A 51,660-nucleotide genomic window follows, 5' to 3' on the forward strand; every position below is an offset into this window, starting at 1 on the left:
TAAAAATGAGGGAAGGAAGCCAAGGTGCTCACCTGCGGGGCTTTTTTTTTTCCTTCTCGTGTGCGAGTCTGTGCGCAGTTGGCACGCATATATGGTTGCCAGCAGCAGTGGGTGGGATGAGAAAAATAATCAAACCGTGATCATACGGTCACAGCGGGTAGCAATAACCTCATTATTATTCTGACGGTAGCCAAACAGTTTCCTGTCGACAGTGTGGTTATTTATTGCACCCTTCATGCCAACCACAGGCCGCAAACCCTCTGTCTTTTAACCGCTATAATTGGCTTCATGCTGTTGCAGCGCCAAGACAGATGCACACGCTTTGTTGAAGATCCTCCATTGGTCTGGGGGTATACTATTGGCACACATACACAGGGAACACTCTCTACAGCAGATACTGCCATACACTAGAACTTCCATATGAACCAGACAATGGTTTAATACAAAATGTACATCAACCCTAATATGAAACATATTTTCAACACCATGTGACTCTCAGTTCAGAGGCAGTGAATTGCCCTTTGATGTGGGATCAGTGCCCAGTGTTCCACATTGAGCTGAGACGGATAATAGATCACTTCCTCACCACTCAGTGACACAAAGCTTTCTGGCTACTGAATGTGCTAAACTGACACTTTGTGCCAGTTGACCCCCACAGTATAAGTTCCAATGGGGGAGGTCACATGTGGGTAAACTGAGCTGCGAGGGAGGGCACCGGCAAGACAGGGTCACACCATTCTGCACCTAATGAACATGGACACGGACAAAGAATGGGTTGATCGCAGCCTCCTGCGCCTGCTGCGGGTCATCAGGTAGAGCGGTCGTCTACCGACCGAAAGGTCGTGGTTTGGATTCCCTTCTCCTGCAGCCTACGTGTCAAAGTGTCCTTGGGCAAAAATACTGAAACCCACATGTTTATCGCTCCTAATGAGCAGGTGGCACCCTGTATGGTAGCCTCTGCCACCGGTGTATAATGTAAATATAAGCGTGAATGCTGGCACTGTATGTCATTCATTTATCATTTAAGGTGCGGTATTTGGTGAGTCAGCTAATACAATAAAAAGGACAATTCAAGAATTGTTTGATAGTTTATTGATCAAGCAATCAAGCAATCAAGCAAAAACACAAAGCAGGTGATGCACACACACTTTACTTTGTGTAAGTATTAATGCAAAGCTCTAATCCTACTGTAATGTTTTAGTACCAGTATCGTACACAAACCACACTTACATATAATAAGAGCAAGCATGAGGCTGCAGTATTTGAAATGATTTTGCTGCAAAAATCAAGACTCAAAATCAAATGCTGGATTGTCTCTGACTCCCCATGCTGGTGCTTCAGACATGTTGGGATTCCCTGCAAAGATCGGAAACAAGAATACACTTTAGTGCTACAGTATGTGTGAAACTGTGCAGCAGCATTGCAGTATGTCTCACCTCTTTTCTTGAATAGTATTATAAGCAACAAAGCCAGTCCTATCAGGACCAGTGGCCCGACAATGTAGGCTGCTTTTACACCTGAAGACTGCATCATGGCAGTCCCAGTTCCCATATTTTCTACAGGAACACATAAAGATCACAGTTAAAAAACAGTCCCTACTGCATGTTTCTTGATCAGCAGGTCATTCATCACTATTTTTAATTGGTCTGTCGGTCCACCACTTTGATCCAGACTGCAATATCTCAACAACTACTGGATGGATTACCATGTTTTTCGTACAGATATTCATAGTTCCCTGAGGATGAATACTAATGAGCTTGGGGATCCACCGACTTTTCCTCTTGCACAACCAGCAGGTCAAAGTTCAAACTTGTGCAGTTAAATATTTCAACATCGACCTGATGGAGTGGCACAAAATGAGATCTAGACATTTAAAGTTTGCAGATGATGCATCCTTGTGAATTTAGTGATCACTTAATTAGATGTAAGACCTGCTTAATAGCAGCATGTTCACATTGTGAGCATGTCAGCGTGCAGACAATAAATCTATTTACCCGTGCAGATAGGCAGGCTGTCATTCCAAGACCCAGTGGAGGAGCAAAACAGCACCTCTGTGCCGTACAGGGAGAATCCCTCTTCACAGGTGAAAAGACACTGAGAGCCAAAGCTGAAGTTCCCCAGAGGATGTGAGCAGTTCACAGACAGGGATAAAGAGGCACGGATATCCTCACACTGTAGGGCTAAGATGTGGAAAAGACAGAAATGAATACCAGAACAGCAAGACAGAAGTTTGAGGTTGTGTAAGCACTCACGCTGGCAGGTGGGCAGATCCTGACTCCAGCGGCCTGAGTTATTGCATGTCAGAGTTGGTGTTCCTCTCAGGAAGAAGCCCTCATTACATTTAAAGTCACAGTGGGAGCCATAGCTGAAACGAGAGAACGGATGGCTGCAGTTCACCCTGCCATGTGGCGAAGCGTTGGCCACAAGGGGGCATGGTCGCGCTGCAGATAACAACAAAGAATATGACCATCAGCTTCAAATAATCCTAATTTCCTTCAATACTTAACAAGATTCAAGACATGACAGTTTAATGACACAGCTATGATATAAACATATGTACAAGTGTACATTAATGTGCACCCAGCAGGAGGGGGTATATGGAAAGTGCAGCTCTCTCATATTATGATTAATTACCCAGACAGTGGGGTAATTCTCTGCTCCACATGCCCAGAGAGGTGCACTCTGTGTCCACCGTCCCATTCAGGACAAAACCCTCCTCACAGCTTGATGTGCACCGAGATCCAAAACTGAACTCTTCATGAGGATCAGAGCAGACGAAGGAGCCATGAGAGGAGGAGTTCAGGGTGGGACATCTCTTAGCTGGAGGGGAACAGAGAGAGGGAGAACCAAATATATTTAAAAGCTTTACATGATAAAGTCAATCAAGTCACCTAAAGCATTACATTAAGAGCTCCATGTGAACAACAGATAGTAATACAAACATTTATACTTTTCTTTACCGAAGCAAGTTGGGATGTCTGCAGTCCATGTGCCCAGAGAGGTGCACTCTGTGTCTGCCGTCCCATTCAGGACAAAACCCTCCTCACAGCTTGATGTGCACCGAGATCCAAAACTGAACTCTTCATGAGGATCAGAGCAGACGAAGGAGCCATGAGAGGAGGAGTTCAGGGTGGGACATCTCTTAGCTGGAGGGGAACAGAGAGAGGGAGAACCAAATATATTTAAGAGCTTTAGATGATAAAGACGTACAATCAAGTCACCTAAAGCATTAAATTAAGAGCTCCATGTGAGTAACAAATAATAATACACATATTTATACTTTTTTAAATGTTATTTTACCAAAGCAAGTTGGGACGTCTGCGCTCCAATTGCCCAGAGAGGTGCACTCTGTGTCTGCCGTCCCATTCAAGACAAAACCCTCCTCACAGCTTGATGTGCACCGAGATCCAAAACTGAACTCTTCATGAGGATCAGAGCAGACGAAGGAGCCATGAGAGGAGGAGTTCAGGGTGGTACATCTCTTAGCTGGAGGGGAACAGAGAGAGGGAGAACCAAATATATTTAAGAGCTTTAGATGATAAAGACGTACAATCAAGTCACCTAAAGCATTAAATTAAGAGCTCCATGTGAGTAACAAATAATAATACACATATTTATACTTTTTTAAATGTTATTTTACCAAAGCAAGTTGGGACGTCTGCGCTCCAATTGCCCACAGAGGCGCACTCTGTGTCTGCCGTCCCATTCAAGACAAAACCCTCCTCACAGCTTGATGTGCACCGAGATCCAAAACTGAACTCTTCATGAGGATCAGAGCAGACGAAGGAGCCATGAGAGGAGGAGTTCAGGGTGGGACATCTCTTAGCTGGAGGGGAACAGAGAGAGGGAGAAGCAAATATATTTAAGAGCTTTACATCAGTGTTTCTCAAACTTTTTCAGACCAAGGACCACTTAACCAATACAAAAACACTCACGGACCACCTGACTCCCCAAATATCCAAAAATAATAGGCCTGTTTACCACTCCAACAATATATTACGAATGACAGCCTAATAATGAGCTCTATGTGACCTTCTCTATATCACACATTAAAGGGTTAGGGTTAGGGTTAGGGTCTATAGGCCTATTAGTCATTTTTAAACAGTTTGAGAAACACTTTAAACTTATAATATATTCATTTCAAATGTGACATTTTACCAATATACTCACGGACCACTCTTTGTTGGACTTCTGTGCTAGTCATGGAATGGCCATAACAAACACCATGTTCGAACATAAGGATGCTCATAAGTGCACGTGGTACCAGAGCACCCTAGGCCAAAGGTCAATGATCGATTTTGTAATCGTATCATCTGATCTGAGGCCGCATGTTTTGGACACTCGGGTGAAGAGAGGGGCGGAGCTGTCGACTGATCACCATCTGGTGGTGAGTTGGATCAAGGGGTGGGGGAAGACTCTGGACCGACCTGGTAAACCCAAACGGGTAGTGTGGGTGAACTGGGAACGTCTGGAGGAAGCCCCTGTCCTGGGGATCTTTAACTCACACCTCCAGCGGAGCTTTTCAGACATCCCTGTGGAGGTTGGGGGCATTGAACCTGAGTGGGCGATGTTCAAAACCTCTATTGCTGAAGCTGCGGTGGTCTCAAGGTCTTAGGTGCCTCAAGGGGCGGTAACCCTCGAACACCGTGGTGGACCCCGGTGGTCAGGGAAGCCGTCCGACTGAAGAAGGAGTCCTTCCGGGTTATGTTATCCGGAAGGACTCCGGAAACAGTTGCAGGGTATCGAAGGACTAGAAGGGCGGCAGCTTCTGCCGTGTCAGAAGCAAAGCAGCAGGTGTGGGAGAAGTTCGGAGAAGCTATGGACAAGGACTTTCGGTCGGCACCAAGGTGCTTCTGGAAAACCATCCGGCACCTCAGGAGGGGGAAGCGAGGAACCATCCAAGCTGTGTACAGTGTAATAGCAATTTAAATGTCTACTGTTTAAATAATGTTCTAATAATGTTACAAGTGATGATCTGCCTATTTCTCTTTCTATGCATTTGCACAACTTTACAAATTCCCTTAGCAAGCCAGGGTCAACTGCCTTTTCTTGTCTTAATGGGGGAGGCATTGTAAAACAGGACACAGATGGTCCTCTCTCTTTAGATTTACATACTGATTAACTCTCTGAGAAAGAATCTTGGGTGTGACATTTGTTTTAGTGTTTACATAACTGTTATCAAGGAGACGGTCAGGATACTATGTTGCTCCAAGAAACAAATGTTTATGTTTATATACCTAAAGCTAAAAGGTTTGAGTTTCCCAGGACTGAGTTCATCAGATTGTAGGAGATGACCTTACAAACATCAAAATGAACTAATCTAACAGAGATCATCTTTGGTTTATTGCTTGTTTACAGTGAATAACAGATGTGCTGATCAATCACTTATTGACCGATGTTTTATTGTTCTATAGGTCATCAGAAGTTTGTCCCCTGTCCCCTGCTGTGTTTATGACTCAGTCACTAAAAAGTCACGGAACAAGAGTATATAAATTGTCTATGTATCCTCATTCAAACTGTGCCCTCCTACAGATTATGTTGTATTCTGTAGAACTGGTGCCAATTTGAGATCTCAAATAAATGCAAAAAGACAACTCTGTCTCTATCACCATTTATTTGACTTTATATACATCTCTCCAGAGTAAAGCAGGAAAACTTCCACAACAGCAGCAAGGGTGGGACCCTGCTGACTTCAACTGAGAAGGTTATCGGCCGGTGGAAGGAGCACTTTGAGGAACTCCTGAATCCGACTAACACGCCCTCTATGGTAGAGGCAGAGCTGGAAGCTGATGGGGGATCATCGTCAATTTCCCTGATGGAAGTCACTGAGGTAGTCAAACAACTCCACAGTGGCAAAGCCGCAGGGGTTGATGAGATCCGTCCAGAAATGCTGAAGGCTTTGGGTGTTGAGGGGTTGTCTTGGTTGACACGCCTCGTCAACATTGCGTGGAAGTCTGGGACAGTGCCTAGGGGTTGGCATACCGGGGTGGTGGTTCCCCTATTTAAAAAGGGGAACCAGAGAGTGTGTGCCAACTACAGGGGTATCACACTTCTCAGCCTCCCTGGTAAAGTCTACTCCAAGGTACTGGAAAGGAGGGTTCGGCCGGTAGTCGAACCTCTGATTGAAGAGGAACAATGCGGATTCCGTCCTGGTCGTGGAACAACAAACCAACTCTTTACTCTTGCAAGGATCCTGGAGGGGGCCTGGGAGTACGCCCATCCGGTCTACATGTGTTTTGTGGATCTGGAGAAGGCGTATGACCGGGTCCCCCAGGTGATACTGTGGGAGGTGCTGCGGGAGTATGGGGCGAGGGGGTCACTTTTGAGGGCCATCCAATCCCTGTACGCCCAAAGCGAGAGTTGTGTCCGGATACTCGGCAGTAAGTCGGACTCGTTTCCAGTGAATGTTGGCCTCCGCCAGGGCTGCGCTTTATCACCAATCCTGTTCGTGATTTTCATGGATAGGATATCGAGGCGTAGTCGTGGAGGAGAGGGGTTGCAGTTCGGTGACCTGTAGGATCTCATCGCTGCTCTTTGCAGATGATGTGGTCCTTATGGCATCATCGGTCTGTGACCTTCAACAGTCACTGGATCGGTTCACAGCCGAGTGTGCAGCGGTTGGGATGAGGATCAGCACCTCTAAATCTGAGGCAATGGCTCTCAGCAGGAAACCCGTGGATTGCCTACTCCGGGTAGGGAATGAGCCATTACCCCAAGTGAAGGAGTTCAAGTATCTCGGGGTCTTGTTCGCGATTGAGGGGACGATGGAGCGAGAGATTGGCCGGAGAATCGGAGCAGCGGGGGCGGTATTACAGTCACTTTACCGCACCGTTGTGACGAAAAGAGAGCTGAGCCAGAAGGCAAAGCTCTCAATATACCGGTCGATCTTCGTTCCTACCCTCACCTATGGTCATGAAGGCTGGGTCATGACCGAAAGAACGAGATCACGGGTACAAGCGGCCGAAATGGGTTTTCTCAGACGGGTGGCTGGCGTCTCCCTTAGAAATAGGGTGAGAAGCTCAGCCATCCGTGAGAGACTCGGAGTAGAGCCGCTGCTCCTTTATGTTGAAAGGAGCCAGTTGAGGTAGTTCGGGCATCTAGTAAGGATGCCACCTGGGCGCCTCCCTAGGGAGGGGTTCCAGGCACGTCCAGCTGGGAGGAGACCCCGGGGAAGACCCAGGACTCGGTGGAGAGATTATATCTCCTCACTGGCCTGGGAATGCCTCAGGATCCCCCAGTCGGAGCTGGAGGATGTGGCCCGGAGAAGGGAAGATTGGGATTCCTTACTGGAGCTGCTGCCCCCGCGACCCGATCCCGGATAAGCGGTAGACGATGGATGGATGGATTACTTGAGAAAGACTGCTCTACATGGTAAAGTCAATCAAGTCACCTAAAGCATTAAATTAAGAGCTTCTCTGTTGATTGTGAATAACAGATAGTAACACAGATATTTATACTTTATTTTACCAAAGCAAGTTGGGACGTCTGCGCTCCAATTGCCCAGAGAGGTGCACTCTGTGTCCACCGTCCCATTCAAGACAAAACCCTCCTCACAGGTTGATGTGCACCGAGATCCAAAACTGAACTCTTCATGAGGATCAGAGCAGACGAAGGAGCCATGAGAAGAGGAGTTCAGGGTGGGACATCTCTTAGCTGGAGGGGAACAGAGAGAGGGAGAAGTAAATATATTTAAGAGCTCTGCATGATAAAGACGTACAATCAAGTCACCTAAAGCATTACATTAAGAGCTCCATGTGAGTAACAAACAATAATACAACAATTTATACTTTTTTAAATGTTATTTTACCAAAGCAAGTTGGGATGTCTGCGCTCCAATTGCCCAGAGAGGTGCACTCTGTGTCTGCCGTCCCATTCAGGACAAAACCCTCCTCACAGCTTGATGTGCACCGAGTTCCAAAACTGAACTCTTCATGAGGATCAGAGCAGACGAAGGAGCCATGAAAGGAGGAGTTCAGGGTGGGACATCTCTTAGCTGGAGGGGAACAGAGAGAGGGAGAAGCAAATATATTTAAGAGCTCTACATGATAAAGATGTACAATCAAGTCACCTAAAGCATTAAATGAAGAACTCCATGTGAGTAACAAACAATAATACAGCAATTTATACTTTTTTAAATGTTATTTTACCAAAGCAAGTTGGGATGTCTGCGCTCCAATTGCCCAGAGAGGTGCACTCTGTGTCTGCCGTCCCATTCAGGACAAAACCCTCCTCACAGCTTGATGTGCACCGAGAACCAAAACTGAACTCTTCATGAGGATCAGAGCAGACGAAGGAGCCATGAGAGGAGGAGTTCAGGGTGGGACATCTCTTAGCTGGAGGGGAACAGAGAGAGGGAGAAGCAAATATATTTAAGAGCTCTACATGATAAAGACGTATAATCAAGTCACCTAAAGCATTACATTAAGAGCTCCATGTGAGTAACAAATAATAATACAGCAATTTATACTTTTTTAAATGTTATTTTACCAAAGCAAGTTGGGATGTCTGTGCTCCAATTGCCCAGAGAGGTGCACTCTGTGTCTGCTGTCCCATTCAGGACAAAACCCTCCTCACAGCTTGATGTGCACCGAGAACCAAAACTGAACTCTTCATGAGGATCAGAGCAGACGAAGGAGCCATGAGAGGAGGAGTTCAGGGTGGGACATCTCTTAGCTGGAGGGGAACAGAGAGAGGGAGAACCAAATATATTCAAGAGCTTTACATGATAAAGACGTACAATCAAGTCACCTAAAGCATTAAATTAAGAGCTCCATGTTAATAACAGATAGTAATACACCGATTTATACTTTATTTTACCGAAGCAAGTTGGGATGTCTGCGCTCCAATTGCCCAGAGAGGTGCACTCTGTGTCTGCCGTCCCATTCAGGACAAAACCCTCCTCACAGGTTGATGTGCACCGAGATCCAAAACTGAACTCTTCATGAGGATCAGAGCAGACGAAGGAGCCATGAGAGGAGGAGTTCAGGGTGGGACATCTCTTAGCTGGAGGGGAACAGAGAGAGGGAGAAGTAAATATATTTAAGAGCTCTACATGATAAAGACGTACAATCAAGTCACCTAAAGCATTACATTAAGAGCTCCATGTGAGTAACAAACAATAATACAGCAATTTATACTTTTTTAAATGTTATTTTACCAAAGCAAGTTGGGATGTCTGCGCTCCAATTGCCCAGAGAGGTGCACTCTGTGTCTGCCGTCCCATTCAGGACAAAACCCTCCTCACAGCTTGATGTGCACCGAGTTCCAAAACTGAACTCTTCATGAGGATCAGAGCAGACGAAGGAGCCATGAGAGGAGGAGTTCAGGGTGGGACATCTCTTAGCTGGAGGGGAACAGAGAGAGGGAGAAGCAAATATATTTAAGAGCTCTACATGATAAAGATGTACAATTAAGTCACCTAAAGCATTAAATTAAGAGCTCCATGTGAGTAACAAACAATAATACAGCAATTTATACTTTTTAAAATGTTATTTTACCAAAGCAAGTTGGGATGTCTGCGCTCCAATTGCCCAGAGAGGTGCACTCTGTGTCTGCTGTCCCATTCAGGACAAAACCCTCCTCACAGCTTGATGTGCACCGAGAACCAAAACTGAACTCTTCATGAGGATCAGAGCAGACGAAGGAGCCATGAGAGGAGGAGTTCAGGGTGGGACATCTCTTAGCTGGAGGGGAACAGAGAGAGGGAGAACCAAATATATTCAAGAGCTTTACATTGTAAAGACGTACAATCAAGTCACCTAAAGCATTAAATTAAGAGCTCCATGTTAATAACAGATAGTAATACACCGATTTATACTTTATTTTACCGAAGCAACTTGGGATGTCTGCGCTCCAATTGCCCAGAGAGGTGCACTCTGTGTCCACCGTCCCATTCAAGACAAAACCCTCCTCACAGCTTGATGTGCACCGAGATCCAAAACTGAACTCTTCATGAGGATCAGAGCAGACGAAGGAGCCATGAGAGGAGGAGTTCAGGGTGGGACATCTCTTAGCTGGAGGGGAACAGAGAGCGGGAGAAGCAAATATATTTAAGAGCTCTACATGGTAAAGTCAATCAAGTCACCTAAAGCATTACATTAAGAGCTCCATGTGAGTAACAAACAATAATACACATATTTATACTTTTTTTTACCGATGCAATTTGGGATGTCTGCACTCCATGTGCCCAGAGAGGTGCACTCTGTGTCTGCCGTCATATAGATATAAATCAAGCTTAGTCCACTCAATAGAAATCAATGGTTTTCTGAAATACGTGTATTATGACTGCACTTTTATAAACATAGCATGCACATGAGGTGGGGTAATGAATAACCATGCTGACATCATTTACAGCCAAGGGAAACAGTAACTTCCCACCCAGATTAAATGACAATGTTGTTTTCTCATTGACATAAGTGAGAACAGGCGTGACCCGAATCTGATCTGCTGTGCAGTCTGGACAGGATGTGACTGCACATTGAGGCCAGCTAAGTATTAGTAAAAGGTGGCCGTCAATCTATTAACAGGGGTCAAGTGTTCACAAAAACAAAGATCAGATGGAAAATAACAGGGTGTCATTTTACATTTAAAGGCAACGACTTTACCTCCACATGTTGGGACACTGGCGGTCCACTGGCCGATGTGGTCACAAAGTATTTGGTCCGGTGCACTGGGCTCAAAGCCTTCATCACACCTGACCTCACAGGAGGAGTTGTAGCTGTACAGTGCAATGGGGTGGCTGCAGTTTATACGGCCTGCACTGATGTTGCTGCGGTCCAGAACTGGACACTGTTCAACTAAGACGGGCAGTGAAAAACATATGTAATTGGAAAAAAAACAACAGTTTTGACATTGTTGATATCCTTGACAAACCTTGACACAGAGGAACAGGGTGGCTCCAACGTCCGCTGGCTTGGCAGAGCAGCTGGGGCTCGCCTGCTATGTGAAAGCCAAGTGCACAGTGGAAACGACAGGAAGAGTTGAAACGATCGGACCCATAGGATTGCAAACAGTAGTGAGAACCTTGTTCTGGATCCAGCAAGGGTTCGCATGCAATTGCTAAAGGGAAAAAAACAAAAAAACAGAACAATATTACATTTGATTTAACTCACAGAAAGAGTGGTTTGAACTTTGCTCACCCTCTTCACAGCGTGACCCCAGGAAACCAGGATGGCACTGGCAGGTATAGTTCCCTATGGTCTCCACACAGTCGGCATTGTCACTGCAGGAATCCTGTTTACAGGAAGCTGCACAGAAAGAGAGAGAGAGATCTCACATGCTTTAGTAAGTCTGCAGGGGTCAGAAGATGTGTCCATCAAACTAAATAAGGAATGTTTTACCAGTGTAGCAGACGGTTGCCTTCCTCCTACGACAGTTCTCGTTGTTCCACTTGGCTGTGTCAGTCTCCCTCTTAATGTAAATCTCAACACAGTCCTGAAACAATTTGCTATCTGGCTCCCCTGACGCCCAATTCAAAGCATCTTCGGGCACCGTCTCATTGGTTTCTTCAAAGATGAACTCTGTACTCAGTCTGTGTATGCCTAGCCAGTAATGTGTTGGGTAAGGTGGCAGAAAATCGTTGAGGAAAACACTCTCCTCCTGGATCCGGCTTTGCACCATCTCTGTGGAGTTATCCTTGCACCACTGGCGGGCCTGAACCCATGTCCGGCGCATAGTGGTGTCGTAGCTGTAGGTCCATGCCTGCGCTCCTCCTCCGCTGCTCAGCTCTCAGATTAGGTGAAGGGACGATGAGACACAATTAAACCAGCGAAGCAAGAAAAGAAGAGACTGAAAGAGTCTGGAGCCGGTAAGATTACGCAGACCTACCTTGGACAAATACAACGAACGCAGCTAACAGCACGATGCGACGCAGGCTTTGTCTCCTATCAACTGATTCTTGAAACATCTGAAATAAAAATAAAGAAACCCCCCCCCATAATTGCATATAAGTATGAATGTAAAAGACTTGTGCTGATATTTCACAGGTCTTACCATTTTGATCCGTCTTCAGTTAATCTTGTCGTTGCATTTACTCCACTCTGCTGACGATCGATAGCAAAGTGGTGGTAATTGTCCTCCAGGGAGTGAGTCAATGATCAATTTTGTAATATCATGTTTGTTGTAACTTCCTTTCAGGAAAGACACAACTCTACCACCCATAACTCTGTGAGACACACATGCACCGCACACACACACACACACACACACACACACACACACCTAGTATACTCATGATATTTAATGTCAAAGATAACAACAAGATACAAGATAACTTTTAAATGAGTTTACATATGCATGACCCGTCACGTACACACAAATACACACTTATGTATATCCAAATGAAGCTTTAACATACAGTATGTTAGAAAGAAAGTGCTTAGCTAACTAAATATCAGGGAATGGAGCATTGAGCAGCCGGCGACTGCTTAGCTTAATCTATTAACTGTGTACTAAAGTGAATAAAAGTAACTGCATTTGGATCATTATATATATTTTAATAATGCATAAATGAGGTGCCAGCTGTCCTTCACGCCTCCGAGGATGGACTTTCTTCAGGCTGCCTGTGAAAGACGAGCAGATTTGACAGCAGAGGGAAACAATATTTCAGAAGCAATAAACTGTCACATCTATTCTTTAAATACTGATTGTGCATAAAAGGGTGGAGCTGCTTCGGTAATACATTTCAACACTGACCTTACTTGGGCAAGTGTCTTTCCTGTGAGAAAATAACCGACAGACAGATTAGTACGGTCTGCTGCAATAACATGCATCTCTCTAATCCCATTAAGTGCGATTGAGAAACTGACTTTTTCTGTGTTTCATCCAGCAGAAGTAGATGCAGCAGACGGTTGACAAGGCTCCAAACCCAGCGACAGCCAGCAGAGCCTGTTTATAGCCTGAGAAAATACAACAGACATCTTTATCATGAGTCATGCTTGACAGTGTGATGGTTTGGAACAACTACTGCTGCCGTATAATCATTCATCCAACTACATTTAAACTTTAAATAACTTTAATTACTTGCACAAGAAGGTCTTGGGCCGCTCTCGATCCCGGTGACCCCACAAGTCACTTCCGGCGAGCCTATTACCAAGAAGCCTGGCCAGCATTTAAACCGACAGGTTGAGTTGAAAGTCAGGTTTCCTCCGAAGCGACTAAGGTTTCCGTTATCAGGCTGAGACAGAGAGGGGAATTCCACAGCTGCGGGCACAGACAGGTTAAAGTTTAGCAGGGATGCAATTATTTACTTTCTTACAATTTCTACTGTGAAAATAATACATTTATTAGAACACACACACACACACACACTCACGCTGATGCAAGTATTTTGGACACTATTCTGAATGTGATCCTACGCCTGGCCGTAGGAAACAGAGGAAACAGATGTGAGTCTTATGATGACCGTGTTAAAATGTTATTACATTTAACATTCTGAAGAAGTCAACGATGCAGAGGATACACTGAGGAAGGAGATAGTGAAGTCCGTACACCACAATGTGACTTAGTAATGACATTTAAATTACACTTCACATTGCTGACTGTAGTTTTCAGGTAAAATGCTTTACTATGCTCAGCAGTAATCGCTAACTTTGTGTCTATTTGCTATTTAGGGCTCGTCAGGTAGCGTACAGTGAGGTTTTATTTGAGAGGTATCCAAGACAGTAAAGTTTCAGACTGGAAAATGAAAACAATAAACTAAGGAAAGCTCTGTAGAGCTGAAGGGAAGTGCAGAGTTCTGCGATGATAGACAGTTTGCTAAACCTGAGAAGCCATCGTTCAATCACAGTTTAGTGACTGTAACTAGAAATGATTGCGTCTTACAGTTCGCACACGTTATGTAAGGTCAGAACAAGTTCAAGTCAACAACTTTATACATATTCCAGCAAACAATATACATGTGAGATAAACTTGAACCGTGTAAACCTATAGCTCTAAACATGCATCACCTGCTGTAGTAATGGGTGACACCTCATCTGTTTGGCACCTGTCTCCCTCAAAGCCAGGTTCACAGAGGCAGGTTATGTTGTTTATGGTCTCCTGGCATCTTCCTCTGCCACATAATGTTGCATTACATTGGGCTGTTAAGAAAAAGTGCAATACTAACACCAACTTCCACCACTTTCTTGTAACTGTAACATATTTTAAAACCAGTCAGCTTCACTTACCTTGATAACAAACAGATGGCTTTCGACTGTCGCATTTCTCATCGTTCCACCTCCCTCGGTCCAATCCTTTGTTCACGTAGATCTCCACGCAGAACTCTGTGCTGTGGTTGTTGTTGGGCTCGTTTGTTGCCCAGGACTGCTCGCCAACCCACGTGCTGTTATTCCCAATCCAGGTCCAAGTATGATTCTTGTGTTTTCTAGTGATTCCAATCCAATAATACGGACCCCTCATTTTGTTCGGCAGCAGAGACACCACATAGTCGTTCTCTTGCTGATTTTGGATCACCACCATGTCTGTGTAATGGGTCTGGCACGACTGTCGAGCCACGGTCCAGTTCATGGGTTTTCTAATGGGATGATACGTCCAGCCCGAAGTAGTCTCAGCCAAGGAGCTGCCTAATATACATTTTGAAAGAAAAAAGTTAAAGACAACTCATGCATAATGTTATGTCTCACACCAGATAAATAATACTAATAATTATTATTATTATTTTTATTTTTATTTATGTTTATTTATGCTTTACAGTAAGAGAATAAACAAAAAAAAGTTTTAGAATTACATAGTTAATAGAAAATAACACTTGACAAATAAAACACATTTGATAAAATAAGATTAAAAATAAGATTTAAAGAATATATAAAAATAAGATGGAATAGAATACATAGAAAAACAAAACCGACTGAATAATAATAAATATAATAATATTAAAATGAGTACACATATTATTCAGCACATTCACATGCATCATCTACGTTTATTTAAATACCATAAACTATACATTTAGTGTTAAAATTAATACTCACCAAGGACAAGGATTAATATCCACTTCATTTTTAACGAGTGATCTCCAAACACCTGTTGTCTGTTCAAAGAAAGAAAACAATCAGAAGCTCATATTGATAAATGCAAACATGAAGAATAACGGAGTTAGCATACTTACCTATAATTATTAATGTCAAACACAAAACATTATAGCGCAGCAGTACAGCAGGTGAATGTTAGTTTGCTGCAAGCAGGGACCAAAGTCAGGCTTTTATATTTCTCTGAGGGTATTCAATCCAACATTGTCATAGAATTCCTGGATGTTTACTTTACAGAGTGAATGCATATGTTGAATGAATGATTGGTTTAATTACGTAATGTACTGTACCTGAACAGACCTTTTGGGAAATGCTCTTTATTGCTGGTAAACGTGGGGGCACAGTGCGGTCACCGTTGAACGTTGGCGGCAACACAAAGAAATAGTTCCACAATAAATGTATTTAAAAAGGGAATAATTGTGCCAATTTTTGCATTGAATTGAATTCTCTTGGACACTTTGGCTGTTGACGTATTCCTTTACTAACTTTACTTTGACATTTTGAAATCATCTTTGCTTTTTAAACATTTACTTGCCTTCCTCTCTCTCTCCCCTCCCCTCCCTCTCTATCTGTAATCATTTATGTAAATGTATGTTACTAACTCATCATCCCCGGAGTTTCTGTGTCTCATGTGGCAGGTTGCCACTGATAAAGTTTACATCAGAATCAGGAATCGTGGCTGCGCCTGCTGCCCTGGTCCTGCTGGACACCGGGAAGCCTTTTTGACATCATCCTGGATTCATCCATACTTTCTATTTTTCTTTTTACTTTTTCTATTTACTTGCACTTCAAGTGTTTACTCACGAAAAGAAAAAGGTATGATTTCAGCGAGGTGAATGCTCATCTTACCTGTTTACTGGTAACTGGCAGAAGTGGCGAGCGTCGGTGTCTATGTTAAGTCGGCTGATGAGGGTCAAGGTGAATGGAGGTCTCTTCAGCGTGTCGACAGAAGCTAATTCCGTTCACAGTTACGCGCCACTCTTCCTCTAACTGTTCTTTACAACTCACCAGATACCGTGCGAGTCATGTAGCTTTAAAAGAGCAAGTTAACCTCCTGTGGGAAAAACCCAGAGGAAAAGGATGTAGACTCTACTAATATAGATATTGCAATCATTTGTGAATAAAGTGTCTAACATATTAGGAATACCCAGCAGGATCTTTTTATTTCAAGGGAAAGTTTCGCTTCACAAACAGATGCTTCAGTCCACCGGACATTTGTGGTCCCCAGAGGATGAAACATTTACAGTGGGTTTACTGTAAAGTCTCAACAACAGGATAGATAGTCATGTATGCTTTCTCTTTCTCTTTTTCAACACAACATCATTTCTGTCAAATGTTGTATTTGTACTATGTTGTTTATCCTGTACAGACGACATCTATTGCACGTCTGTCCGTCCTGGGAGAGGGATCCCTCCTCAGTTGCTCTCCCTGAGGTTTCTTCCATTTTCCCCCCTTTAATTATGGGGTTTCTTTTAGGAAGTTTTTCCTTGTGCGATGCGAGGGTCTAAGGACAGAGGGTCTAAGGACAGAGGGTCTAAGGACAGATGGTCTAAAGACAGAGGGTCTGAGGACAGAGGGTCTAAGGACAGAGGGTCTAATGACAGAGGGTCTAAAGACAGAGGGTCTAAGGACAGAGGGTCTAAGGACAGAGGATCTGAGGACAGAAGGTGTAAGGACAGAGGGTCTGAGGACAGATGATCTAAGGACAGAGGGTCTAAGGACAGAGGGTCTAAGAACAGAGGGTCTAAGGACAGAGGGTCTAAGGACAGAGGATCTAAGGACAGAGGGTCTAAGTACAGAGGATCTAAGGACAGAGGGTCTAAGTACAGAGGGTCTAAGGACAGAGGGTCTAAGGACAGAGGATCTAAGGACAGAGGGTCTAAGGACAGAGGGTCTAAGGACAGAGGGTCTAAGGACAGAAGATCTAAGGACAGAGGGTCTAAGGACAGAGGGTCTAAAGGCAGAGGGTCTAAGGACAGAGGGTCTAAGGACAGAGGGTCTAAGGACAGAGGGTCTAAAGACAGAGGGTCTAAGGACAGAGGGTGTAAGGACAGAGGGTCTAAGGACAGAGGGTCTAAGGACAGAGGGTGTCGTATCTTGTACAGTCTGTAAAGCCCAGTGAGACAAATGTGTAATTTGTGATATTGGGCTCTATAAATACATTTGATTTGATTTGATTTGCTGTAGCACCATGGAATGAAGGATTTGCCTTGTTACTAGAATAAGTGTTTTTTTAGTGCCACTGCTTCTCTGCATGTTGTGAATTCAAGTTTTACAGGTGTCCACGCTGTCGCCTTCAGTCTGATGGAAGATGTCACATCTATTTCTGCCTCAGCTGAAGTGCTGACACGTATAAAAGACTGTGAATTTAGTGCAACAACAATGGTGATGACCGCAGCACTATAGCTCTTCCTGCTTTACATACGTATCACTGTTATTCAACTATTCATCTCTGTCCCGACTATTGTGATGGAGGTGACAGACAAGAGGTCAGTTTTGTATTTTGGAAAGAAAGTTCTTCCTGGGCTTCTGAACAAACATGTGATGTCCTGCAATGTCCGGATAAATGTCCCTGCTGGAAGAAGCTGTTGTTTGCGTGTGGAGATCATGTCTGAGCCTTCGTACCAGTGTAGTGACTGACGATATGTTTTTGTTTCTTAACTGATATTGGAAGATGCATAAAAATGAGCCAAAGCAAATGATAGTTTAAAGTTTTATTAATAATAAAAGCACTGCTTTAAACATACAGAAATACAAATTATTAGCATTAAGCATCTGTCAATAAATAGTACCTAAATACTCATGACATGGCAATCTACAATAACATGAATAGAGTCATCTTTCCAGCACGCTCATAAAAGCTGTAGAACAATGTGTTCTATGTAAAACTCCCCTTTTGGAGGAAATAAATGTCGGAACATCACAAATCATCATGAAATTCAACAAAACAAAATAGAATAATCAAACGCAAAGGTCTGAAAACATTTATTCTCAGCATAAATATAAATTAAGAAGTTATGTACAAATGTTTCATATTGTTCACAGCTAACTGATGTATAAAAGTGTCCCACGTTGTCCCACTAGATGAGGCTCTCGATGCTGTTTTTGTAGACCTGTGGAGGATCCTCTATGTCAGAGTTGCTGTAAGAAAAGACAAAAGAAGACGAGGATTAGCGCTGCACTTCAAGTGTTTACTCACGAAAAGAAAAAAGGTATGATTTCAGCGAGGTGAATGCTCATCTTACCTGTTTAGCTCAAACTTGGAGCCTTTCTGCCTCAGTCGTTTTAGGATCCATATTGCCAGAGACAGACCGGTTAATGACAGAGCGCCCCCTACTGCCGAACCAGAAACAATGGCAGACATCTGTGACACTGGAGCTGAGGAAACAACATCAAAAGTGAATAATTTAATCTCTTAAACTCAAACGTGTATTTTATTCCGGTGTTGTATTAACATTTCTTCTCTTTCGGTTTTACCTTGGCAGTTGGGTCTCTCTCCAGTCCAATTGCCATGACGATCACAGGTCAGCAGGTCACGTCCGTCTAGTGAGTGATCTTGATTGCAGGTGAAGGAGCACTGTGAGTTGTACACCGGCTCGGCGTTGGAACAGTTAACGTCACCGTTTTCAGGAGCCTCGAGCGATGGGCATCTCACTGCTGTAGGAGAAGACAGCGAGAATGTAGACGTTAACCATCACATATTAATAAAGCAGATCTCATTTTAGCCACGCAATCCTAATCCATGCATGCAAATAAAGTAGGTATTACAAATAGTCCATGTGTGTACCTGTGCAGCTTGGTGGTGTGGAGCTCCACCGGCCTAGATTTGCGCACTCCATGCTGGGTGCACCTTGCAGCTCATGGCCTTCATCACAGATGAACGTGCAGACCTTACCAAGCGGATGGGGGGTCACGGTAGAAGCAGGTGAAGACAGAGAAAGGCTGCAGCTGATCTGGGCTCCTGTTGGGATCTCAGGAGCAGGACATCCCATTGCTAAAAAGAAAAGATGATGAGATGTCATGACAGAGCACAGAATCAGAATCAGAGTAAAAAGCTATGCAGTGAGCAAATAGTGTTGATTTATGTGAACATGTGTTTTCCATACCTGTGCAGGTAGGTAAGACTTTACTCCACTGTCCGTCCTCAGAACACTGAGTGGTGTGCGCTCCCTGCAGTTCAAAGCCTGCTTCACAGCTGAAGCTGCAGGTGGAGCCCGGCCGCAGCTCAGTCAAATGTTGGCTGCACTGGGTGATGATGTGAGCGTCTCCTTCTGGATTTTGGCAAGTGATGGCTAACAAAAGAAGAAGAAAAAAGCATATTTAGTATCTATGTCACAAAGGAGCAAAAGAAGAACGCTCTTCTTAGTTGCACAGAAGGTGGTTGGAGTAAACCTCCAGTGCGCCCTCACCTTCGCAGCGAGGCATCCTCTCACTCCACTCAGCAGCTGACGTGCATGTCGCCCTGCTCGGTCCCACCAGGTGGTAGCCGGGAGCACAGCTGAAGCTGCAGGTGTTTCCGTAGCTGAACCTCACATCTGCATCGCCTTCACAGCTGACAACGCCGTTATCTAGCTCCTGCAGATACGGGCACTGGACACCTGCAAAGTAGAGGGAGAGCAGAACAGGTCAACAGCAGCCTTTAAAAAACATCGTATAGCTTCCCCCTCGTAATAACACACTTAGATAACAGATACTATAACAAAAGAAATGTCAGCGTACCAACACAAAACGGCTTTGAGTCGTTCCATAATCCTGACGCTTCACATTGCAGAGTGTTAGACTGGGAACCAGCGAGTACATAGCCTTCATCACAGGTAAACGCACAGGTGGCCTGGAAGCTGGAGGAGCCCAGAGGACCGGAGCACTTCATGGATCCTCTCGCTGGACTAGACATCTGCTCACACTGGACCACTGTGGACGATCAAAAACACTATTAGGCTCCATGATTGTGATAATAAAATGATGTTGCTCTGAATATTATTACATTAAATCACATTATTGCTCAAGATCTTTTTGTTTCTGCAGCGTTGCAACACATCTCGACTCACATTCACAAGTAGGAGGCTGCTCTGACCACTGTTTGGATGCTGTGCAGGTCAAGTGTTTTGACATACTCAGCTGGTACTAAATAGTGTTGATTTATGTGAACATGTGTTTTCCATACCTGTGCAGGTAGGTAAGACTTTACTCCACTGTCCGTCCTCAGAACACTGAGTGGTGTGCGCTCCCTGCAGTTCAAAGCCTGCTTCACAGCTGAAGCTGCAGGTGGAGCCCGGCCGCAGCTCAGTCAAATGTTGGCTGCACTGGGTGATGATGTGAGCGTCTCCTTCTGGATTTTGGCAAGTGATGGCTAACAAAAAAAGAAGAAGAAAAAAAAGCATATTTAGTATCTATGTCACAAAGGAGCAAAAGAAGAACGCTCTTCTTAGTTGCACAGAAGGTGGTTGAAGTAAACCTCCAGTGCGCCCTCACCTTCGCAGCGAGGCATCCTCTCACTCCACTCAGCAGCTGACGTGCATGTCGCCCTGCTCGGTCCCACCAGGTGGTAGCCGGGAGCACAGCTGAAGCTGCAGGTGTTTCCGTAGCTGAACCTCACATCTGCATCGCCTTCACAGCTGACAACGCCGTTATCTAGCTCCTGCAGATACGGGCACTGGACACCTGCAAAGTAGAGGGAGAGCAGAACAGGTCAACAGCAGCCTTTAAAAAACATCGTATAGCTTCCCCCTCGTAATAACACACTTAGATAACAGATACTATAACAAAAGAAATGTCAGCGTACCAACACAAAACGGCTTTGAGTCGTTCCATAATCCTGACGCTTCACATTGCAGAGTGTTAGACTGGGAACCAGCGAGTACATAGCCTTCATCACAGGTAAACGCACAGGTGGCCTGGAAGCTGGAGGAGCCCAGAGGACCGGAGCACTTCATGGATCCTCTCGCTGGACTAGACATCTGCTCACACTGGACCACTGTGGACGATCAAAAACACTATTAGGCTCCATGATTGTGATAATAAAATGATGTTGCTAAATCACATTATTGCTCAAGATCTTTTTGTTTCTGCAGCGTTGCAACACATCTCGACTCACATTCACATGTAGGAGGCTGCTCTGACCACTGTTTGGACGCTGTGCAGGTCAAGTGTTTTGACATACTCAGCTGGTATCCTTCCTCACAGGAATACTGGCACACGGAGGCGTAGGAGAAGTTTCCAAACGTGTGAGTACAGTTTACACTTCCTTTATCTGGAACTTTCACTTCCTCAGCGTTACATTTCACAACTGCCAGGAAAAAAAACAAGACGCAATCAACTATAAGTCCATGTTTACTATACTTTACAAAACCTTGTGCAATAATAATTCAACTGTGCGATCCTTTGATTTACTGTGGCATTAATACTGTAGTAATATTCTTATTTATACTATTCCGGCATTTTAAACACTTTCATAGATCCCTTTTTCAGCATTAATAATATTTATACTACTATATATTGTAGTGTACATATATTGTTCTTATATCTACTTATCTTATAACTTCTCTATGTTTATATATATTCTCTCCTGCAACATAAGATCAATAAAGTTTTTCTGATTCTGATTGTGATAGATATCAGGTCCTGGACTTAAAGTAACGTGGACTTTACAACAACGACTTTAACATTATATTTTCTTACCTTGCTCGCACTTATCTCCGTAAAAGCCTTCAAAGCAAGCACACTTGTGGCTGTTGATGGTTTCTACGCAGTCTCCATAGCGGCACATGTTGTCTTTACAGGCAGCTGTGGAAAGAAGTAATACTTTCATATAACTTGCATAAAATAAATAACTACGTCAGCTAAAATGAAGCAGCTCTTGTATCCTAATCCCTAACTTTTGCTCACCTGAGTAGCACAGAGCGGTCTTCAGCTTCCCGCACCTCTCATCATTCCACTTGGCCGGCTGCGACTCCCTTTTAATGTACATCTCCACACAGTCCTCATTTTCCATCTTACGCCTTTTATTCCTGCCATTTGGTTCGCCTTTTGCCCAGTTGGTTGCTTCTGCTGTAAGACTCTTGTTGGTTCCTACCCAGGTCCATACCTTATTGACCTTGCGGATCCCGATCCAGTAGTAGTAGACTTTCCTGGGCAGAGAGCTGTTGAGATACCCGATCTCCTCCTGGTTCTGGATGGCCACCATGTCTGTGTAGTTCTCCTGGCACCAGGCTCTGGCATTTTCCCAATTCATGACGGTGTCAGAGTAGTAGTAGGACCAGCACTCCACTCTAGTCCACATGCACAGCACTGAGGATCGAGGACAGAGACACAGATTAGATGGTGGGGTAATAAGGATGCATTTTTAAAAAGTAAGAAGAAGAAAGAAGTTGAAAGTGAGACGCTAAAGATTTACATACTTGAGCAAAGAAAGGTTAAGCTGATCCATGAGGTGTTAGACCTGCGGGTCTGAAGTAATCCAAAGCAGAACTCCTGGAAGGAAGGAATAAAAAAAGATCAATTAAAATAAATGAATACTATAAATGTATCACATTGACCACAAACGTTTGCACTAAAGAACTGTATTTAAACTACACTCACCATTTTGATAATCTTCAGAAGAAGTATGTCCTTAGTCTGAGCACGTCTGAGGGTGAGATGAGAGTTGTATGTGCTGATATGCCTGCCTTTATACACTTCATCGGTCTAGTTCCCTTTTCCTGCTGAATATCAATGAATAATTGTGATCTCCATATAAGCCAGAAGATTTTTGTCTCAAGGCACCTTATGTCCTGGCATTTGGCTTCATCCTCAAACCTCTGAGGACAAGTTTGAGCATCTTTCTTTTAAAAGTAGTAGTAGATAAAACCCTGCACGTCTCGTACAGCGACACACCCAACGTTGGCAGAACCTGCGGAACTTTCTTCGGCCAGAGGAACCAGATTAGCGAGCCGATTTGCAAATAATCAAGAAGCTTTGATATAAACAGGATCCGTTCCAGTTGCCGGTGTTGTGCTTGGCAACAGGGTTACGATGAATCCTGCCAAAATGTGTCTTCAATCAATTTGTCTTAAGTCTCTCTTGAACCTGACTTAACCTCAAACCCATCTGTTAATGCGTGTCGCCGTGAGTTTGACTTTATCACTTGGAGTTACTTTATTAATGATAACTAATGTTTTCTTGGTCAGTGTTTGAAGTAGCTCCATTGAATATTTCTTATTATGTATTGTATTTTTAATTTATTTTACTCTTGAACATTGAACTGCACGTCTGCGTCTAAAATGAAGTTTTAGTTTTAAGTCATTGTCTGGATCATTAGCTCTGATCTGTTGCAGGATTTCCCGTCATTCGATGCGAGTTATTCTTTCACTTTCTTTTTCTCTGTTTCTGTTAAATATAACGAAACCTTATCTATTATGTCTCCCACTGTTTCTTCCGTTCACTCCCTCCCCCTCTCTTTTATCTCTTCACCAGGAGCGGTGTTTGCTGGACACTGTGCTGCAGGCTGATACTCAGACGGCTCTGCTGGCCACAGATGTGTGGTGCTTTACAGCACGGTGAGAGTGTGTTCGTACAGATGATCTCTGTGCCATGCTACAGTATGTAACAAACCCTACATGTTGGGCACCTTCACACTTATTACAGCTACTCTTTTCCCCCAAATTCTTGAAAGCATCTTTTACACATTCTTTCTCTACTGTATTGAAGCCACTGTTGATTTTGTCTCCTCTGATACAGGTACGGGACAGCAGAACTGTGCCTACATCATGTCCTCCTTGTTGCTCAGCTGGTGGGTAGAGAGCAGGACAATTAACACCGTTTAATTCATCTTGATTTGAACGATAGAGAGGTCACAGTAGACCTTCATATTGGACATTTGTTATATTTTGCAGACACAGTTTACAGGACCACAAGGTCACGGATGTTCCGCCACGTCTGTGACGTCTTCCTGAGCACTTTCTAAAATAACTCTAAATCCCCTTAATCTCTCTGTGGGGTTATGGATTAGTATGGGGTCCCTCCCGGTTTGGTGTGGCACCCCAACAGAGGTGACGATTGGTGTTGTTGGAGCTGTTTATACCCGTTACGTCATTACATCATCAGATTAAGCTGGATCCACTCATTTTCAGACACGTCCCCCTTGTTGCTCCTCCTGAGCCTTCACACTTGACTCACACTGTTCCTCACCTCCTCTCTGCTTCTCCCTCTCCTCCCCCAGGTGAAAGCCTACACCACTGAGTGTTACCAGGCAGTCCACCTGGGCCTGCTGCTCAAACGCATGGTTTTCCTCATGACGCCGAACCACCAGGTTAGAAACGCTGCCAAATGAAACATCGCAGTTGGGTTGAGATCCTTAGAATCACTTGCACTTCTCACTTCCTCAGGTTCACTCCTAAACCATCATCTTTACCAAACCCAGGAAAACTACCAGTCTAGTCCTAGTTTCTGTTTTCACTCATTAAGAAAACACTGAACTGTAAAAGATCAGAACCTTGATATCAGTGTTTTGTTTGTCCAGATGGAGCTGGTGGAGCGTTTCCCCCCCTCCGAAGTGGGAAACCTTCCAGTGTGGCGACACGTCCTCCTCAGAGCTCTTTCCCGTGATGCCCGTCACCGCGTAGAGACCGACGTCATAGGTCTTTCTCAAAACGCTCTGACCGACTGGCAGAATGGAGGATACAAACTAGGAGAGGTGGACCAAGTGGTGAGGACGACCTCAGATATGTGTTGTCGCGCAGCTGAGATCTGAACCAGAGCGCCTTGTGTTTCATTTTACTTCCTCAAGTGAAGGTGCCATAGTTGTGCAAAGACACAACAAGCAATTCCAAAATGTATAAAGTATAAAAGATCTCACAGTTATTCGTGTAAACTCTGCATAGAGGAGATGAGATGAGTCTCCCTGAAGGTGACGAGGATAATGTAGTGGCGGTGATACGGCGGCACAAACATCAAGGCTGCGGCACAGTTTCTGTCCTTGTGCACGTAAGAGAGCGGACACATGACAAATATCCACAACAATTGATATCGAGAGCAAGATAAATTTGTTCCCTTGGTGGAGAACAAATGGCCGAGATAAGAAATGTGAAACCTCAGCGCTTTTTATAACGAGAGCCAAAAATTTCTCACGCAGTAGTGTTGCGGGTGAGGCCACGTTCTCGCCTTTTTTGGCGGTGCGAACAGCTGATACTTCATGCAGGATCTTTTAGTCTCGTTGATACTTTGTGGATTATTTAGCCGTGATACATGAATGACCTTTCAGCCACCTTCAACAATTGTTGTATAAAACAAACAGTCAGCTGCTATCAGTCAAACTCTTGCCACAATGATTTAATTCCAGCCAAGAGCACAAAGCAAGGAAGCAGGGGGGGGGTCATTTAAACGGGACAAGGTGCACAAATGTTGGATTGTACAAAGTGCCTCCTGTCTCCAGAACACGGTGCTGTTATCCCTCCTAGCGGTGGTTCGGGTGCAGTCATCTCCTGAGGAGCACTGTGTGTCTGCAGTGAGGATAATCACACAGCTGTGGTCACGAATGAGTCCCGACCAGGTGAGATCCAAATACACATGTGCACACACACACACACACACACACACACTCACAGGTGTAGTGTAAATAACTCTTATCTCGGGATTCAAATCATTTAATATTGAGCAGCAGCCGACTCTGAGATGCTTCTATATTCTTAGATTGTACAGCTGCACACTTCATGTACATGAAAGTGTCCTCCAGTTCAGCCTGAATGATTAGTTGAATGTTTATTCTCATGGATTACATAAATAAATGACTCTCGGTGGTTTTGTTGCACCTGCAGTGTCGTGGTGAGTGTGGTGAAGAGACTCTCGCTCCGAGCTGAAATGAAACGAGCACATACATGAAGTAAACAACATAAATAATCTCATACTGCGTTTTGCAGTCATGTGTGGTGCGTCGCCACGCGTAGGGCTCCATGTGGAGTGAGTCCGAGAGTTGCTGACGTAAACACCGGGTTAGATTGGGCTCAATGTAACGTTTCCAATCAGTTAAAGAAAACGCCTTGATCGGCTACGAGCTTTGAGATCGGGACATCCCTACTATTATCCCTGTCCTCTGTCATACTCCAGGTGCAGACCCACCCTGTGCTCCAGTGTACTCTGCAGCTGCTCCTGTCAATATCTGCAATGTTAGTGAAAAACACCGAACCTCAAGTCATTTGTCAGGTATGCTGTTTGTTTTCACAATTCACATTAAATAGATGAAGAATGGAGAAAACCTCTGTTAACTTTGTGCGTGTGTGTGTGTGTGTGTCCCAGGCTCTGTTGTGTGTGGACACTGTGGTGTCTCAGACGTGTGCAGATCAGTTGCTGCTGGCTGCTCTGGAGTTCCTCTCCTCGCTGGGGAAGATCTTTGTCCCCGCTGACAGCCAGGTGATGACACCAGACATTTGCAAATGAGGATTTGACCTTTTGGTTCATTGCAATCCTTCCAAATAGTTTCTCTCAGACAATTATTCTACATCTTTGACCCTCAAACATCCAGGAGAGTGAGCGCATGAAACAGAAAAGTGGACCAACCTCTTTTTTCTTTTGTAAAAAGTAATGGTATGGTATGTCATAAGAAATATAGTCTAGTACTTCATTATAAAGTCAAAGTAGTTTTCCATAAGAAATCATTTAAAAAAGAATTTTCTCACTTTTGAAATCTACACTGTAAATATATTCTCAGATTTTCTTTCTCACAAACTGTTTTTGTCCCACAGAATCAGATTCTGCCGAAGCTGAGTCGCCTGTTTGGACTCCTGTTGGCTGACGGATCCTGGCTGCTACATCAACACGCCCTGGAGGCCTTTTCTCATTTTGCAGAGGTACTGCAGGAACTCAAAGCGTTACAAATGTTTCACATTTAATCCCAAACTGTTCCTGCCTCGTCATAAACGTAATATGTCATTGTGCTTTTTAAGATTACAAACCATGAAGAGGTAATCTCCCACAGTTTGTGCGTAGAAGATACCAAGGCGAAGGTGGTGAACTATCTCAGCAAGGTGAGGGGATGCCGACATATTGTGAAGAACAACGTCACATAAAACGGCTGAATGTAAACACGTCTGTCTTGTTGTAGAGCGTTAATGCTCGGGAAGATGTGGCGTCACGGCTCCAGAGGCTCAAGATGGAGACGGAAGTTATTGAGCAACACAATGAGAGGCTGGAGAACAACAAAGGAAATGCTTCTGACAAACCGGCTGCTGAAGCTTCAGAGGTTAGTGGGGTCATTAAGTTAAATTATAACTTCCTGAATATACATCACCATGCACAGTGTTCTTCATTTATACTGTCCCAGTACGACACTGTCCCAGTACATGTACACGAGGACACCGTGGCATAATATGAACCAGGATATTATTTTATTTGATACTTTACAGAAAAGAGAGTTGGAGCCCCGTTTATTAGTTTCCATTGCCCAGATGTTTTTATAAATTTGTGAGATTTTACAATCCTAATATTTTGTATTTCTAGCAGCTCAGTACAAACTTTCCTCAGCAATAACACGGGCACCGTAAAATAGTATATTTATTTAGCAAAAAAAAATATTTCTTACATAATGTCCTGCTCAGCAAGTCAACATTTCATTTGTACAAGCAAGAATTCAGCCTCGTTTCATGTAAATCTCATTCATTAGAAAGATGTATGACGCTCCTGTAACTATTGCTCCCCGCCAGCCGTGCCCAAAGAGAGCTCGGCAGGAGTCCAGTGCAGAGGAGGAGTACAGCCGCCACATCCAGACAGCTGAGAGTGCTTTGAAAGCCCTGCAGGCTCTCACTGAAAGTAACGCCAGCGCACCGCCTCCACAGTGGCTGGAACCCAGACTACAGGAGCTCCAGACCCTCATCACCCACATCAGTACAGACAGACACACCACCTAGCCCCAGATGCATCTACGTCATGTATAGAAAAACTATTTACCCCGAGTCTGTAACCGTTGCTGCTCCTGAAAAGCCTTTATTCACTTTTTAAACCCGTCTGTGGTCACTTTTGATTGATATTGTTTATTAAACTTATTTGAATGCAAATTGTTTTTATGTAGCACTAAGTCGAAACAGAACATTTCACTAACTTAGTTATCAAAAGTGTGCCCATATCAGCGCGAGGCTCCTTCTGTCAGTCGTCTAACAATTACAACTCCTTTAAAAGATCAATCTCACATTTGATACAGTAAAATCTTTACTTCACCAGCAACCAAAGAGCTAATAAATTACGTAATTTCTGTTTCACATTCATTCAAAGTGCAAACCGGACACATTTCAGACGAATCGTTTTGCCAAAAAGTAGATCTTGATTTTCATGCCAGTAGTGACGTTGGCACGTTTATAAAGCAGATGGAAATATGACATTCACCTCTGACACAGATCCTCGTTCACCTCGAGGTGACTACTATCAGTTGGCAAATTAAAAATGGCTTCATTTGTCCAAGTCCAGCACAATCTGATGGGCTTCCAGTTCAAAATGCTTCTAAATGAACAGACTGGTAATAAATGTCCAGGTCCATCATCATCACTCGGACTGCATCATGCTGTTAAACTGGAGTCTGAAATGTTGCATCTTCAAGATGTCAGACGAAACGTCATCACCAGACGCTCTCCTCCTCCTCCCACTTCAGGTCGTCTCCGTCTCCCCAGCCGTCTGTGTCAGACTGAGAGAGAACAGTGAATGTAAAAGAGGACTCCTTTAAGACGACATGCTTTTTAAACATGGATTATATATCTGAGTACAAACATGCATCAGCTCTAATGTAATTATTTAGTTGACCTAATGTAGGTTACAAAAATAGTATTTTATTTCTCATTCTGTGGTCATTATATGGTTTTATCACTACAGGCCTCTAAAAACTATTAGAATTAAACAGTTCAAGAAGAAAAAGCTTGACGCCAACATGCCCCCTGCGATCAGGGTTACATTGTGATGGAGGGATCACGAAAGGAAGAGCTTTGGTTATAATGGTACTTATAGTTGTTACACAAGTACAGGAGGTACATTATTAACACCACTCACCTCAGTCAGGTTGGCAACTGCGAACTTGGCAGTTAGTGTAACAGTATCGATGGACGTAGTGTTTTCTGAAGAGGCCGCAGACAGTCCGGCGTCGCTCACGCTGCTCTCGTCCGGTGGAAACAGAGCTGGAGAGGACAGTTTGATGTCTGGCACCATGTCTGCAAACAGATCCAGCTCCGGGTCTGGCACTTCCTTTTTCTTCACCTTAATGGTGAACTCCTCGCCCAGGCCTCCTCTCCCACCTCTCCTTTGTGGCGGCTTGGGGTTTAGCGGGTTGTGTGATATCTCCGAGTCGCTCTCTTCTTGAGCCCAGCCATCGTCCCACGAGGGAGTGCTCTTGCTCTGTGTGGATTGTCGCAGTGTTGGGGTCAGTTTGAGGGGTTTGGAGGGCGCCACTCTCAGTGCTTCAGGAGCGTGTGTCACAGGTGTAGTAGCGCCCCCTCTGGGTGGTGCGAGTATAACAGGGTCTGATAAAGGAGCTGTAGGGGAGAGATCTGAGGTTGGTTCAGTGTCCTCAAAGTCGTCCCACGGCTCCTCTTCCATGCTCGGGTGCGAGAGTGGCAGACTGCTGCCGACTGGATCTTCTCTCTCTGAGGCCTGAATGTGGATCTGGACCGACTGTCCGTCTCTCTTCTCGCTCTCTTCAGGGTCGCTCCAGTCAGGCCATTCTTCGACTCGACCTTGCGGTCTGTCGGCCTCCTCGGGGCTGTAAGACAGCGGCTCCATCTCGCGGTCCTGATGGAAGCCGTTCAAAGGCAGAGACATCGGTCTGCTGACATCTGAAACAAAAACAACACAGACTGAGATTCAGACACAGGAACGGCAAACTGAATTACAGACATTAGCATGGGGAGGTCATACCTGATTTTGGTGGAGGGTAACTTTTTGGAGTCTCCTCGCTTCCCATGTGACCCAGCACCGGGCCTTCAGTCCCCGTCGGTCTGGGGAACAAATTCAAGACTTTTGAAGGCTGGGCCATCTGCGGGTGGGAGCCTCCGACTATATGGACAGGTGACGCTAAGGAATAAGAGGTAACGTTAGTGTCGATCAAATGTTTATTGCAAGAGTGACTTTCCATTATCCTATTCCAAATGTTGGAGTTTGAACTGATGCACTCCTAAAATCTGTTTCTTGAACCTTGAGGCCAACAACAAGACGCCTTCAGATTATCCAACATACAGCAGCAGCGGTTCCTCCTGTAGTCAAACAATCACTTCAGTTTGACTCTCCCTGTCTTCGTTCACCGTGGACACACGGCAGCAACACAAAGCTCTGTTCCAGAGTAACACGGTGCGGGTCAGTGTCATTATAGTGTTGCTTACTTTCAGGGGTGACCTCTGTAGACTTGGTGAAGTTGGGTGTGGTGCGTTTAAAGACCTTGATCCTCTCTCCACCAACCACCACTTGAGCCCCGAGCAACGGCACCAACACCGCCAGACTCTGCAGCGTCATGGCAACCAGGGAATCGTTGGTGTCTCTCATTCCTAACAAAACCTGCAGCACAGAAAACACAAACGATGGAACCAAGAGAGAATTGCATAACGACAAGTACGTCTAATGTTTGTGTAGTGAGCCAGGCTAGCTGCTCCAGTCCTTAAAACTAAGCTCAGTGTTCATCACTGATATCAAAGTTAAATATTCTGGTACTGTGCGAGCCCCCCCCCCCCCCCCACCTGAGGTAGGATCTGGTTTTTGAGTTCGTCGTGGGAGAAGAACTCAGCGTAGATGTGGATGTGAGTCAGCAGCACCATCCTGATGTGTTCCTCATTGACTTTGAAGAGCTTGAGAAGCTGAGGAATCACATGTTTGCGATAAAGGGACATAGACAGCAGGCATTCTTCATCGTTGCCGCCACCGCTGGAATCTGTCGGCACAGACGAAAAGTAAAAAGGAGCGCGAGCAGTTTAAACAAGTCTGCCTGACAGAAGGCTTCTTTCTCTTTTGTAGGGAATTAAAAGTATCGGAGTTTAATCAGCAGCCACAGAAAGAGTTCAATAATCAATCGTACCCTTCTTTGGCCGTAGAAGATGAGGCAGAAAGCTTTTCACAGCCACGGGTTCTGCAAAAACAAGAGAGTTGAGGAGTTTGGGGACGAGGCGCGAACCTATCAGCTCTTCAGACAGACTCTGGACCCGGTCCAGAAGAAACCTACACACACACACACACACAATGAGCAGGTTAGGGGATCCTTGGGGAAACAGGGTATAGACAAAATTGAAAGTGTAAGTGTGGATTAACTGCCTTGGAAAACAATGTACGACAACTATGTGGTTACTCAATGCACTTATTACAAAAGAGCACACTGAATAGAAAAAACATTTGTAAATCAAAACCATAATCTCACTTAAAGAATTCGTTCTTTTCTTCTTCCGTCTTCAAGGTCAGGCTCTTCAGAAAATTCCTCACGTCCAGGAAGTCATTCCTATTCACAGAAAACAATACGTATTGTGTTTGAAAACAAATCACCTTCAGGAAATATTGATAACAGCGAAAGCAAACATAACCACACTAACCTGAAGAAGTCATGAGTCAGCAGGGAGCTGAGTGGGGGTCGAGACAAGGGGTCAGAGTTCAGCAGGCCCGCCTGCAGGGTCTCCTTCAGACTGTCGGACAGCTCCTGCGACACTGAAACACCAGAGAAGTGCACGAGAAGGACGTGCATGTTAGTGCATACTGATGAAGGTGCAACATCACAGCTCATCAGTAAACGCGGCCGTAGACTCGACTCACCAAAACCGTTCAGGAGCGAGAAGAGGGTCTCCAGCATCATCCCAAAAGAGTAGCAGTCCCGAGAGTGAGCATTTTTATCCGGAAGCATCTTAAAGCCTTCAACCTGTCGACAACATGTTTCATGAGAACAAATAAAAGGGGAAGTTCTTCAAAAAGGTTTTCATCCCGATGTTTAATCTGCTTACCTGCTCTTCTGGAGGAACCCAGCTGGCCTCTCTCACATTCTGAATGCTCGCAAGAAACTGAGGAGTTAAAGAAAAGTACAAATATAAAACTGATATCCTAACTAACTAACACACACACACACACACACACACACACACACACACACACCTTGGATATATTCTGCCTGGTATTAAATCTCTCACCTCAGGCGTTGCTTCAGAGAACTTGCAGACAGTCTCCATCCCTCCCAGTGTCCAATGACCATCTTCACTGACAAATATGGAGGAAATGCAGACGTTGTTGTGGCTCGATTTGCCCTGGTGGTGAACAAAGACAAGTTAGGAACTTATTCAAGCCTGTTTAACACAGAGGTGTTGAGCTCTGATCCCACAGTGGTTCATTCTCAGCTAAAAGAAAATAGGATAAAGTTCCAATCAGTTTCCATTTGTTTGCAACGACTGGAAAATCTGTCAACTTTTTATGAGGTTTTCCAGGACGTGTGGGAACCCTGTCATTCATAAATCACATGCATTGAGACGATTGTGCAGGAGTTAGTTGCAACACCCGCATGCTTCTTTTTGCTCACCCTCTCGTGCAGAAACACAAGTGCCAGCAGGAGGTCGTAGATGCCTGCACAGATTTCCTCTGGGGAGAGGCTGTCCAGCAGCAGTTCCAGGGGCTGTACACGCTCCGTCACCAGATGGATGCCGCCGTCCTGCACTGAGCAGGACAGGAAGCGCAGCAGACATGGGTGCCTCAAGGTCTTCAGGTGCTGCAGGAAATTAAAAGAGTTTACTTATTTCCTGTAAAAAGTGAAAGTCATGCAGCTGATGGGGAAAATCCATGAGTAGGAACTGATTATGCAGCCTGACACCCAAAGCACTACTTAGCAATTTAAATCAAGTACACACGGCTGCCAATGGAATAATTTGGTGGCATTCGTTTTATAGAAGTGATATTATGTCATGGTGATGCTTGCACATTTGGTGGTAGGTCTCCTGAGAGAGCAGCATGACTGTACAGACTATGCTGCAGTATAATCGGGGTTGGAAATCAGATCTAGCCAAATCCTGGTAAAATATGCAAATGGAAAGACTTGTTTCACTCACCGGCCAAAAATAAAACGGTAATCTATTGAGTGACAGGTGGACACAAAAGTCTAATTATTCCATATTTGCCTCTGAAAACTAAATAGTTTGCACATAATTTGATAGAAAAGACTTGCATTTTATTTTAGGAAGGTAACCTTTTGTGGCAGATTAGAGGAGGAGATAATAATGTCTGCATTGCAATGTTAAAGATGTTGCTTCACTACTACTACAGCTCACCTGCACTTGTGTGCATACCAACAGGCAGCCACGTACAGTGTGATAGTGTACCAGGATGAGGCTTCAGTTAAACTACCTTAGCAGCTTTGTTGACTTTGTCCTCATTTCCTCGCTTGTAAACAAACACGGAAGCAGGCTTGCCATCCTGGAGCATCGCCGAGTACATGGTGAGGCCGGAGGGCAGAGTCAGGAGCGGCTGCTCCAAGGTGCAGCTCCGCACCGCGCTGCTCTCCGCTCCCATGGCCGCGCTTGTTCCTGTGGGGGAACAGAGGGACGTAAAACATGCAAGACAAACGTGACGTGTGGCAACACCAGGTTGTCAGCATGCAAATGTAAACGTGTGTAACAGAGTAAAGCTGACACACTGATACCTGTTTCACTGCACTGGATGTGCCGCTGCTGTGTGTCAGAAGTTAGCTAGTGTTGTTAGTTGACTAGCTGGCTAACCTCGGCGCTACGTTAGCCAGCTTGTCATTGCTATGCGTGTCCGTAGCCCTTCCGCCTCCAAACAATCATGCTAATCGCGGTGTAGCACACAATAAATCACGCAATTTTACAAAAGTATCGAACTGTTAGTTACAAAAGCGTAAAATAAGTTGCTGGTCACTTCTTGGCAAATCAACGTTGCTAACGTGGAGCAGAAGCTGCGCTGTAAACACGGACTCTTCCGGTTACGGACGAAACCACAGAAAAGTGGACAACGTTACTTTAAAATATGTTAGAAAACTAATAATTGAGCCGTATTTGTAAAATTAATAAATAATATTACAAACTTATATCCTTTTGGTATTAATTATTCATTTAATTAGCTTAATTCTATGTTTTAAATCATATTCAAAGCATACAAATACCCCTGCTCTAAAAGCTAATGGTTGCAACCAAAGTGGTGTGAGATAACGCAGGTGCGTGCGCGGACTCTGAGACGGAAACTGTCAGAAACTACCTTAAACATGTGGGTCTGTGGTCCAATTTGTCTTTTGTGTGTCTTTTTGTATGACAAAGTTAGGAAGCAATTTAGGAACCCTGGAATAAAAATAAAACCGGCTACATGGAAGGTCAAAACAAGTATTTATATATAAAAAAATTAAATAAAAGGGCTTATCTAGGCAGATGGGTTAGAATATGTCTCAATACATACTTAAATAAATATAAGGTAGTAATACATATCGTAGGGAATACAACAAAAAACAATAGAGAGATCAAATAAAACAGGAAGTTGGGAGAAATAGAATACAAACTAACAACAGGTGGCAATTCTACCACGGGGTCATGAACTCCATGTAGTGATTAAAGGGACATTTAATATAATTGTGTTTTATTATTCTGCTGGTTGAAGTGCACGACGTTGAGGCTAAGAATCCTTTTCTGTGACGGGACAGCATTTGAAGCATTGTCTGATTGCTTTTGGCGTCATGGGATGTCAGCTTTTGTAAAAGGGGTTGTATTACATGTTAAAATGTTCTATACTTTAGATCATATAATTAACTGTAAACACTTATATTGTACAGTTGAAGCTACCTGGAAATGTTCAATCTTACCACATTACTACATTATGTACTTTGTGTTTTATGTGTCTTATCTTTAAAATGTTATTAATACAGATCAATTAATAATCAGTTATGTGTGGAACAGAGCACTGTTTGTTTTTCCATTTCATTATATTTTATTTTCTATTCTACGTAAATTGTTTTTTCAACGTCATTGTATTTTTAAATGCATTTGTTTGATTTATGTAAAGCACGTTAAATTGCCTGTTAAAAAATATACAAATAAAAAGAGTGAGAGATCATACTTCCAATACTGCAGGGTTATTAACTTCCTGTCATTAATATACATGGTATATACATACAAGCACAATTAAATCCTAATATTAGACAAACTGAAGAACTGAGCATTAAAGTCAGATGTTATCTCAGTTTCAGAAACTGTTGGTTTCCTCTTTACAAGGAAACGGCATCGTCTCACCTCATGGGTAGGTCTTGCTTCGTTGCTTCAGTAAAAAAAACGAACTCTAACCTGTGTCAGAGGAAGTGAAGGATTTGAAGATGAGATTTTGGGTCACGTTAGAAACTAACCAGCAGCACAAACAAAACACACATTCACTCTCAAGAAGTGAGAGCAGGACACAACATGGACGAGCTCGGTAAGACACTGTCATGTTTTACACTGCGGGTTAATTAAGATGTGAAATGATTGTAATTCTAAAACATTCTGAACAAAATGCTATGATGTGCAAGAGATGTATAAAACAGAAGTGAAAAGAATAATAATTGTAGAATAAGATAAGTGCTTTTCTGCAGTTCAGCTGGTTATTATTTTAAAAACTCTTTGTATTGCTTTTGTGTTGCACGATCATTTGAATTGTGCTGTTCATTTTTAGCCTCTTTAAAAGCGTATTATTGTAAAATAAAGTTTAAAAAACAAAAGTCAAAACATACAAATGTCTTGCAAGTTCTTAAAATCAGAGGATGTGCATATTTTTAAGAGATATTTTGAACAGTGCTAAAACAGAACAGGTATTATTATTATTACATTACAGGTCATTTAGCAGATGCTCTAACTACCTACAGGGTCAGTTCCCCTGGAGCAACTCAGGGTTAAGTGCCTTGCTCAGGGGCTCTTATGGAGGCAGCCCTGGTATTGACCTCACAACCTTCTGGTGTTATATTTGGAAGTTGTACCACTAGACCATCACCACCACATTATCTAATAAACAGTGTCGTCTACGTCCCCACAAACAATCTTCTCACTTTTACTTAGAAGTGCTGCTTTACCTTGAGGGTTGAAGGTCTCAGGGTCTTGCAGCATTATCACAAGTTTCACTTCTGCAACACTCTTTGCATCACTTCCTGAGGAAGCTGAGGCAATATACAACCGCAAACTAATCCCCAGCAACTTCATCTGTGCATCTCACTTCACAGGAAATCTTTCACAGCGAACAAATGATACACATCTTCTAATTTAATAGTTAACGACCAGAAAGCTCCATCGACGTGCGGTGTGAACACTGTATATGTATGTGAATGTATGTTTGGTTAGAAGACTTATGGCCTACGTCCTGCCACAGATCTGCTGTTGGAGGAGCTGGCCCTGAACTCAGGGGGTTCACAGAGTCTCAGTGAGAACAGGAGCAATGACCCTGCTGCTGGAGAGGTAAAGACAAAGCTAGAAACTTACACTGAATCATTATTAGAACTTATTTCAGTTTGAGTCAAACCTGAAATGTATTCTCAATCAGCTCTACGTCACTCACAGAAACTCTGGTGTATGTTGGTTGTGTGTCCGCAGGTGGCAGCTGCACTTGACTCTGGAATTACTAGGATAAGAAAAGGCCCAGTCTGCTCCAATGTGTACAGGTGAAGCGCAGGCTCGTGTTGTGTAAACTCATTGTGTAAACTGTGAAAAGGAAACAGGAAATTACAGATAATTCATTGCACAGTATGTCCTAAAAGTATGTCTTTAAAGCATCTCAATGTAAACACTGATCTTACTGACGTAGTAACTGTGTAACTGAAATATTTCCTCTATGCATTAGTACTGCCTTCTGGGTTTTCCTACAGTTCATCACTCTACATTACCTTATTGTAAAATATCACCCTTCTGATTATGTTCAGAGACACAGTTTGTAGGAATGTGTATAGTAAAGAGGTTAATTTCATTTAATTAATTGAGAATTTGAGATATTATGCTTTGTAATTTGCTCCTCTCTGGGTTTTAGTGAACCGAAGGCTCCTGTGGCAGCTTCCCCGACCCCCGACTCCACCACTAAAGAGCTGGACGCTATCTTGGAGGATATGCTGGGTCTGGGACAAGAGGTCAGTACAGCGTCTGCAAGTGCACGTCTCAAAATGATTCAAATGTGTCATCATTTCTGTATCATGGCATATTAAAGACGGCAAAGTCCATATAAACTGCTGGATATGGTCACAGAGAACAGTGGATGTGCAGTCATGAAGTGTTCAAACATGACTGAAGTGAAGCAGGTTTGTCAGCAGAGGGCAGCGTTGTACTGATGTCAGCACTGCACAGCCTCAAGTAATGGAGATGCAGTCCATGAGCATGGACAAGAACCGACTTCATAATAAATAAATAGCTAAAAACAATATCTGTGTGCTTATTTGTATCGTCATTTAGTCTTCAACGACCCCGCCGCCTCTCGCACAGAAACAGTCTGTGAAAAAGAAACCAGTAGGTGGTCAACAGGAGCACAAGGAGAGCAGCAGCAGCAGCACAGCAAGTTCAGATGCAAACGTCTCGACCACGAGCAGGAAAACAGACGCGATAGATGACCTGCTCGGAGGGCTGAGCTCCGACTTGGAGAAGATTGGCGTGCGCACCGCGGCCAAGGGCCACTGTGCATCCTGCAACAAAAGCATCGGAGGAAAGGTACATAATAATAATAATAATAATAATAAGCCACATAAAGAAGTGGACACGCATTGAACTCTATGGGAACACACAGGACAACAAAAGGTGGAAATTCAAATAAGTTGATTACAATAAACCAATTCTTGTTCTCCTCGCACTTTGTTCTCTTCTGCAGATGATCATGGCGCTGGGTGCATCGTGGCACCCTGAGCACTTTGTGTGTGTGGTGTGTAAGATGGAGCTGGGCTCCACAGGCTTCTTTGAGAGAGACGGACAGCCGTACTGCGACAAAGATTACCATCAGATCTTCTCTCCACGCTGCGCCTACTGCAAGGGCCCCATTGTGCAGGTGAGGACACCTTTTTACTGATGTTGTAAAAGAAGATAATCTTTCCAAGAACATGTCATATATGTGTATGTTTTCTGATTCTAATCTGTTCCGTCATATATTACATCAATTTATGGCTTTATCCTTTGGAGATCAGATGATGACATTCAGTAGCATGTAGTTGATCTTTCTAGACATATCCAGCATGTCATCTTAATAAATACAACTCTGCAGACCAAAGTCATTCATCAGAAACTAAGTGCATCTTTGTGCTTCCTCACATCTGAGACAAACCTTACAAATCCTTAAAGGAAGTAAAAGCATGTTGTGATATTTCTACGTCTGGCTGGTTTACCAGAACATCCTGACAGCTCTGGACCAGACCTGGCACCCCGACCACTTCTTCTGCACACACTGCGGAGGCCTGTTTGGACCTGATGGTAACCACAACGTCAGCAAACATTTGGAAATCATTTCATGCATTATCACTGGGAATGAATCTCATGCGTCTTATACCTGTCTGCAGGTTTCCTAGAAAAGGATGGGAAGCCTTACTGCCGCAAGGACTTCTACCAGCTCTTTGCTCCCAAGTGCTCCGGCTGTGGGGAGTCAGTGAGGGAGAACTACCTGACTGCAGCCAATGGCACCTGGCATCCAGAGTGCTTCGTCTGCGCAGTGAGCCTTTTACCTCAGACCACACACACGGCTCTGGATCACTTACAAGCCTGGGAATAAATGAGAAAGATACCCACACATTTGCTTTATTTGCAACATTTTGACCACAAGGCTGATGAAAACCTTATGGCTGATGAATGCGTTGCGGTTGAAATGATGCAAATAAATCAAGGAAAGCATATTCCTCAGCGTGGGTATCTTTTACATTCTCTTCAAACCTACTTCTGTATGCAGCATCTGGTGAAAAACGGTTCAGCGTGCAGCTTTGAGCAATTGTTGAACATAAAATGCTCTCAGTAGAGATGATCTGACATGAGGTAGCAACTTTTCATATTTTATGGCCCCTGAAGAAAATCACTCATTGACTGAAAATACAATGTCCACGAACCTGAACATAAAATACATTGCTCTTAAAACCTACCACTCAACGACAACTGAGATTAACAACATGGAATACGGCCCATTCAACCCAATTATTACTGCAGTCTCCTCGTCACCTTCACCAGCAGCAGCAGCACGGAGCCTCAACATTGTTTTACAGTCGTTATCAGCAAGGTCAGGATTTTATCTGGCCCTCGATTACCTACATGTAACTCCGGAGGTCAGAGGTCAAACACTCCATCGAGAGGATGAAGTGGACACTCAAAGGGTGGCCGAGCCTTTTTAATCAACCTCCTCGACCGGCCGCTTTATAAAATGTAGCACCTCTGTCACTGTGTACTGCTGCTCGTGTCAACAGTAGAGAGGTTTTCCATCACGTTACCTCAAAACAACCAAAGCGGTTCCTCTGGAGGATCATTGTCCACTGATAAATATAAGAAACACATTCGACTCTAAAACATTTTTGATTTAAATGTGTGAGAATGTTCTTAAGTCATCAAACAAATCTTGTTTAAGCTACTTAAAGTTGTAAGAAACAGGTGCAACTAATGACTCATTCAGGCGTTCCTGTGTCATGGCCGTCGCTAATGTGTGCTGTGAGTTTAGTGCTAATGATGGGATGTAGACTCGATGGATTGTTAACAGAAACGTCGCCCAAACACTTTTCCCTTCCTGACGTATTAAAGGTCCATGTCAGTTCGGGTCATAGAGACCTTCCAGGTAGACTTTGGTTTGGATTCGTTTCAACAGATTATAAAATGACAGATCACAGTGAACATTAACGTGTTAAAGTGACATTATACGGTATTACAACTGTGAGCGGGGGCTGATTCAAGGAAACGCTGGCATCCATCATTTCAGAGTCAGCTGCCACAATCAGCCACTGAATGCAGGAAGCAAACATCCAGATTTTAAACTACTATCCTTCTTCCACCATCTGTAATCTTTTATTCTGCCTCTCTTCCATCTTCTCCCGCATCACTTTCCTCACGTGTCTCCTCTTTTTCTTTCCTAACAGGACTGTCTGAAGCCCTTCACTGATGGCTGCTTCATGGAGTTGGACGGCCAACCCCTCTGCTCACACCACTTCTACTCCCGGCAGGGCATCCTGTGCGGCGGCTGCGGCGAGCCCATCACGGGCCGCTGCATCTCTGCTCTCGATTGCAAGTTTCACCCCGAGCACTTTGTGTGCGCCTTCTGTCTGCGGCAGCTCAGCCAAGTCAACTTCAAGGAGCAGAAAGGGAAGCCGTACTGCTCGCCTTGCTTTAACAAACTCTTCGTGTGAGACTCAGAACATAACGGCAGCAGAAAGTCATCAAATGCAGCGTCACTGAGTGTTTGCATTGGTGCAGACGAGCAATAAAAGTTTACCTTCTTCAGGACGAGGTACCTGACATTTGAATGAATTCCAAATTAAGAGCGTGCAACATGAAATGTGATGTAAATTGTTATTAAATTATGTATACATATCAAGGGGAAAATGCTCACATTGTAACATAATTGATGATGTGGTTATACAAATACACATTTCTCATTGAAGGAACATTGAACACATGTGAACTTTGGATGGATCTAAAAGGTGTGTCGCTGACACTTAGACACACTTAAAGCATTTCATACGTCATGATCACATAAAATGTATAAATGGAGAATGAAAAACACACAAGTGCAGTTTTAATCCGTGGTTCCCATTAAACTATCCTCAGTTTGCCGTAAGAGTTGGCAGTCTGCAGCAGTTTGTCGAGGCGCTGCTCTTTGTGGCCGATAGCTTGTATTGGCAGTGGCTGGCAGGGAATCGTCGTGCCAACCTGAGTTTCCTCTTACTCCGACTCACCAACCTCTTCAATCTTCACACAGGCTCCTTTATAGACGCCCATGGAAGATTAATGAAGGTGGTGAGGTGAACAAAGGTGGTTTCAGAAGGAGCTCGTTCAATGCAGCTCTTCAGCGACTCACTTGGACTGTCGAGGGATGAATCAGCCACAGAGTGTTTGACATGTGTTTCTGGTGATGCACCTTGCACGTCTGGGCCCATTTCAACTCATTTCAACTTCGACTCATAGATTTTGCACATTTAGGATGTAATATGAAATGTTTTATCTGTTTAAATGTGAGATTTTGTTGTCAGTTCTGAAGAATTACATCATAACAAAATCAATGTTTGCACAAATAACCAATTCAATTTCCAAATTGTACTTATAGCAACAACGATTATCTATTATCTATTCTTAAATAAATCATAAATACATTGAAGCAAGTTTATCTTATTTTATATATAAAAAAATTAAATATAATATATATACATATTATATAATATATATATATATATATATATATATATATATATATATATATATATATATATATATATATATATATATATTATATATATATATCTATATATATATCTATATATATATATATATATATATATATATTATATATATATAATATATATATATATATATATATATATATATATATATATATATATATAAATATATATATATATATATATATATATATAAAAAGAAGAAATGGTACGCACCTTTTTGCTCGTCTTATAAACGGGTAAAGCGTGTTTTTGTAAAGCATAAATCACAAGGATAACCTTTAAAATAATAACGAAGGTAGAACACTGAGTTCAGACTTCTTGCTAATGTCGAACTGTATATTATCCAACAGCGTCTCATCTTCAGATGAGCACTGGCTACTTTCTGTCGGCCCAGCAGGGACTTTTCTTCAGCTTCTCTTTGAGCCACTTCGACTTGTGCCGTGTGAAGTTAGTGTGCGAGAGGGAACGAAGGCGGACATTAATCATGCTGTCAACACGGTCAGCTCAGGCCTCTCGCAGTCTCCGCACATTACGGACCTTGCATCATGGAAGAAGTGTGAATGTATCGTGTTCAGTCAAAATCTAAGATGGTAAGTGTTTAATGATCTAATGGCCGTGTTCCCAGATTCCTACTGAACTCAAAGACAGACTGTAATGTTAATGTTGAATATGTTTAAACACGCCTGAGAGATTTGCATGAACCATGTGTAGAACAACATCCACTTGGCTCTGATCTGAGACCTCTGCATGTGAAACATCTGTACACATTTCACATTGTCACATAACTTGAAGGTGGGGCGACGATTATGTTCATCCTAGTATCGAAAAATGTTTCTTTCTGCACCATTCACTCTCACACCTGCGGGGTATTATGAGTGGACGTGCCGACACTGTCTTATAAGTGGCGAGTCTTGTTTGAAGCGTGCTCTCCGACATCAACAAGCTGTAAACTATCGGGCAGCTTACATTTAGATTAGCGGGAAAACCTCAGACGCATTTGCGAACACTCGCCGTAGCTGCCGAGTGCATTTACCTAAATACAGACGACAGCTTTGCAAAGTCTCGATGTAGAAAAGAAAAATAGGATGCGAGGAAAGAAGTCGTCGCATTCACAGAACAAATATGAATGTTATCATGTGGCTGAGTGAGCGAGGGGGGAAAAGGTTCCTCTGGCACGTAGTAAAAATGAGAAAACATGAAATGTGAGCGGGGGTCTTTTTTTAAAAGCGTGGCGAATAAAGGGCCGCCTGTAGAAAGCAGAGAGAGTGGAACTCAGGTGACATTTACAGCAGTGAAACAGAGTACGAACGGTCTGGGAGCGCACTGGGCCGTGAGATGGCAGCTCACCGGGGGAGGGAAAGGGAGGAAGGCATATATATCGGGACATAATGGATACTGGTGATGAGGGAGGCAGGGGTTGAAGTGTGTAGTTGCAAGAGTTACCCCTGCGTGACACCGAAACCCAACACTTACCTCCTCTCTTGTAAAATGTCGGCGTCCCCTCGGCCACCCCTGATGGGGACGGTGGAGCCGCCTGTCCAGACCCGTTCAGCTCCACCGTGGGTCACACTCGGCCCCATTACCCAGCAGCTCACGTCAGCTTTCAACCTGTAACTGTCGGATAGATCTTAGGTACACACTCGCTCATTACTCAGTGTATTTACTTGTAGATACACATCTATGGAAACGCCAGCTGGAGACAAATCAGTGCGGACGAAGTGAAGTCACAGCTCCAGTCGGTGCAGTAAAACATGGACGGATCAGATTACTGTAACATCATTACAAGGCATGTCCATGTATGAGCTGTATGAGCACTTAACAGGTCACTGCGTACATCAGGAATATACAGATGCATTACTCTGAAATTAACTTGGTGCTTCAAAGGGAGACAAATCTTATCAGGTCATTTTGAAGAGATGCACATTCACTATTTGCTGCCCGTACAAAAATATGCCCTGAGTGTACAAAGAATTAGTGTTTCTAAGTTCATCGACCCAAACAAAGATGGCAACCGGATGCCCCATCGCCTTGTCGCCTGAATTTGCTTCTTATTTGAAAAGAATACTGCAAAGTTCATTTTAAATGAGCTGAAGTTAATATATTATTGTACATATTAGATTATTTTTTACATTTAAAAGTAACTGGCAGCAGTGGTTTCATTGAGACTTCTCTTGTTCTTTTCCCCAAGTGGAAAATATTGTTGCTCCAAGTCGTAAATACAACCAGAAGGCTGACGTGAAACGTTCTAAACGATGTGACGTACGAGCACCTGGAATTCCCCCGAGAGCGATCTCTGTTTGTGTTGTGTTCAATGTCATGTCTGCATTCACCAGCTGTTAGTGCTCAACGCAGACCGGAAAATATGTGGCAAAGGATTAATTCTAACTTGTTTTCTGAATGTTTTAGCCATTTCATTACATTTAAAGAAACTGTCGGAGCCTCTCATCATGACGCTGAGCAGCAGTCAGCTGGCTGAGGTGAGACCATGAGGTGACTGCAACTTAAACAACCGGGGAAATCTAAACATCATGTGTCTGAACTGGAAAGAAGTCGGTGTGTCCGTCGTTATTGGCCAAACAAGTAACACGCACATATCAGTGGTGTACAAAGGTGAGCTGCAGGAGTCTTCCCTGACACAGAGTGTGTCTGTGTGAGAGTTTAAATGAATGTGTTTTTAACAGCAAAGGAAAAGTGACAACTTCAACACCTCAGTAATTACTTCCACACAGAGAGAAGTTGAGCCGAGCTCCACTTTTGGGTTTGTTTGTCTTGGCGTTGTGCTGATGCTGGACGCAGGTATCACACCTGAGTCGTGACTGGCTCCTCTGTCCAGGAGGAACTTCTTGGACGAACACCGAGTGCTCTTTGCTATCTCACACTCTCTCTCACACCAGCAGGCATACGACTGTGAATACACACTCACACACACACACACGAACCCAAAACATCTTGTAAATACTATTTGTGGATATTTTATTCATGCTGTCTTGGGTTCGCTTCTACACAATCACATGCACAGACACACAAACACAAGTTAGCACGAATAGCGTCATCTTACCCATCTGTACAAATACATGCACACAAATCAAACAAATGTGAGGTGTTTAAGGTTTTAGTATCACACACACACACACATGCACACACGCAAACATATAAAGGCTATTTATGAGTTTGGTCTCTCTTTCCATGTCTATTTCTCACACACACACACACACACACACACACACACACACACACACACTCGCAAAGCCAAGAAAGCGATGGTCTTCTTGGGTTTGGTTTACAAAAGCATATCTGTGCGAGCATCACTGCCTTCTCTGTGCGCTCGCTGATCCTTAACCAAGTGAACCTGAGGTCTCCAGTTTTATGGGTTAACTGGAGTCAGCTCCCGAGGGAGACGCTATGGGAGGTTTCTGGAGACGACTTCAAAACACTTCAACTCCTATTCCTCCACTGCATGTCTTTGTCTCATCTCCCTTACATCTCCTGCCAAGTCTCCCAGTTAGACCTCCATGCTCCAACACGGAAAAAAAACAGGGAGAACGAGGTGCACGGTGCATTTCTATCTGGACCCTAATAAAGGCGCAGACCAAACTGGCCGGGTTTACGGGAAAGATTTATAAGACAGTAAGCTCCTTCTGTATGCTAGCATTTAGTGTCAAGAAGATGGATGGTTTCATTATGCTGCTTCATTGTGTCCATGTGTGGGTACAGCGTGCCAGAGCGGTCCGGTCTGAAATATACTCGGGGAAACCGTTCTTGAGATCGATCAAGCTCATTGAGAAAATGAAAGGATGAACGTGAGAAGATGTTTTGAATGGTGGGGGGAAGTCTGTAATGACTCGGCCGAGTTCCTGCAGATCACAGGACATTTGGCTTCAAACTGCTGAGGTTCAAAACTGGGTTATGGATGAACATTCGATACTGGGGTGGAGGTGGTTCAGACTTGGATCTCCATTGCTGCATTGTTTGTGCGGCGGCGGCGGCTCTTGGCTCAGCCGAGGTGGCAGGATTGAGGCTCCGTCAGGGGTCAGACAGTGAGCAGAGTGGCTCTGGGACTGGGACGGGGCCAATTGGGAATATGGCTCTGATCCAAATCCACCGCCTCTGTAGCAGCCACAGCGTGGATCATTATAAGATTTGTTTTAAAGAGTGATGGTTAACCGCAGTATGGCCCTGTTGCCTGCACGCTGAACGGCCTCCTGGGTTTAGACAAGCTCGTGGATGTTTGTTGAGGGCTGGGAAGCCCCGCGAGGAGCAGCTCGAGGCTGGCTGCTTGATATATCACAGGCGCTGCAGGGGGAACCCACAAGGCCGGGCCTCTAGTCAAACCTCCAACAGGCCTGCTATGGAAAACACGGGGAAACTTTGTGAGTGTAACACACACACACACACACACACACACACACACACACACACACACACACACACACGCCTATAATTGCAGCCTAATGAGTTTAATAGCAAAACACATTCATGCAAACACACAAATTTCACCCTGATAACTCCAATTGGGTTTTACAGTAATTTCATTAGCAGGTGTCCATTTTCCAGTTCCTCTTCTGTGTGTGTGTGTGTGTGTGTGTGTGTGTGTGTGTGACAGAGCATCCGTTTGATTTGGACCGAGAGAATTCAGGTTTTCAGTGCTGAACGAGACATTTTCCAGATCACTAATTCCCCAGTACTTTCTGTGACACCCTGTTCCCACTAAACCCATTAAGATGCAATCACAAGCTCTTGTTTGAGCCCGAGGGCTCGTTCCACAGCTATGTGATGACGGAGCTGGAGTTACCTCTTTGCATAAAAATGATTTAGTGTGCAGTAATTCAAAACCACCGCGTTGCTTTCATCATAAAGATGACTTCTTCATCTTTGTAATCTCGCAACTTCAGTCATTCCTGTTCCATTCATCTGTACAGGCAGCAGCGCCGTTACAGAGAGCTCTCTGAGGATGTCGTGCAATCAAAACATATATTTCATCTTAAAATCTCACTGCCTTTAACACGGGGGTTCGCTGTGAGTGGACTGAATCTGAATTCGGCTAAATTACTTTTGAAAATGTTCTTTCTTTTTCCTACAAGATACAATATACGTTATATCAGGGGGGTCAAACTCACTTTAGTTCAGGGGCCACATGCAGCACGATCTGATCTCAGGTGGGCCGGACCAGTAACATCCCAGCATGATAAATAAAAATATAAATACATTTATATATAAATAACAACAACTCCAAATGTTTCCCTTCGTTTTAGTGCAAGAAAGTACAAATACATTCTGAAAATGTTCAAACTTAATCTTTTTACTAAACATTATGAACAACCTGACATTTCTTAAGAATAAAAGGAGCAATTTCAACAATATTTATAATTTACACATGTGTGTTACAACTTACAGATCAGTGTATCTACAAAGACACAACACATTTAGTCACAGGTATCTGAACAGGATTTTACTTTATGATCAAAACAACTAATTTTTACACTTTGCTAAGTCATCCCGCGGGCCGGACTGGACCCTCTGGCGGGCCGGTTTTGGCCCCTGGGCCGCATGTTTGACACCCCTGATTTAATTGAAGGGGAAAAAAGATGCTCCACTTAATTATACATATGTGCTATTATTTTTGTTTTATTCTTCTTTACATGCTAAAGTATTTTTATTTCCATTTTCTATTTGCCATTATGTTATTTTTTATGGAATTTAAATATATATAAATATAAAATATAATAACAAAGTCTGTTGTTTTGGTCACCTTCTCAACTGTATTTTATGATAACCAACTATAGCAGATTGATGACAGGATGCTTCTTCCTCCCTCGATACTTTGAAGGAGCTACACAAACAAAAATACACGTCTCAGAAATCTTGTGATCTATCAAACCAATTTTCTTTCCCCCCCGAGACCAGAAGCTCCCTCTCTCCATCGCTCTCTCTTCTTCTCACACACACACACACACACACACACACACACCATTGTCACATAGCAACCATCAAAGCCAAGACAAACAGGAACTTTAGGATTATTCAGTCATTTTAATCAACATCGTCTTCACTTTCCTTCCCCCGAATGATGTCTGGCTTGGGAAATGTTTCCACTAAGCATTTGAGTCTCCGTCAGGGCTTACGGCGGGATTAGAGCTCAAATTACTGACTCTGTGGCTCATTTACTCTGTGAATCCAAAGTCCTCAAAACAAAATGTTGCATGTGGACATGTCCAATGATATGATAATAGCATGAAATGAGAAACACATTTCAACAGAGAGACTCTTTCCAGCGCTGCGGAGAGGCTTTTATGTGCACCGTTTGATGTTGCAACACATAGAGGATGTGAAAAGCGAGAGCGGAGACAAAAGTAAAGATGTTGTGTACATTCGACTGAGTGACTCGTGAAAGCAGAGGCAACAGAATAAGATACAGGCGCAAGAAAGCAAATATTTCTCTGAGAAAACTGGGTAAAAAAAAAACGTAGTGAGGAGAACAGTTGGCGTTAGTGAAGCACCGCAAGTAATAACAATTATAGGGAGCCAACAGGTCCTCATCATTAGCATTTCTATGTGGCCAAACTGAGAACAGAATAATACAATAAATGCCAAATGAACATCATTTTGAACTGTGAAGTGATTGATAGTGAGACATGATGTATATACCTGTATATAGCGTCTTAAACTCACAATATCATTTACTGTCCGAACAGTCGTCTCTGATCCACTTCTTATTCAGGAAATTGTCACGTTTTATTGCTTTACTAAGAATAATAAGACAAAGCTTTCAAACTGAATCAAATAATATTACCACAAAATGTAATTTTAGTGAAGTTATAATATCTGTTCATGAGGTTCTAACCACCGATTACACAACAGGAGACTTGCTTTAGTCGCTGCTGTTGCAACGTGTTGAGCCTGCGTCACCCAACTGCTGTTATCTCCCTCTTCTGTCTGCTAAACCACAGGGTACACAACATGCCATGTATCTTCTGAGACATTATCACTGAATGCTGCTAGCTGGTGAAGACACTGCTGGCTGCAGATAAACAACACAAGCAAACACACAAGCTCACAGAAGAGACCAGAATCACCATATATTGTGCCGATCAGGAGCAGAGTGATGCAGCACTATCATATCGGCAGCTGAACAGCTTCGCATTCATGTGGTACTCAAACTATGTGTGGTACTGCAGTAGCTACAATGCTAACAGTTTGAGCCATGCTAGCAGCTCTGCAAGGCTGTACTTATGCCACGTTCAAATCACATGAGATAGATGGGAGAAATGGGAACTGTTCCAATGGACAGTTATTGTATAATAACAGAGTTAAAGCACACTGAGCAAAAGTCAGCTCAGGTCGTGCGCCCATGTTTGTACTTCCATATTATTAAGTACCAATAATAGTCAGAATTGGAAAATGACATGAGCGCTCTGTACGAGTTGGAAACTAATAATTACAATAAGTCCGATATGACTTGAACACAGCATTGGTGCTTTGAGCTAAATGCTAATATGCTAACAATTGCAATGCTAACATGTGAACATGAGGCGGATGTGAATATCATAAACATATTAGAAAGATTTGTAAGCTAATAACGAGGAAGAGGAAGAGGAAGAGGAAGAGGAAGAGGAAGAGGAAGAGGAAAAGTCAGGCGAGAAGCAAAGTGAATTCAATTCAATAGTTGTTGAGATATTTCAGTCAGAACTGTCAGGATCATCATTAAATGGTTGGAACCAAAAGTATAACATAAAGTATATTTAGTGTATCTAACTAGGATAGCATAATGTGTGTGTGTGTGTGTGTGTGTGTGTGTGTGTGAGGGGAGGGCAAAGATTAAATGGCAGTAACTTAGGGGAGGGGAAGGAAAGAGAAATTTACGAGGGACCAAAATTGAACGCAACACGAACACTCGACTCTGTATCCTGCATGCTCAAATTACTCTGCAAATGCTACTACGTCAACTTCATTTGAGAAACTTCGGTACCCAAACAGAACACAGTTATCTCTGGGCGTTTGCCGTGCGGTGAGTGAGTGGCCGTTACATTGGCTTGGATGTGACTTTCAATCATGGTGGCGTGCTTGGACCCAGCAGACTGCACCGGGCTCAGCTCCGGCTCATAAATCAACCGACTGTCTCACTTAGTCGGCTGCAGAGTTCTGAACTCCCCGGAGTGTAAAGCATGATTTAACCCTCTGCAGTCAGACCGGGCTGCTCTCATCAGGCCACAGTCTCTCCTGTAATACACCTCATGTCTGTCCTCAATGACACTCAACATTCCCATCAGCCTCAGCTGCACTTTGTGTGTAGCGCTAGTTAGCAAATGTTAGCATGCTAATATGCTAAACCAAGATTGTGAACATGGTAACCATAATATCTGCCGTCTCACAGAGAATAGCTGGAAACCTTTAGTCTTGTTGTAAATACAGTAACTGAATTTAACCAGCGTTTCTTTAAGCTCCTCTTCAAACCTATCACAAATGTTTCGGTACTTTACGTACAGAATGTGCGCTGGGTTACAGTAGGTACTGATAGAGTCTGTATATGCGTCGGTATTGCTTCCACTGTATTCTTGGCCTCCCTGCAGAGCAGCAAGGCTCCCAGTATGCCCTCTCCGCCGGGAGCTGAGCGTCAGGGCTCCGATTCAGGCTGTAATTCATCTTCTATGAGGCCGGGTGGAGACTAGCGGCTGTCATCGTGGCGTTATTGATGGGTTGCACTCGAGCCACAAGGAACTAAAGAGTGTACTCCGGGGAAATCTTGACTCTATAAGATGATAATACTTTGGGAACCAATGTAAGACCTCGTCCCCACGTACACGGGTATGTTTGTAAACTGGGCTGTTCCTCTGTGTAAAAAGTCCTGTTAGCAATATATGGCCGCGTCCATCGCGCGTGGATGTTTTTATGCCGCCATTGCACGAAATGTCGATCACGGCGAACACAACAGAATTTTACAAAAGCTCAGTTTTCAGTGAGTAAAAAGCTGTTTGGGATGAAAGGCCAAAACAGATCGAAACAGTTGACTGAAATCCCCGTGCACGTGTGGACTAGGCCTAAAACAATGTTTAATGAGGCGTTGAAGTAGTTAATACCGAGGTAAGTCATAGTAAGTGGTTAATGATATCATCACACTGTACGCACACATGGCAGTACAACACACACGTCCTGTGGCCCAAACACAGCTCCAGGCAGACCGTAAATAAATGAAGAAATGAAAGGAGAGGCGAAGTCGGTGTATTTTCTTTTCTCAGTCTCTTACAGTAGATTACAGTATAAACCTCGACACATGTTCAGGATCAGCTGAAGAAGCAGAATCAGCGGACTGTTTGTGTATTTTTCTCTGAGTGTGTGTGAGTGTGTGTTTGTGTATTCAGTCATAAGGGTCATGATGTTTAATGTGTTTCTGTTATTTCTGTGTGTATGTGTGTGTGTGTCGTACACGCCATGCTGTTTAACGTGTGTCTCTTGACCTACCATGCATGTGTGTATTTTGTCATAGAAGCCATGCTGTTTGACGTGTTTCAACTGCGTGTGCACGTACGGATCTGTGTTTATATCAGTGTGTGTGTGTGTGGCAGTGTAGCGTGGTAGCGCAGACTGCTTCTTGACAGGCTCCGTGCCTGTTGACAGCTCCTCTGCTCCCTGTCAAGCACCAGAACAGCTCTATGTGTGAGTGAAGAGTAGCTGTAGGAACGATGCCCAGAGAGCAGAAAGAAGTCTGGAGTGTGTGTACATATGTGTGTACCTGGTGTGTCGCTGTCTATGTGTGTTTATCGGTCTCCACAGCCAGGTTGTTATTATGCAGACAGATCTTGAAACCGCCTCCTCCTCTGCCCTCTTTCTACAAGCCATTCATTTTAGACACTTGAAATCTGCCTTTTAAAGCAATAAATTATGTCTGCGTTGCATCAATACAGAGTCGTCAATCAGACCTAATCATCTCCCTCTCTGGCATTCCTGCGTCTCTTCACATCAATTGCTTTCCATCACCACCTTTTTCCCTCGCCGTTAGTTTCTCTGCGCTCCCTATCTCTCCCTCTCTCCCCTCCGTGTCTCATATTTAGACGACTGTATATCCACAGACACATGAACTCGAGTCTTCAGGTTGGAGAGACCAGCCAAGTGTTACAGAACCGCGCATTGATCGTGAAAATAAACAGAGCCGAAAACCGAAAGGAGGTGGGGACGGAGGGGGGGGGGGGGGGCAGAAAAAGATACTCAGAAAAGAGCAGATGATGGAGAGGAAGCATGAAATGTCATATTGTGTTACCAAGACAACATTACATGCACAGTGGAAAAGAAGTGCTTTCACAGTATTCAGCTCTCTCTCACGGCCTCACA

General features: G+C 43.7%; 5 protein-coding genes across 9 annotated transcripts; 2 read left to right on the forward strand and 3 right to left on the reverse strand.

The window, feature by feature from the left end:
* Window positions 1-1,075: 1,075 nt before the first annotated feature.
* On the reverse strand, window positions 1,076-12,269 carry selp (selectin P). Of its 4 annotated transcripts, XM_029428875.1 has the most exons (22): window positions 11,992-12,269; window positions 11,827-11,905; window positions 11,340-11,726; window positions 11,139-11,246; window positions 10,873-11,058; window positions 10,605-10,796; window positions 9,828-10,013; window positions 9,498-9,683; window positions 9,158-9,343; window positions 8,818-9,003; window positions 8,488-8,673; window positions 8,148-8,333; window positions 7,808-7,993; window positions 7,468-7,653; window positions 3,641-3,826; window positions 3,301-3,486; window positions 2,961-3,146; window positions 2,635-2,820; window positions 2,253-2,441; window positions 1,995-2,180; window positions 1,437-1,556; window positions 1,076-1,356 (listed from the first exon to the last, which is right to left on the reverse strand). In XM_029428875.1, exons 1-22 carry the CDS (start codon window positions 11,992-11,994, stop codon window positions 1,286-1,288), a joined length of 3,753 nt encoding a protein of 1,250 aa, XP_029284735.1. In that variant the 5' UTR covers window positions 11,995-12,269; the 3' UTR covers window positions 1,076-1,285. The 4 variants fall into 4 exon arrangements, with proteins under 4 accessions (XP_029284735.1, XP_029284738.1, XP_029284737.1 ...); XM_029428878.1 differs by lacking the exon at window positions 7,468-7,653; XM_029428877.1 differs by lacking the exon at window positions 7,808-7,993 and having other exon boundaries at window positions 11,992-12,267.
* Window positions 12,270-17,725: 5,456 nt separating this feature from the next.
* LOC115006690 (E-selectin-like) lies at window positions 17,726-22,685 on the reverse strand. Its single transcript, XM_029429079.1, has 15 exons — window positions 22,605-22,685; window positions 22,424-22,496; window positions 21,912-22,313; window positions 21,705-21,809; window positions 21,121-21,312; window positions 20,809-21,000; window positions 20,499-20,687; window positions 20,191-20,376; window positions 19,746-19,937; window positions 19,436-19,624; window positions 19,133-19,318; window positions 18,814-19,020; window positions 18,504-18,683; window positions 18,272-18,404; window positions 17,726-18,167 (listed from the first exon to the last, which is right to left on the reverse strand). The coding sequence occupies exons 1-15, from the start codon at window positions 22,605-22,607 to the stop codon at window positions 18,107-18,109; spliced, it is 2,490 nt and encodes an 829-aa protein (XP_029284939.1). The 5' UTR covers window positions 22,608-22,685; the 3' UTR covers window positions 17,726-18,106.
* A 52-nt stretch (window positions 22,686-22,737) lies between these two features.
* On the forward strand, window positions 22,738-28,048 carry firrm (fignl1 interacting regulator of recombination and mitosis). 2 transcript variants are annotated; one of them, XM_029429083.1, is made up of 12 exons: window positions 22,740-23,129; window positions 23,478-23,560; window positions 23,742-23,793; window positions 24,223-24,312; window positions 24,523-24,708; window positions 25,435-25,551; window positions 26,106-26,201; window positions 26,295-26,408; window positions 26,741-26,845; window positions 26,942-27,022; window positions 27,100-27,237; window positions 27,698-28,048. In XM_029429083.1, exons 1-12 carry the CDS (start codon window positions 23,118-23,120, stop codon window positions 27,899-27,901), a joined length of 1,278 nt encoding a protein of 425 aa, XP_029284943.1. In that variant the 5' UTR covers window positions 22,740-23,117; the 3' UTR covers window positions 27,902-28,048. The 2 variants fall into 2 exon arrangements, with proteins under 2 accessions (XP_029284942.1, XP_029284943.1); XM_029429082.1 differs by having other exon boundaries at window positions 22,738-23,560.
* scyl3 (SCY1-like, kinase-like 3) lies at window positions 27,531-34,111 on the reverse strand. The gene is made up of 14 exons (XM_029429081.1): window positions 33,622-34,111; window positions 33,327-33,505; window positions 32,509-32,694; window positions 32,126-32,239; window positions 31,943-31,999; window positions 31,758-31,860; window positions 31,541-31,652; window positions 31,372-31,449; window positions 31,036-31,175; window positions 30,701-30,891; window positions 30,350-30,521; window positions 29,889-30,044; window positions 29,028-29,806; window positions 27,531-28,668 (listed from the first exon to the last, which is right to left on the reverse strand). The coding sequence occupies exons 2-14, from the start codon at window positions 33,489-33,491 to the stop codon at window positions 28,603-28,605; spliced, it is 2,319 nt and encodes a 772-aa protein (XP_029284941.1). The 5' UTR covers window positions 33,492-33,505; window positions 33,622-34,111; the 3' UTR covers window positions 27,531-28,602.
* Window positions 34,112-35,249: 1,138 nt separating this feature from the next.
* On the forward strand, window positions 35,250-41,255 carry lpxn (leupaxin). The gene is made up of 9 exons (XM_029429084.1): window positions 35,250-35,393; window positions 36,318-36,403; window positions 36,539-36,606; window positions 36,969-37,065; window positions 37,385-37,636; window positions 37,794-37,967; window positions 38,305-38,386; window positions 38,473-38,621; window positions 40,021-41,255. Exons 1-9 carry the CDS (start codon window positions 35,381-35,383, stop codon window positions 40,285-40,287), a joined length of 1,188 nt encoding a protein of 395 aa, XP_029284944.1. The 5' UTR covers window positions 35,250-35,380; the 3' UTR covers window positions 40,288-41,255.
* The last annotated feature ends 10,405 nt before the right edge of the window (window positions 41,256-51,660 follow it).

Source organism: Cottoperca gobio, chromosome 4 (assembly GCF_900634415.1).
Source record: "Cottoperca gobio chromosome 4, fCotGob3.1, whole genome shotgun sequence".
In the NCBI taxonomy this organism is placed as follows: Eukaryota; Metazoa; Chordata; class Actinopteri; order Perciformes; family Bovichtidae; genus Cottoperca; species Cottoperca gobio.

What these genes read in the sequence shown, in the direction of transcription:
- selp (XM_029428875.1), bottom strand. An exon ending in AGACATCCCAACTTGCTTCG is followed by an intron (nt 8,674 to 8,817) that starts GTAAAATAAAGT and finishes GTTCCCCTCCAG; the next exon opens with CTAAGAGATGTCCCACCCTG. An exon ending in AGACATCCCAACTTGCTTTG is followed by an intron (nt 8,334 to 8,487) that starts GTAAAATAACAT and finishes GTTCCCCTCCAG; the next exon opens with CTAAGAGATGTCCCACCCTG.
- LOC115006690 (XM_029429079.1), bottom strand. An exon ending in CGGAGATAAGTGCGAGCAAG is followed by an intron (nt 21,313 to 21,704) that starts GTAAGAAAATAT and finishes TTTTCCTGGCAG; the next exon opens with TTGTGAAATGTAACGCTGAG. An exon ending in CACACCACCAAGCTGCACAG is followed by an intron (nt 18,684 to 18,813) that starts GTACACACATGG and finishes CTTCTCCTACAG; the next exon opens with CAGTGAGATGCCCATCGCTC.
- firrm (XM_029429082.1), top strand. Translation starts at nt 23,355, where the DNA reads ATGCGAGTTATTCTTTCACTTTCTTTTTCTCTGTTTCTGTTAAATATA. An exon ending in TTGTCCCCGCTGACAGCCAG is followed by an intron (nt 26,409 to 26,740) that starts GTGATGACACCA and finishes TTTGTCCCACAG; the next exon opens with AATCAGATTCTGCCGAAGCT. An exon ending in TGGTGAACTATCTCAGCAAG is followed by an intron (nt 27,023 to 27,099) that starts GTGAGGGGATGC and finishes GTCTTGTTGTAG; the next exon opens with AGCGTTAATGCTCGGGAAGA.
- scyl3 (XM_029429081.1), bottom strand. Translation starts at nt 33,491, where the DNA reads ATGGGAGCGGAGAGCAGCGCGGTGCGGAGCTGCACCTTGGAGCAGCCG. An exon ending in AAGTCAACAAAGCTGCTAAG is followed by an intron (nt 32,695 to 33,326) that starts GTAGTTTAACTG and finishes AATTTCCTGCAG; the next exon opens with CACCTGAAGACCTTGAGGCA. An exon ending in AAAACCAGATCCTACCTCAG is followed by an intron (nt 30,522 to 30,700) that starts GTGGGGGGGGGG and finishes TCTGTGCTGCAG; the next exon opens with GTTTTGTTAGGAATGAGAGA.
- lpxn (XM_029429084.1), top strand. An exon ending in GTCTGCTCCAATGTGTACAG is followed by an intron (nt 36,607 to 36,968) that starts GTGAAGCGCAGG and finishes TCTGGGTTTTAG; the next exon opens with TGAACCGAAGGCTCCTGTGG. An exon ending in TGCTGGGTCTGGGACAAGAG is followed by an intron (nt 37,066 to 37,384) that starts GTCAGTACAGCG and finishes ATCGTCATTTAG; the next exon opens with TCTTCAACGACCCCGCCGCC.